A 64,507-nucleotide genomic window follows, 5' to 3' on the forward strand; every position below is an offset into this window, starting at 1 on the left:
GGCGTTTGTGTGAGCTCTTCAATTAATGATTAAACTTATTAAGTGTTGAAATTAAATTGGTTTTACTTTCTAAACAGTTCTGAGACTGAGATGTTCTGTTGTATGTTTAATGTGCAAGTGGATTTAGAATGTGATGATTTATCATGTGGGCCGAATGTATGCAGTGTTACTGTGCTTCTGAGTTGCTAGCCAGCTAACAAGTGTTGTATTATACAGGAATGCATTATCACAAGGTGCCCACTAGTAATTGATCTCCTTATTGACATTAGGATCCGATGCGGCCCGGGTTCGATTCCCAGTCAGGGAACCTAACCCAGCCATTAGGGTTGCACAAGCCAGTGCACTCTTAGTGCCGGTCCCAAGCCCGGATAATTGGGGAGGGTTGCGTTAGGAAGGGCATCCAGCGTAAAAACGTGCCAAATCGAACATGCGGATCACGAATGCGGATGATCCGCTGTGGCGACCCCTAATGGGAGAAGCCGAAAGAAATTTTATTTTAATCCACAGGTATTTCTTTCTTAATCTCTTTTAATATTTTCCTATTGCCTTTTGTAGAAATATTTTACTGTTTAAATGTTAGTGTGTTTTGTTCAATTGTTACATATAATAAAGTTTGCATTGCATATGCTGGAGGGAGGAATGCATTGTCACAAGGTGCCCACGAGTGATTTATTTCCTTATTGACATTAATCCACAGGAGAGAGACAAGGTGTGTTGATTGGTGGGCGAGACTGTTAATAAACCTTCTCTGGCGAACTGAACGAAAGTGTCCTGAGCCTTTCTTGAACACAACGCAGACAAGAGTAGCAGCGGTTAGCAGTAGACCGGCTATAGTAGCATCATGGTCTGGGGCTGCATGAGTGCTGCTGGTACTGTGGAGCTGCGGTTCATTGAGAGAAACATGAATTCCAACATGTACTGTGACATTCTTAAGCAGAACATGATGCCTTCCTTTTAGAAACTGGACTGAATGTCAGTTTTCCAACATAATAACGAACTTAAACACACCACCAAGATGATAACTGCCTTGCAGAGGAAGCTAAAGGTGAAAGTGATGAAGTGGCCAAGTATGTCTCCAGACCTTAACCCTATGGAGCACCTGTAGGGCATCCTCATCCAGCAGCTCTTATGTGATTCTGGAGGAGTGGAAGAGGATCCCAGCAACAACCTGTGAAGCTCTGGTGAATTCCATGCCCAGGAGGATTATGGCAGTGCTGGATATCAATGGTGCTCATTTAAAATGTTGACACTTCAGTTTTGACATGTTCACTTAGGATGTACTCACTTTTGTTGACAGTTATTTAGACAATAATGACTGTATGTTTAAATATTTTTTAAGGGGAGTAATCTGTACTGCTATTCAAACTGCACATTGACTACTCTAGAATATATCCAAGTTTAATATCTATAGTATTGTCCCTTTAGAAGATATACTGACATTGTTATATATGCTAAAATGTGAGGGGTGTACTCATTTTTGGGACATACTGTACATTAGTGGAAGCATATTTAAAGAAAACGAATCCAGACCCAGGCGACCTAATCACTGACTCGAAACATTTGAAATAACAACTGGATACACACGAATGATCAGAAAGGTTCGATATAATAGGAAAGTAATAGCTCAGTGGTTGAGATATTGGACTTTTTATTGGAATGCTGTGGGTTCAAATTCCAGCCCCACTAAGCAGCCATTGCTGGGCCCTTAAGCAAGGCCCTTAACCATTAACTGCTCTGGATAAGGTGTATGGCATAAATATTATGAAATGAGAGTATAATCATTTTTGAAATGAGTAACATGAATCTGGCTCACACACTTTTAGGAATAATTTTCATGGAAAAAGGAGGACGCTCGAGGACTGTTTGAATGACACTGGAACACAAATTGCAACAAAGAAAATAGTTTAACGCTGGTCTGAGTGCCAGTGAAGTTCTGGTGTTTAATGGTAAAGCTGTTTTCATACTCACCTGAATTAGTGACTTTTACACTTATTATTTTATTAATCTGCATAATATACAGTGGTGTTTATCTTTATATTTATTACCAATTGAAAGCTCCATAAATGAAAAATTTATTTGTGTATGTGACAAATTAAATTTGATTTGATTTGAATGAACATAGGACATCGTGCAGGTTCTCAGCAGTTCTCCATTGCTCAGGTATCTCTGACCTCTGGCCTTTTTTACCTTCTATTCAGATAGCTGAATTAATCCAATTTCAGAGCCACAGTGCCAGATCAAGACAATAAATCAAATAAAAACTAAATCTTCTATTCATGCATATCACTAAGCAGATTTTATGTGATACTCTGCCATATGAGTGCTGTAGCACAGATAACAGATGGCTATTCAGTGGATTTAGACATAATAATTTTAGTTACAAACCAAATGTTAGAATTTATGAACAGATGAAGCAACAGATGTATTTTCAAAAATATGTAAAGCAGAGTCCTAAATTCAGTTTTTGTGTTAATAATGCTGGAAACAAATAGATAGATACAATAGGTGTCTATGATATAAAGAATACATAGATACCACCCCATTTCCAAAAATCTTGGGACACTGTGCAACATTTAATTAAAAACACAATGCAGTGATTTGCAAATCTAATAAATCCATATTTTATTAACAATAAAAAAAATTACAAAATTGTTTAAACTAAGAATATATACCCAAAAAAAAATGACATTTTGAATTTGAAGGCTGCGGGAGGTCTCAAAAAAGTTAGAACAGGGCAATGTTTACCACAGTGTACCATCATGTCTCTTGTCCACATATATCTGGCAACTGAGGAGATCTGTTGCTGGAATGTTGAAGATAAACGTATAGGCACTATTATATAAATTTAATCAAAGTTTATATCTCTTTGGGACATTGTTTAAAGCGCTCTACAAATGAAACTGAAAACTATTGAATATATGATTACTATGATTCTTATTCTATTAGAGATTCTCAAAGACAGAAATGACTAAGAATAATAAGCTCTAAACAGCGACCATGTTCATACTCTGTAATTAACAAATTAATGGTAACACTTTATGATAACTTTACATAATCTATATCTCTGTTGAATTCTCACTGATGATTGGTTGAAAACTGTTCATTAGTTTCACTGTTAACAATCTGGTTAGGAATATAATATTATTATATATTATTATACAATATAATTAATAATTATTTATATATATATATATATAATATAATTATTATATTATATATTTACATTTGCAGAAGGAGACTTCAGTTGTGCAACCTCTAGCCTAAGCTTAAGCTTCTTGGTAATTACTTGATAACATAACAGGTTGCATTTTCTGTTAGTGAATGAGTGACTGTTTATATGATATACTGCAAACCGTATAAAAAACTAGACAAAATAACTAAAAATGTATGACATATCAGTCATTAACAAATCAAAAAAGATTTTCTAATGATGACAAATTTCTTTGGTGCTGTGTGTTTCTAGTAAAAAATAATTATTCATCTGTATATTATGTTCATAGTACATATATATTTATATGTATATTATGTACATAGTACATACACATCTGTAAATTAAACAGAAGGTGGAGCTGGAGGTAGCAGAGCTGAAGATGTGGTGGTTTCCGTTAGGAGTGACGACGATGGACAGGATTGGAAATGAGTTTATTAAAGGGACAGTGTAGGACATTAAAATGTAGGACACCTTGGAGACAAGGTGAGGGAGGCGAGATTGAGATGGTTTGGACATGTGCAGAGGAGGGTATGAGGTATATCAGTAGGAGAATGCTGAGGATGGAGCCACCAGAAAGGAGGAAAAGAGGAAGGCCAAGGAGGAGGTTCATGGATGTGGTGAAGGAAGACATGCAGATAGTTGGTTTGAAAGAGGCAGATGTAGGACAGGGGGGGGTATGGAGACGGATGATTCGTTGTGGCAACCCCTAATGGGAGAAGCTGAAAGAAGTAGAAGTTGTTTTTTTTTTAATGTTATTTTTAGAATGATCAAATGTAAGCAAAAATATTATCTCAAGCATTTGGTTGGTAAAACAACCATTCTTCTTCATCTTCTTCCACTTCTTCTTCTTCTTCTTTTAGCTTCTCCTCCACCTCTCCAGGCTCTTCTAACCCTGCTCCCTACTCTCACCACAAATCACAATATCATCCGCAAACATCATAGTCCAGGAAGACTCCTGTCTGACACCACTGCAAACAGGAAAGGGCTCACAGCTGATCCTTGATGCAGTCTAACCTTCACCTTGAACCAGTCTGTCGTTCTTACTGCATAACACAACAAGCATTACTATAAACTAATAAAAACTTCAAGGAGAGAGGAAAGTCACAGTACTGATAAATATCAGGAAAACAAAGATAAACTTGCAGATGCATTAGACTGAAGATCCTCTGAATCTCATTAATCTTAATAGTACGGTGTAATTACTATTGGCTATATAAGCAGCCAAAATTCGTTTTTTAATGAACCAGATACAGAGTTTAAATTTCTCGCCATTTGTTCCTGATTAACTTAGATTGTCAAAAACTTAAGATAAAGGAAATTATATTTAAAGAAACCGCAGCCCCCAGAACAGTCTGAAAGCTCTGAAGCTCTTTCAGAGAGCAGTGTGTGATGATTAATATCAAACTGGGAGAGTGCATGAAGTGTGACAGAGTACAGTCCTCAGGCCAAACCTGTTCAGGATCAATGAAGTGACCAAAAAGCAACTCATACTGAGACGAAGCCATGGTCTAACAGATCTTTTACTGCTTGCAGCTGATATATTGCAATACCTTGCTATGGATTGTTTCATCCATTCTGCATCTTACTTTTTCTCTCGGGTTAAGCACAGGGAGAAAAGTCAGTGCAAAAAATAGACCGACACACCACAAAAGCATTCAGGTTCACAAAGCTAGTAATTAGCCTAGAAAGTGTTCCAATTACATTAGGACAAGAACGTTGTATTTGGTAAAACTTTAATGTCAAAATCCAAGTAATTTCTGTCGAACAGTAATGTTCTGTAATTCCATAAACACAATATGCTGTATCTTTTACATAGTGGCTATAAATATATTGCAGCTTTCTGTTTTCAGTCTGCTTTATCCATAATATGGTGTTATGGTAAGAAATTTCCCCATTGTGGGACGAATAAAGGTATATCTTATAATTAGTTGCATAAAGTATTTGAGTAAATGTTGTTTGTCACTGTACTTATCATGTACGTATATATCATGTACATATATACTTTTACCCTACACCTTTTTCACATTTATGATTCAATATATGTAATTTTACTCCACTATTCAGAAAAATCAGAAATACAATATAATTCAGAAATCTCTTAAAGAACAGAAAGGTTTTCTGTATTTAACGTTAGCTACATATTCTGCTTTCAATACTGATGTCAGTTCATCTCAGTTACTGATTTAACATCATCTGTGTCAAATGATGAGGGCTATCAGGATGCAGACATTAAAATGACTGAAGGCTATGAATAGTTAAAGCAGAATGTACTTGTTCTAGTGGGAGTGTAATAAACCACCCTGTACCACAGTATCACAGAACTATCGATTCTAAGAGAGAGAGGCAGCCTTGTTAAAGTAAAAAAATAAAATAAAAATTGGCCCTCTCTGAGACTAAAAGGTGCATCAAATCACAGTCAGCTCTGAATATTTAGTTTTACTTCATTTAAAATTATTTGCTCTCATTTTATTTGTCCATTGAATACTAACGGTTCTTCTACTTTGTGACATGATACTGTCATTTTATTTGCTAATTAAATATACCTTTCTGAACAATTGTCATTTTTTTTTACCGACTTGCTTGATCTTGCTTGAGGTGTACAATTTTATTTGTATTTTAGGAAATAAAACCTCACAAATCAACTCTTTTTAGTTTATCTGTCTTGGTGATGAGGACAAGTGTATCTTTGAGCTACATTTAAATACGTGAGTCAAATACTCAAGTACAGATTAAATCAGATACTCTAAGCCTTTTACTCAAGTCATATCGGAATTGATGACTTTTAACTTGTAATAGACTTGTAATAGAAGTTTTGCAGTATGGTATCTAAGGTATTTTCAGATACTTGTTACACCTCTGATCATAATGTAGAAACTTTGTAATCTAAGCGTGGGTAGTTTCCAGTTTTAGATGTTTCCTATGTTCAAATAATGCAATTTCACTTGTAATGATGAAATGCACACATACATTTCATACGTGCATCATGCATACAGTAGCTGCACTTTATTAGGTTAGCTCATGTTCATAGACACGAATTTCCTTCTTTTTTTATTCAGGAAGATCATGGGACATGCTGACAGAAACAACAAAGATAATAGTTAGGGTTATACTGTAATAAATGGTTGTGTCTTTAATTTACACAGTCTCCTTAAATAACCGGGAGAATATATTTACAGTATTTTGACTGGAAGGAACCTCTTGGTTAATAATAGCGAGTAGCTCACAGAATATAAAGCAATAAAAACAAGGATAACTTCTCCTGCGTAAATGTTAAATAAGGGCGCTTGAAGTTGAAAAAAATCAATAAAAAAAGAAGAATAAAACAATTCTCCAGTATCCAGTGGCAGAAAGGAAACTTTGGCGGAGACACCAAAAATCCTTCTTATTGAAATACATTACATAGAAAGTCGTCCTTAGTGACACGAAAAAGAGGGAAATTCATGTCTATGAATACAAATCAAGAGATTACATGTAGTGACTATATCACTATATCCGTGAGACTGGACTGTGAAAGCATAATAATGCTGGGGTGCAGTCACCATTTACATTTATTCCAAAAGTCTTCATAGTATTGAGGTGGAACAGGTAGAGGTTATACAATATTGACTTTATAATGCTATTAATCTCATTTTATTCCTCCTTTCTATTTTTTCCTTAATGATTTTATCCTTTGTCCTTTTTATTTATTTATTTATTCTTTCATTTTATGTCACGGACAAGTCTTAAAAAGTATACAATTGTTACTGTGTAAGTTGGGAAAAAATATTAATTGGAATATAAGTGGAATATAAGTTATTAAGATTTTTTTACTATTTTCTTTTCCTTTTATTTTGCCATCTGCCATTTTACTGCTACTGCTACTGCTACTTTCGGTATATTTCTACAGTATATTCTACAGTATAGTTCTATAGGATTAGAAATTCATTGATTGTACAGTATCTATACTTAATATATAACTTAATATGTATATTTAATTTTATATTTCCTATATTTTATTTTACTTTATTTTTTACTTCGAGGGACCCGATATCCTAAGACATTTATTTGATTGCAACATTCATTTGCCATGAAGTACGTTCACAAATGTTTTGCCAACAAAACTTTATACATGTCAGAATATCAGGGGTTCAAGCCCAAGCATCGCTAAGCTGCCAGCCCTGGGGCCCCTAAGTTTTGCTTGTATATTTTACTGTATGAATCAAGAGATATTTCCCATCTTCTTTTCTTGAATTCTCTGTCAAAAAATAGAAATAATCAGCCATATATTTATCAATTGCTTACAAATAATAGTCTGATGTTAAATCCTAAAATAAATTTTAATTAAACAATTTTTTTAGTTTAGTCTTTTTCATTAGTTTTTAATCTTAAGGTGACAATAAAAAGGTACATTTTATTTGCTTTCAAATAATGGATTAAATTGTATTTAGGACTTCCACTGTAGCCAAAGCTTCATTTAATAGCCTTCTAAAATGTGTGATTCTAAAACAAGTTTTCCAAAGTCTTCCTTCCGCTCTGATTTATAGTCTAGATGATCCAGCTGAGACAGTAAGATGCATAAGTTCAATCAATCACAATTCAGTTATGGGGTGGATGAACAAAGAGTAATGTGATTACTCCAGACACTGACAGGTCCAAGCAATCGATTAAATGCAGAGAGATGAGTTTAATGGTGGGTTTAAAAGTTTTAACAAACACGTCTCCTGTAGTGTTAAAAACTCTCTCAGATAAATAGCTATGGACATACAGAGGTCAATTACCTCAACAACATTAACCCCTATTTATGTTGCTTTAGAGACTGTAAGTACTAATAAGCTAATAATACCAAAGAATCGTCAAGAAATATTCTACATATATGGAGGGTTTTTTCATTATTATAACTACCAATAATAATTCATTCAAATGACACCATGTGAGGTGAAATGAAAAGTAATACCAGTATGAATAGAGAACAACTGTAGAAATACAATTATTTCAATTCATTAGCATCATTTAGTGTTATTTAAATTAACATTCAAATTTTGCTTGCAAGCTTTGGAAGCACACCTTCCAACGGTTTCTTTCCCTTGAGGCGAGAGCGTTCTGCTCCTCCTCTCTTCCTCCATGTCTGTTATTAGGATCTACTGGAGATGGTGACTCGGGCCATAGTCAAGCTAGATATAGACTGGCTGGCCGATCAGCAGAAAGCTCACCTTTTCAGCAAGCTTGACAAAGCTTTCTGAAACTGCATCACAACCTCCATGCCAGGGGTTGCCATTCTTTCCAGACCTGCACACTGTGCTGTCCAGGTCCTGGTCTAAGGCTTTTTCTACTTGCCTCTTCTGTCTCAGAGTGTCTCTCTTAATCTCTAACCTCTAATATCGTTGAACTGAAGGAGTGCGGTTATGGGTCAATGCCGCTGGTTAAATAGGGTGAGATGGCTAGCTATCTTTTCCCGGGTGTCTTGGGTCTTTTGGGCAGTCCAGCAGCTCCGCAGTGCAGCGGACCTAGTTCTAAGGGCCACTAACGAGACCGCTGGGGCCTTTGGCCGGTCTATCGCCAACCTTGTTTCTGCTGAAAGGCATTTATGGCTCACTCTGTCTGATTTTTTTCTGACAGAGATACAGCCGTTATGCTGGACGCTAATCTAGTGCGGACTGGCCTATTCGGCAACTCCATGATTACGGTTGTCAACAGGTTTCAAAACTGCTATATCTGCGTCAGCTGAACCCGATCACTATTGAGACTCAGGTTCCCGTGTAACGCTAACAACTGATGCTTTTCTTAAAGGCTGGGGAGTGGTCATTAGTGCCCGCTCCGCCCAAGGTCTATGGAAAGAACGAGATGCTGCATCTCCATGCCACACTGCCAGCATAGCTAGCGCTAGGCTTGAATCCATGTGCTTTTTTTAGCTTCCTTTCCATGACATCAACATTCCCATTTCGATTACACACATGATTCAGAGCGTGGACAATGCAGAAGCATTACCTGAACATTGTTTACACAGGGTCTCGTTCCCTTGTAATACCATTTTTACATACATAACCTGGGGACATTTCTATCAAATCTTATTTCAGCCATTACATCACAAGTTGCTGGGGTCAAAATCTGCTGTGTGACCTTCAGAATCAGAATTCAGGGACATATAGCATAAAGTATAGCATGTTGCTTAAAACTGTTGCTTTAACCAATCAGATTAGTTGATGGGATTGAGGGCATCTAATAGGCATCCAGTAACATCAGCATTTTTACATCCTTTAATTGGTTGGTCAAAGAGCGCATATGTCATAGCTCCCAACCCGCATCTGTAGCAAACTGCCCAAACTCAAATACACCCATGTGGATTTAAAAGCTGTTTTTTTATTTTACAATGGCTGACAAGCTGACAGTTAAGTTTTCTCAAAAACCATTTATAATTGTGTTTTCTCTGCTGTAGAATTGTAGAATGCACGGAAAGCTCTGGGTCATTTTATGAAGATAATATTGATGCTTCTGCTAGAGATGATGTATGCTGGTGGTACAGCTGTGGCTACAATGAAGGGAGACTTCATTGGGTGTCTTGCTTTAGTAATGCCATTCACCCTGCTGCATGAGATATCTGTCTGTTATACAGCTTTTTGCTATACTGCATTTCTGTACAATATTGTTTTTTTATAGCCGTGGCATCATAATGATATTAAGAGGTGGATTGATTCAGGTAACACATCACTGAAGGTCTAGATGTGAAATGCAAGGCCTATGTTATATACAGTGGATCAGGCTTATCTCATCTTATTTAATAGGAACTGAATTACATTTCCCATCAGCCACTGCACTTCACAAATTCATGTTACTTCATGATTGAAAGATGAGGTACATTTAGCAGAAGCCCTTTCCAGAGCAACATACAAAACTGCTTTGAGTCTATCAATGAATAAATCAACTGGTTCACTAGATTACAAACTTAAGATACCATCAGCCTAAAACAAAAAGATGATTTTTTAAAAGAAATACAAAGCAGAGAAACAGGGAAAAGTGCCAGTTTTAGTGTTTCAGGAAGAGGTAGGTCTTCACCTGTTGCTTGAAGATAGCTAGTGATTCCGCTGTTCGAAAATCCATGGGAAGTTATTTTCACGACCTCAGTGCTAGAACAGAGTAGAGCCTTGAATTATACTTACATTTTAGCCCAAAAGTGATGTTGAAACCAGACGAGCAGTGCTAGAGGATCTCAGGTAGTTGCACAGCTACGTTTTGGATTATTTGCAGTGGACAAAAAGCGTTCAGAGGTACACCTGCCAGCAGAGAATTGCAATAGTCCAGTCTCGAAATGGCAAGAGACTAAACACACACCTGAGCAGCCTGTGTGGATAGAAATAGTTGAATCCTTCTGATTTTGTAGAACAACTGACAAGAGCGAGTCACATTAGCAACATGTAAAAGAAACAACAGTTGATTGTCCATGGTTACCCCAATATTGCGAGCAGTGGCTGAACGGGAGATCAGAGAATTGCATATTTATTATTTCAGAATAATTGAGTAATTGTGAGATCCTGCACTTAAAATGATTAACCTGGGATGACCAACAGTTCAGTTTTGCTGGAGTTAAGTTTTACTTAATGAGCACATATCCATATAAATCCACCAGGCATTCTGAGACCTGAGCAGAAGCTGTGGTATCTGAGGGAGGAAGGGAGAAGATAAGTGGAGTGTCATCAGCATAACAGTGGTAAAAAAAACCCATGCAAGAATATGACTTCATCAAGAGAGTGTGTATAGAGGGAGAGAAGTAAAGGACCAAGTACTGAGCCTTGTGGGATGCTTTTGCAGAGGCCTAAAGCTTTTCCTTGTAGGTTTAAGCAGACGAATTTGGTCAGGAGTGCACAGTAAAAGGCGAGGTCTTCATCAAGTTGTGATTTTGTTCCACTTTTTTCTGCTGATCTAAGTTCTTACCAATTGCTGCGCAACACTTCTGACAGCCAGGATGCAGGACAAAATGTATTCTTGGGTTTAGTAGTCAGGGGCAAAGAAGGTCCATGGTTGAAGAAAAAGGAGAGGAAAACGTCAGTCAGGGTAGTCCCAGGGTAGAGAGGAAAAGTAGTCAGGGTCAGGAAGAGATAAAAGGGTACAGAGAAGGGAAAGTTGGAGTGGAGGTAAGAGAGAGGTGTTGGAAATTGTTTTTAAGTAGGATTGGGAGAGTGATTATAATGAAAAACCAGGTGATGATCAGAAAATTGAAGTGGGGTAGCAGTCATGTCTGTAGCTGGGGTAGAGTGAACACCAGATCCAGGACATTTCCTCCCTTGTGTGTGTGAGGGCAGTTATTAAATTAAAGGAATTCAGAAATGTCAGAAGGCAAGGTGACTGAAGTTTGTCAGATGGCAGGGTGAAGTCACCAAGAACTGTCAGGGGGTGCTGTCAGAAGGAACAACATAATAAATGGGCATTCGGTGGAACCCAAATGAGGATGGGCTCCCTTTTAAGTCTGGTTCCTCTCAAGGTTTCTTCCTTATGCTATCTCGGGGAGTTACTAAGCAACTTAAGAATTTTGAGGATGGATTTGGATGGTAATTTATATCAACAGTCTATAAAAATGGCTTAGAACTGCAATTGGCATGAATAATTCTGCATCTAAGCACCTATTACTGTACACCTCAACAACGATGGAGCTGTAATGAATAGACTGAGGATTAAGATGGATTCCCTTTTGAATCTGGTTCCTTTCATGGTTTCATCCTCATGCCATGCAGTCTTAAGAAATTTTTCTTTGCCACAGTCACTACTGGCTCACTCATTAGGAACAAACTTGTAGCCACTAAACTTCATTCTTTTATATAAATTATTTATCTTTATAAAGCTGCTATGAGACAATTACCATTGTTAAAAGCGCTATACAAATAACAATTAATTGAATTGAATTAATTTTATGTTCTTCTGATCAGTGCCGAGACATCATCATTATTTTAGCATTAAACTCAAATTATCAGTCAACGTTAAACCCACTGTCTCATTTTTATGCTGTTATGTTACGCCAATGACAAATGTCACCTTGTGGAGTGGATTTAATATCTCTAGAACTGCATACAATGTTGGAGAGGAGTCATAAAACAAAAGAGTGTTTGCTCTGCTTGAATAACAATCACCTAGGTGGAGGAGTCAGTCCAAGCTGCTATAAATTTACTCCAGCATTTCCCTAGAATTTCCATAGTTCTGAATAAAATGTGAAACGTAGGTGTGATGAACAATATTCTTTAATTACCAATATGGTTTTATTTCTTCTCCAGGTATGTTACAAGCCTAATGGAACTTAAATTGCTTTGAAGAGGTGTTGATGTAGTGCTTTTTCATGATCTTGGACTACAACGCTCCATATTGTGTATATTTTGGAAAATTCTGTTGCTCATCACATTCTATTAATCAACTTCAAAGTTTTTTTCTCTAGAGATACTCAATCTGCTACTTCTGCTGCTTCTACTGTTGCTGCGCTCATGCCGAGCATGTGGTATGTGTTGATGGTGGTGAGTGAGTAAGTCCACATGGACACGATTATTGCAAAACAGCCTTATGGTAATGAATTAAGAGAACAGATGGAAAAATGCATCTGCTCCATTAGGTTCCAGCATGTGATTCCATCCACCTACAGCTCAATTATATGTTATTTCAATAACTCCATGTGGCCAAAAAAAATTAAATACATATTCAACAGCAGATAGAATTTTCCAAGACATGTGCGCCGCCAGTCGGTAATAGGATACGCTAGCCACTTTCTACAGTGTGTAGTACTGCCACACTACCATCCATTTTTATACCTTCAACATTAAAAGTCCTGGTGTGACTTATACGTATTATCATGTTTTATTCCTAATCTTATACCGGATATAAGCTATTTGGAGCATTGCATCAAATAATGCAATCAGAGGCAGATGAAACTGAAGGAAATTGCAGCTTTTAATAAGAAAAGGCAGACAAAGTGACGTGGTATCAATGTACAGACACAGGCAGAAGTAAAGAAATTAACCAATAGGGTAAAACTTTTTCAAGATTTCAACTTTTCAAGATGATCTACAAAATGTGAATGAAAAAGGGTCACCAACCACATAAGAACAAATCAAGATACTTGGTATTGTAAATGTCAGTGGAACAGACACACTGTGAACGTATATTTAGCAAAAAAAAAGCAATAGGACACATGATAATGCAATTTAATTGCGGTGAACGCAGTTCGTCCACTACAAAGGATCTAAGTGCAGATGTGTGACTTGTGTTCAACTTGCATAAATTCTCACACACCAACCCACTCGCTTCCGGTAGCTGCACTCATGCATTATATTCAAAACACTGATGCTTGCCTACAAGCAATAAAAGGACCAGCATCCTCATACAAAGCTCTGATCACTCCTATCACTGCACTACACTCCTTTAGATCATCTAGCACTGCTCGAATGTTCCCACCATCATAAGAGGTAAGTAAGTAGGTAACAGAATCCTACTATGTAGGTAACAGACTCTTTTCTGTTCTGGCACCAAGGTCATTGAATGAACTTCTCCTAGATGTCCAAACAGCTGAGTCATTTATATTTAAGTTTTGTTTTATGTATTTAAAATATAAGTATTTATTTAATTCTTTCCAATAGAGTTTCAGGTTTTTCCTGGGTTCTTCCTGAATTCTATTACCATTTCCACTGTTTTGTCAGTATTAGATAGATAATCAATGCAATAAGGACACGTGAGGGAAACAACCAATGACAAGAACAAAAACACACAAAAAAGCACATGGTAATTTTATACAAAACAAAACCTGAAAGTTTGTCGTAGCACTACACTGGGAGTTTCTGCATGGCATGATGGGAATATTTCTGGCACTATGCTAAAACTAAAAAAAATTTCAATTTCATGTCTCGTTTTTCTCCCTCATCTTTTTTTTATACATGTGTGCACTGGTGAACATCTCTTTTTATTTATATGCAGAAAAGCAGATTTCTTCATCACATTATATGAATCTCTACAGCTGAACATCCCATTATTTTATAAAATTGAGGTTGACTGCAAAAGTCACAGTGAATTGAAGTTTCTGGTTTGAAAATATTCAATTCATCATAGATTTTTTTCTTCTCTATAATTTAATCAAATTTTCTGCTGCACAACAGATTACTCTCCCGCACAGCCAGATGTGAGGTTTGTGAATAAGTTTAAATGATTTGATGTGCTCTCATTGTCAGTTTGACTTGTGCATTACCATAACGTGTCTCTCTCGGCTTTGACATGGAGGAAAATTGCAATTACTCCTTCTTTATTGCTCTTGTCAGGTTTGCAGGCAAATGGAGGGTAAAGATAGCATTTCTCATTTCCTTGGTATGACATAATCACGGGTGGATTTACACAGGATTTGAGAGAAAGAGCCAGAGGTTGGCTTCCCTCCTCCTTCCTGCTTCTCTCTGAATATCTGGACTGGCTGGTGACCTACTTGTCCAGTTCTGTAAAAGAAAATCATGTTTCCTACTGCTGATTTCAATCCTTGACTGATGAAATAGTTATCATTGTGGATACATTCATTATTTGTCCAGTCCATTACACATTGGTGCTCCAAAAGGAGGCCAAATTTGGATAATTACCACTTTTTTGACTTAATAATATACAATTATAAAATTAGTTCTTGGTCAAGAGGTGGGGAGTTGGTAGCTTAGTGGGTAAGGCAGTGGACTTTGGATCCAAGGTCATAAATTCAAATCCCAGCCACACCAAGCTGTTCTGAGCAAGGCCCTTATCCCCATAGTTGTCTGAATGAGATAAATAAGTCACCCTGTATAAGGGTGTCTGGCAAATGCTGCAAATGTGTATGAGCTGTTTTCTTCAAACCTGCCTGAATCATTCTTATACCCTACATCTGGATGGAGTTCTCTTGAAATGGAAAGTGCACATCACTGCTGTAGATGACCCCATATGGACAGCCCAAAGATGCATGAGGTTACTTTGGATGGGGATTTAAAAACACAAATGCACTTTCTGACCATATAGTACACAGTTATAGAAAGAATTGTATTAATACAGGTAGTCCCTGACTAACGAGGGAGATGCGTTACTATGATCTCCATCGTAACTTAAAAGTGGTGGGTGGTCAAGGGCAAAACAAAACCAGTGGTGGGCGGTCAGGGCCAGCAAAGCCTTCTCTAGTGGCCTAAACACTATCAGATGCACTGACCTACATTTACAACCTAAATTCTAATATTTGTTTCATCAGATTGTATTAATTTATTCCCAACAGTTTATTCTCTTCATTTCTGTAGCGTTTCTCTTGGCTGCACTGCTTCCAGTAGGTGTATGTGGATGTTAGATTTTTTGTCCAATCTGTTTCTTTAACCAACCAGATTTCACATTCGCCTCACAGGGCAGCTAGCTGGCCAAGAATAGCGTCAGCATTTTTCCGTCCTCTGATTGGTTAGTCAGAGGGAAACTGTTACAGCCAAGTTCAACTGGCAAAACACGTCTGTAGCTCTGCACACATTAATACATCTGAGTTAGACGTTTTATGCCGATGGAGAAAGAAAACTTGATGTGATCTCGGACATACTTAAAAATACATTTTCAAGAAAAGCTAGACATCATTAGAAGAGGTCGCCCAACAAGCTAGCTTGTCTCAGCCTGGGAAAGGGTTTGTTTGCCACTTCCAGACCAGTGAATACGAGTGGTACCACTGGATTACAGCCTCTGAGAAGTGGTGCAAAATATGAGTCTGCATCTCTGGTGAGTAGGTTGTATTTTATTTATATTTTTAATGTTTTTGTCTTGTTATTAGACAAATATTGATTCTGAACTGCTCCAGACGATGTAAGTGGCACAGTTGCGGTTGTAGTGTAGAGGTTTGGAGCTTGCTTTAGTAAAATAGTATTTACCCTCCATATGTGAAATGTCTCTTTCTCTGTAATGCCACATGTTGGTATATTGCATTTTTGTATTGTATTGATGGTTTCTATAATTGTGACATGATAGTGGTGGTATTAAGAGGTGTATTATGTTGGGTAAATCTTCCCAGGTACCAAATACACGGCCTGCCACTTGTTAAAACATGGCCTAGCCTACCCAAGAATCTTAAAGAGTGGTGATCAGTATGGGTTAGCATTTTGTAATTCGTTAATAATTTAACAAATTACAGTATATAATTTAGCAAAAAAAAGTAATTTACACTTTCATAATGTACAAACTTTACAGTATTTATATTAACAGCATTGACGAGCAACCATTTGCGAGCCAACAAACAATGGTTCCCGAGTAGAAGGCGAAGCTGGATGCGCTCTGTTTCAGTGTCTGGCAACATCGATGTAAAGGTGGGAATCAAGAGTTAAAACTGGACTTTTAAACACCAAAAACACAGAAAAAACTCGTGCTCTAAACCAAGACAACTGAATTATGTCGATTTCTGGTGAGAGTAAGGCATCTCACAATGCAAGAGATGCGTACATCCTAACAATGTCCCAATGTATCCTACCACTTATATAAAAAATTGTAAGTCGAACCATCGTAACTCTGTGACTTCCAGTATTAATGGCAGACAAATCCATAAATTGAGTTGGATTCGTAAACATGAAAAGTGATAGAGGTTGGGAGATCAGCAAACATGCAAAATAGAGCAAACCAAGAATGAGAACAATGAAGGCCATAAGCCAAACTTTCAAAACACAACAAAATCTTGGTACACAGCAGAGAACACACAATAAACACATGGTTAAACTCAGCACAGGTGCAAACATTAAGACACAACCAATAATCAGAAACTGTCCAAGCTCTGGTCAAGGATCCATTCAAGGTACTCTTCGCCGCTCTCTGTGAGGCAATCACACCGGCTCCAGCTGTGACAATTCAACACATACAAACAGAGCGCTTTGTGAACAGAGAGAAGCTGGCATGTGCGTTTTAAACTTCCTGGTCATGATGTCACCCCGCTGGTGACGGCCAGCGTCCAGTTTCTGAATGATTACACACATTATTACAGAGCGTAAACACTCAGACGCATTCCCAAAGCGTTTCGACGCAGCTCAAGTACCTGAAAGTTAACACACGAGTAAAACAAGTATTGGCACGATCAGTAGGGGACAGTAATGAAGTAAATGTAATTTATAGCTGCCCTTAAGCAGCTTTTTCGTGTATCTGTACTTCACTGAAGAATTTCCATTTGGGAAGACTTTTACTTTAACTTTACTACAATTCAAAGTCTTTTTACTCAACTACTTTTGCAAAATCAGTCGTTCCTTTTTATTTATGACTGGATAAAAATGTAACAGGTCAAACATGCAGCAAGCCACCAATCAGGGTCGAGCACACACTCTGTCTTGATTGGCACTTGGTGGTATCTACTTATCACCTACATCAGTTCAACAGCAAGCAGAACATTTAGAGAGGAGGAAATGATGGAAGAAACTCCTGACTCGAACTTGCCAAAACATCCACGGCCACGATTTGCATGATTGTTGAAGACCAAAAGAATGTTTTAAGCTCACAATAATTTTAATAGATATTAATCATTGTTTGAGTCATTAATTAATATTATTCTATTAATAGATTTGTGTTCTGAGAGTCACATTAGTGTATTTTCACATAAACTAAGTTGATTAAGCAAAGAGTCTTGTGACAAAAATGATAATAAGAAGATTATAGCCATAATAAATTGTAGTTCTGTACTTTGGATACTTAAGAACATTTAAAGGCAGTTACTTTTGTACTTTTACTCAAATGAAGGTTTAAAGGGACACTTTTAATTTGACTGGAGTCATATTTTACTGAGTGTATCTTTACTTTAACTCAAGTACACAGTTTGTGTGCTTCATCCACCAATAGACAGGACAGAACTCTCTCTCTCTCTCTCTCTCTCTCTCTCTCTCTCTCTCGGTCGAGTTAAACATGCTCCTGAGGTTCCAGTGACCACTGTTCCTGCCCCTCTCCCCTCCGTGGATCTTCACACTTCTGTGCAGCTTGGGACGGTCTCTCATCAACACCTTGGGTGGTTCCATGTAATTCCGGAGTAGAACGGGTGCTTTGAGGACGGATTGGACTGTAGTTTGTTTTGGCGGTCTGCTGCACTGACTCGGGAGTGCAGTTTGCTTCTGATCGTCATCACTGTACCCCGCAACTTTGTATATCTGCTTCAAATGGACATTTGGTGCAACCCAGATGAGGATGGGTTCCCTCTTGAGTCTGGTTCCTCTCAAGGTTTCTTCCTTATGCCATTTCGGGGAGTTTTTCCTTGCCACAGTTACTCATCAGGGACAAACTTACTTACAAAGAACATATTTACATTTAATCACCACATTATCTGTGTAAAGCTGCTTTGAGACAATGTTCATTGTTAAAAGCGCGATACAAATAAAAATGAATTGAATTGAATTGAATTGACAGTTCTGAGACATGATATGAATTACAACAAAGACCCTTATGGCAATGTAAATACAGAGTAAATTCAAGAACAGTCCTGTAGCTCAGAGGTCTGATTGAGGGGGATGATATTTGACAATTATAATGAATAGACATTCAAATTAATTAAATTAAATTAATTTTTATTTGTATTGCGCTTTCAACAATGAACATTGTCTCAAAGCAGCTTTAAACAAATAAAGTGGTGATAAAAATGAATAAGGTTCTTTATAAGTGTAAGTTTGTCCCTGATGAGCAAGCCGATGGCGAACGTGGCCAGGAAAAACTCCACGATATGGGTGCCATCCAGATGAGGATGGGTTCCTTTTGTAGTCTGGTTCCTCACAAGGTTTCTTTCTCATACCATCTCAGGGAGTTTTTCCTTACCACTGTTGCCACTGGCTCGCTCATTAGAGATAAACTTATAAGGGTTACATTTATAGGCACTAACATATAAATTGATAATGTATAATCTATTTATCTCTGTAAAGCTGCTTTTTTTTTGTTTTTTTTACAGTGATCATTGTTAAAAGTTCTATGCAAATAAAACTGAATTCAATTTAATTAAATTGCATTACAGCAGCAACCAGAAGAGTTTCCTTCATACCATTCTAATCTCCAGGATCTTGGATCTACGGATGTTCTTTAGCTGCTTTAAGTTATTTAGCACACTGACACAATTTATTCGAAATTGCTTTGCAAGTACGAGTTGGAATTATTATGTTTGCTGTTGTTTTTTTATCAACTCTATATAAGCCCATCACACACACATACAATCAACTGGGCAATACATAATAACGGCGCTTTTAAATCGAATCAAATACCCAGACAAAAAATAAATAAACAATTGTGAATAAAGATTTGTGCAGAAGTAGGTAAAGGTTGATCAAACAATAAACCCAGTCGTACAGCAGCTTGTAAATGGCTTTAAAAAGTTGGAAACAGTTATGGATGAATAACTAAATGTCTGGCATCATTTTTCTCGCCATGACAGAGCTCCCTCTGGGCATTTTTTCTCCTCCATGCTCAGTTCAACCTTTTTAGAGGTGGGAAATCCATTGAATTTCAATTTCTCCTTTTGTAGGAAAAGAAGGCCCTAAGGGTAAAAAATTTGACACCAGTACATTCCTGGAATGAAATGATATATATGATGTATCAGGTTCAAGGAGATTGCACCATGACAGAAAAGGCTACTTCCAGAAATATACTGAGGAAGAACTCACATCTGATGTGTGAGAGAGCTGATCGGATTTAAAAACTAAAACAATGTAAGACTGTAGGATGTAGGTAGAGGCTTATTTTGAAATAAGGATGGTCAAGGGTATTTTATTTTTCTTTTACTAAGTCTGTGCATTTAGAAAGTGCCCCAATTAACTTCTACACATTTAGCATGGTTTGTTTTCTTCATAGCAGGTTCTATGTTTTGGAACAGGGCTGCTTTTTCGGTTCTAAGAATAAAAAAACTCACAGGTTTCATACATTCGCTTACAGTATTTTTTAGATTTACTTAATTTTTTTATACCACAGCTCAAATTATTATTTTAGACAAACTAGAAAATGCTGCGGGTGTTAAAAAAAAACGTTTTTTTCATGACTTTGGTCTCTTCTGACTGACGGTTAATAATGTTAAAAATATTTTTAAAGATTTAGAACTGTGTGTCTATAAAACCACCTGAAACACTGCTGATCCCAGTATTACATGTGAACGAACAGCATGACCAATGACAAAAAACAGCTTCAGAATAAATCATGAGAGATGTTGCTGTGTAAATCACCCTCAGAAGCAGTTCTGTGAAAGGTCAGACTACATTTAATCATGGCAAATCCTCAGACTGTATCAGGTAGATGAACATTTCTTTATCTTTTATATCCAGAGAGAAACTCCTAAGTGAACATCACATAACAGCCTGTCATTCTCCTGTGATTTGCTGTAACACACCATTGTTAGTGTAGAGCATGTAGGGAATTTACAAATAACATCCAATCACATATAGTGATTGTAATTTGATGAGACTGAAAGAAAGAAACTGTCCCAGTTCTGGTGGCTCCTGTTCTAGGAAGAACTCATGAACATAAGAGCTACCACCCCAGTGAAGTTCCTGGTTTTCTGGCTTCACCCATGGATTTACTGAAAATTTTGTTCAAGGCAGCATGTAACAAAGTAAAGCCCTGCAGAAGAGGGAAACTCTCAGGAGTACTCGTGCATCTCCACCAACAAAATGGACGTGCTGACTCTGCAGATTAACAAAAACAAAGATTTTGCAACGTCTCGTGTTTTGTGCTTCACAGAAACGTGGATGATCTTATACCGGACTCTGGATTTAATCTTCATAGAGCAGACAGACACACAGAGCTTTCCTGCAAAACATAAAGTGGAGGAATCTGTTTGTATATTAACAACAATTGGTGCAACAATGTGAGTGTACTGTCTCAACTCTGTTCCCCGGACCTGGAGGCCTTCACCTTTAACTGCAAGCCCTTTTACTCGCCCTGCAAGTTTTCTTCATTAATTTTCATCGGCATTACATCAAAGAAATGGACCAGTGAGGCTGTGGGCGAACTTCAGGGGGGATCGGACTGTACAGACTGGGATGTTTTTAGGTCTGCCACCAACAGTGTGGATGAGTGCACAGATACTGTGACGTCCTACATTAACTTCTGTGAGGAGCAGGGTGGGTTATAACAATGGCAAACCCTGGTTTACAGCTAATCTCAGACAGCTTAGGTCACATTCAATGGGGACAAAGAAAAATACAAGCAGGCTATGTACAGATTTAACAAGGAGATGAGAAGAGCTAAAACAGAGCATGGTGAGAGAATGAAACAGCAATTCCAAACCAACGACTCTGCCTCTGTCTGTAAAGGGCTTAAGGCGATCACCAATTACAAGTCTAGAGCACCCCACTCTGTAAATGACCTGCACCTGGCCAACAGCCTGAATGAGTACTACTTCCTCTTTGAAAGACAATGGAACAGACCTGACCTCCCCATTCCTCCCCCACCAGCTATTGATCAGCTGTAGCCTCCCCTCCTACATTTACAGATACATCTGTAGACGATGCTGTGGATATGGCCCTCCACTTCATCCTCCAGCATCTAGACACCCCAGGATCCTACACCAAGATACTGTTTGTAGACTTCAACTCTGCCTTCAACATGATCCTCCCAGCTCTGCTCAGAGACAAGCTCTCCCAGCTGAATATGCCTGACTCATGTGCAGTTGGATAACGGACTTCCTGACAGACAAACGGCAGTTCGTGAGGCTGGGAAAGCATGTCTCTGACTCCCAGAACATCAGCACTGCATTGCCCCAAGGCTGTGTTTTTTCTCCTCTGCTATTGTCCTTGTACACCAACGGCTGCTCATCTTGTCACCAGTCTGTCAAACTCCTGAAGTTTGCTAATGATATCAGCCTCATCTGCCTCCTCCCTGATGGGGACAAGTCAGCCTACAGGAATGAGATGGACCGTCTGGTGTCATGGTGCAGCATGAACAACCTGTAGCTTAACTCTCTCAAGACACTGGAGATGATAGTGGATTTCAGGAAGGACTCAGGCCCCCTTCCCCCTGTCATCCTCTGTGACTCTTTGGTGACATCTGTTGACTCCTTCCACTTTGTGGGCACCACCATCACCCAGGAGTGGGAGCAGAACATCAGCTCCCTCACGAAGAAGGCTCAGAGAGGATGTATTTTCTGTGCCAGCTGAACAAGTTTCTTCTCCCTGCGAAGATGTTGGTGAACTTCTACACTGCCATAATCGATTATATCCTCACATCTGCCATCACGGTCTGGTTTGCTGCAGCTCCCGACCCTCCAGGAGCTTTATGTCTCCAGGACCTAGAGACATGTAGCCAAGATCACAGCTGACCCCTCTTTCAGTCCCTCCCCTCTGGCAAGGTCCATCAGGAACCGGTCCATAAGGAACCAGGAATTCATCAAGAGTCATTTAGGAGCTGTCAACAACTTATCCTTAATCATGCTTGCTCTGATGCTCTGCAAAATGTAAGGTACCCACCCAATTGCACAATCCACTGGGGTGGGTATGATACGTGTTAATCTTTCTCACACTGCTGTAAAAGAATACTAAAAGGGTTGGCAATTTGTTACATGAATCCAATTTTTGAACTTTAATCTGTCTCTAATTTGTAATAAAGATTTAACTTAAATATATATAATTAAAGCTAATCACCTTATTGGTTGTATTTCTTCTTTAATTTTAATGGATTATTCTAAGCATTCCATCTTTTCAATTCATCGTTCATTATGGACACAATGTCTTTGGAGCCTTGTGCTTGGCTAACTATATCTACTCACGGACACAAACTCGCCAGTCTGAATCTTAGTCAGAGAATATAACCGTAAACTAAGAAAACTTAAGCCTTTGCTTTGTGGTTAAACACCTCATCAAGGTCTCTTCTGCAACCTTCTTACAGGACTGCATTGTCAGGGTCTGAGAGAGTCTCTTATCTTTTTTTTTTCTTTCCTTGTGAGTTCTGGTGATTATTTAGGTTCCCCTTTTGTGGTTGTCTGTTGCTTGAGTGTTGATATTGTGTGGTCTGTTTCCCGAGTTTGTCTTCTCCTTCTGCCCTATCCTGAGTTGTCTGGTCTAAGTCCTTGTTTGTGAGTTTGTTTGTTTTTCTTTTGCTTTACTTTTTCTCTGAAGGCTTATTTTTGCCAATTCCTAAAAGACTTTCTTAACTACAGTAAAAACTATACCATTTCCACAATTGTCTCTGCACTTAATATTCTTCTTCTTCCCTGTCCATTCTTGTTACTCCTAACAAAAACCTCAACATCCAACAAAAACCTCAATTTCTTCTTCTTTCGGCTTTTCCTTTTAGGGGTCGCCACAGTGGATCATCGTTCTCCATACCCCCCTGTCCTCTAAATCTGCCTCTTTCAAACCAACTCCCTGCATGTCTTCCCTCACCACATCTTGACTCTTGACTTGACTCCTTAAACTGCCTCCTTGGCCTTCCTCTTTTCCTCCTTCCTGGTGGAGGTTACTCCCAATGAAAACCTCAACAGCTTCAGCTCTGCTACCTCCAGCTCCACCGCCTGTCTTTTACTCAATGCCACTGTCTCTGTTAGGAAGATTTTCCCCTCAGGTCCTTATGCTCTCTCTTTGCCACACTGTAGAGGCGCCTCGGAACAATGAAAGAACAACCCACACGAATCAAATCACGTCTGGTTTATTCAAGATCACTGTTCCAAAAAAAATTTATCAGAACAAAGTATTTATACACACAGCTTTGCAACAAAGGCGCCACGGAGGCGGGGTTATTGCGCAATGGGAGGGAGTCAACGTCCCTTCTCGCGAGATGAGCATCTGACTAGGTAGTAAAACACAGGTAGTGAACACAGATGTTCGTTGTAAGAAAACAGAACATAATCTTCTCCTATGTGCTTTTCGTGCTGTACCCAGGCTCAGCATTAATCAACATTGTTATTTTAAAGCCAACTAAGACATAGGTATGTGTAAGGAGGAACAGAATATACACGTAGAAAAACAGAAACATGTTCGGTGACCTTCAACTACTCCTGCCTAATCAAGCTGTGGTGTAACATTTCAGCAACATAACTCTTGGTACAATGAGTTCATTCTCAAGGCACATGCAAGCACATATAAAATACATTCTCACAATCCCCTCTTTTATACTTAATAATAAATGATTTAAGTATAATCGGGTTCCTAAACTTGTTGTCATGTGGATGTGCTTGGACGGGTAACCCTGTCCCAAGCATGGACAGTAGTATTAGTAGGGGCGGCCATACTGGTCACTGGCCGTGTCTTTGTCCAGCAGAGGTTGTTGTTCCCCACCTAGCTTCTTCCGACACGTCCAGCAGTGTGGTTTGTGTCCTATAAGCCTACACCAGAGTTTCTGCGGTTCGACGTTGGTGTCCAGGGCAAGATTTTACCCTCAGTCTGTGGAGGAACAAGGTCTACGGATGGTCTCTAATGGTTACTAGGGCATACAAAAGAACATAGTCAAATACAAATTGTTACAACTTCATTTTAATTGGGAGCGTGCTTCACTCGTCCAGCGTGGATCCGCTGTGGAAAAAGATCAGTTAGCACAGCCGTGCGTGTTACAGCAATTACGTCTGCAGGGTTACTGTAGGGGGTTTCACCCAGAGGTGTCCCCATAAAGGGATGAGTGTTTTCTGTCGGAATTTGTGTTTTTTTCTCACTTACCCGTGTCCAATAGTCATCCAATGTTTGTAGCAACCCTGCAGCGTATTCGCTGAGATGCACATCTAGATCCCCTGTACCCAAAGCCTGTTTTCCTCGACGCCATGGAAGGGGAAAAGGTCGTCCCAACACTAATTCATACGGTGACAAATGGTCGAGAGCCACTTGAGTTGTTATGCGCATATCTGCTAAAACCAGCGGAAGGGCATGAAGCCAATTCTTCGAGCCTGATGCGTGCATGGCTTTTCGAATTTTGTCCTTGATTGTGCGGTTGGCTCGTTCTACAATACCTGATGATTGCGGGTGGTATGGAATATGGAAATGCCAATTGATTTTTAACTCTTGACACAAAAGCTGGGTGACCTTGGAGGTAAATGGGGTTCCCTTGTCAGAATCAATTCCTACAGGGATACCATATCTTGGAATTATTTCCGTAGTTAACTTCTGAACCACTATTCTAGCGTTCTCTTTGCTGCAGGAAAGCTTGACCCACCGGGAAAATTTGTCCACCATTACCAAAAGGTATCTGAAAGGGCCTTGTCTGGGCATGGGTGTGAAATCAATCTGCCATTCCTGAAACGGTGTTTCAGGGGTGGGAAGATGTTGGTGTATGGCACCTGGTTTGGAGATGTTGTTTTGCACGCATGTTAAGCATCTGTTTAGTATGTTGTTTACATCTGTGTATAAGTGATCTATACAGAAATTTTCAGTTAGGTCATGTAATACCCCTCTTCGTCCGCGATGAGTGGGACCATGAAATTCGCGGACGAGAAAAGGCGTACAATGACGTGGAAGGCAAAACGACCCTGACCATCGACCAAAATTGTGGAACCGGTACAACCCTGATTTGCCCAGAAGGCGCGATCAGCGTCATTAGCTGAAGCCTGTAGGGAAGGTAAATCCATGTCAGGTAAAACAGCACTGATCATGGTATTAACAGACACCATTGCTGGAGATAAGTCTGGCGGCAGCGGACGTGCGGCTGCAGCTTGTTTGGCCATGCGATCGGCGAGGCTGTTACCTCTGACCTCATCCGTGTCACCAGAACATTGAGCCCTGGTTTTAACAATAGCCAAAGAACGTGGCAGGTGACAGGCAGTTATTAGATCCTGTACCAGTGACGCATGGGAAATGGGCTTACCATCGGCGGCAGTGAAGCCACGAGATTGCCATATCCTACCGAAATCATGAGCAACCCCAAAAGCATAGCGTGAGTCTGTGTAGATAGTGACATCAGTGTCAGCAGACAGGACACAGGCGCGTGTAAGGGCGTATAGCTCAGCAGCCTGCGCAGAAGAAAAGGGAAGAGAGAAAGATTCCAGAACATTGTTAGGCAATTGGCAGACAGAGTAACCACATAGATATACACCATCACTAGGTTTGGAACGGGAACCATCAACAAACAAAGCTTGTCCTGTCTGTAGGGGAACAGAGGAGATCTGGTCTGATACTGGTGTCATTAACAATGGCAGTCAGACAATCGTGGTCAGGTTGCCCCGCGCAGTCATCCTGTGAATTCAATAAACGTTGTAAGGCATGAGCTACAGTGTCATGAGAAGAGGTAGTGCGAATGGACAGGTTTTCAGTAGCTAATAGAACAGTTTCATACCCTGAACGACGCTGTGAAGACATGTGTTGTGTATTGAGATTACGTAATATCTGTGTTACCTGATGTGAGGTGTGCAGAATCAGGGGATGGGACAAAACGATCTTCTCAGCATCAGTTACCATCAGCGCACAGGAGGCAACGGCACGAAGACAGGCAGGCAATCCCTGAGCCACAGAGTCTAGAGATTTGGAAAGAAACGCACAAGGTCGCATGCCCCCCCCATGCTCCTGAGCCAGAACACCGGACGCTGTTCCGGGTTGAGTTGCCACATACAGGTGAAATGGGAGGCTGTAATTGGGCAGTCCCAGCGTCGGAGCCGTGCACAGGGCACGTTTCAGGGCCCCGAAAGCAGTCAGCATTTCTGAAGTCCATGTCAACGGTGTAGTAGAAGGATCAGAATGTCTCACAGCAGTTCGCAGACACTTATCGTACAGAGAGCAGTCTGGAACCCACTGACGGCAGTAGTTGATGAGGCCTAGGAAAGCCTGTAATGCCTGTTTAGTCTCAGGCTGTGTAGTGTCCATGATGACTTTGATTCGCTCAACAGTCAATTTTCTTGAGCCCTGTGACAGTTCATAGCCCAAATATCGGACAGTGTTCTGACAGAACTGCAGTTTTGTCTTGGAAACTTTGAAACCCTTTGTAGCAAGGTGTTCCAGAAGAGCTATGGTGGCAGCCTGACAGGTGTCATAGTCAGTGCCAGTTACCAGGAGATCGTCAGCGTATTGTAGGACAACAGAATCAGGGGGTAGACAGAGGCTTGACAAGGCGTTCTTGACCGTAGTCGCAAAGACCGCGGGAGAATCAATGTATCCCTGTGGCAACCTGGTCCATGTGTACTGCCGCCCCCTGTGCGTGAAGGCAAAGAGTGGCTGAGTCTCTTTTCCTACTGGAACACTAAAGAAAGCAGAACAAAGGTCAATCACAGAGAACACAGTGTGTGTGCACGGTATTGAGGCTATGATGGAAGAAACATCAGGGACTATTGGTGCAACTGGAATGATTAACTCATTGATTTTTCGCAAATCTTGTGTGAATCTCCAAGAACCGTCTGGTTTTGGCACTGGATTAACCGGTGTGTTGTAAGGACTGACGCACGGGGTGACCACTCCCTGTTGTAAAAAAGAATTCAAAATAGAGTCAATGCCGTCCTCATTATAGCTATCTCCTAATTTATTCTGCAAGATAAACCTATAATCTGCACCAGTCAACTGGCAATTTCGTGAGCTTTTGATCAACATATCAACAAAAGGCAGAGGCTTATCTGGTGATGGCAAAAGGCCAATAATGTCCTTCAAGGCTGAAGGTGAGGGCGGCGTAACCTGTACTCCCGAAGGTTTAGCTACCCACACACATGCTGCATTCCATGGTGGGGGATCAGGGAGTGTCCCAGCATCGGGACCAACATCATCGAGATCACTGTTATCATCTGAACTCTCAGAACTGGAACTAGAGCTAGAGCTAGAATCCCCCGAATTTCTTGCCTTACGGTTCTTTTTTTAGTCCCTTTTTTTTATTTTTCTTAGCTGAGGTTTTTTCTGTAGCGGGGGCCTTTAGTGCAGCTAGTGATGGATATAACTTAGGTACTGATAATGAAGGTGGTGGAAGGGCGGAGGCACCAAGCAATGGTAATTTTTTCGCATCCCCAGAGTAAGGTGGTGGGTTAGTAGGGGAAACAGGAGGAGTAATTGGGGGCACGCAACACTTATTTTTAGGAGGTTTTGGGATAGCTTTAAGAACCCTGTTTGGGGTATATATTTTTTTAGATTCGTCCCATATCTTTTTCATGTCATACCACCGTCCATAGGACTCTTCCATATAAGAGTTTTCCCATTGAGGATCACCAATACCTTCATAAATCATGCGATAAGCGGAGGCTAAATAACCAGGATCAAATGTACCTTCACGAGGGTACGGTGGAATCTGAGGAGTTACCTCAGTCCATCCAGCTAAATTGTCAAGATAAGGAGTAACATAGTATGTTAAACCACAACGTTGCATCCAAAACGAAGGCGTTTCTTCGGGCTCAGGCTTAGGGTAAGAGTTTCCCATCTTAAAATTACTCTATAATCAGTGGGCAAGCAGAGAGCACAAGAACCACAACTCGTAACTTTATGTCAGCACGCTTCTGCTCAGTCCCTAATGACTGAGGTTTTCCTTCCCAAGGGGGCTATACAAGAATCTCCAATTCTTATAACTGCTCAACACTACAAACGCGTTAAGGTTTACCTTCCCCCCTGGGAGATAACAAGTTCAGATACTATCAACCAGGTAGTCAACCAGACATGTCTTACCTGATCGAGAGTATCACGTCGGGGTCACCAGATTGTTAGGAAGATTTTCCCTCAGGTCCTTATGCTCTCTTTGCCACACTGTAGAGGCGCCTCGAACAATGAAAGAACAACCCACACGAATCAAATCACGTCTGGTTTATTCAAGATCACTGTTCCAAAAAAAATTTATCAGAACAAAGTATTTATACACACAGCTTTGCAACAAAGGCGCCACGGAGGCGGGGTTATTGTGCAATGGGAGGGAGTCAACGTCCCTTCTCACGAGATGAGCATCTGACTAGGTAGTAAAACACAGGTAGTGAACACAGATGTTCGTTGTAAGAAAACAGAACATAATCTTCTCCTATGTGCTTTTCGTGCTGTACCCAGGCTCAGCATTAATCAACATTGTTATTTTAAAGCCAACTAAGACATAGGTATGTGTAAGGAGAAACAGAATATACACGTAGAAAAACAGAAACATGTTCGGTGACCTTCAACTACTCCTGCCTAATCAAGCTGTGGAGTTCATTCTCAAGGCACATGCAAGCGCATATAAAATACATTCTCACAGTCTCTAAACCATACAACAACGCAGGTCTCACCAACGTCCTATACACTTTCCCTTTTACTCTTGCAGATACCCTTCTTTGACAAAACACTCCTGCCACTCTTCTTTTCACATCTCTAACACTATCTCCATTACTTTGCACTGTTGACCCCAGGTACCTGAACTCCTCCACCTTCTCCACCTCTTCAAAAACCTGACAGGAAGCCAGTGAAATGACTCCAAAAAAGAGAGACTTGCTCACCAGTCTTGGTCTTTGTCAGGATTCCAGCAGCTTAAGCTAGTGTAAGACAAATCTGGGGTGGACGAGAACAAGAGGAGTAATAATAGCTGAGTAAACATTAACATGTTACTGTAACTTTTGTAAGAAGACATTTCATCGCCTCAGATCATCACCCTGAAGATGCCTACCAAATTTCGTGTAATACTTTAGATCTCAGCACATCTCAGACTTATTTCCTGTTTGGTACAAATCTTTCCAGATTTGTTGGCCCTTTTTGAGTAAACTGTTCAAAATTCAAAGTTCCTTTGATAACCTTTGTGAGGATGATGACATCTGCTGATTGTACAAAATGTGTAGTTTTAACTCTGGGGTATGGTGAGAGCAGGATTCACTGGGCCTCAGTTGATCCAGATTCTATGGAAGAACAATAAGCAGCTTCAAGATTTATTGTCAGTTTATATGTGCAAGGTTTGTTTACTTGGTGTTTACTAATAGACATTTGGTAATAAAAGTTATTCAGCCTGTAAGCAGAAACCAAATGGGAATGTAGGTTTAATTTAATTCAGTTTTATTTGTATAGTTATATGAGGAAGAAACCTTGAGGGGAACCAGATATTTGGTTTGTGTGGTGTAATTAGGAGAAGCGGCGTATATTGAAATGCCGTATAATTACAATTGGCATTATTTACACCAGTCTGTGTAACCGGTAATCTTTAGTCTTTAGTGTGCTAATAAACTTAGGTTGAGAAATGAATTTGGTCCATTAGATATTTTAAGGTACTGTAATTCCGTCTGCATGAACTCTGAAACGAACCTACATGACTTTTCTTTAATGGATTTTCAAGGAAATGGATAGACATTGAGACTTCAAGTGGCACTAATATGCACTTCAAATGCATTTACTCGTTATTATGAAAAGAAAATTGAGGTTCACCAAAGTGCTACAGAACATTAAATCTTTTGATGGGTAACAGTGAATTTCTTATGACAGAGACTACAAGCATGTGTGTATGTATTCAAATAATTAAAAAGCTTTTTCAAATCCTTCACTGTCAGTTCAACTTGTGCATTAAGGTAATACGTTTTAATGCTGTGAAATGAAGGAGAACTGCATTTAATCCATATTCATTTACCTTGATGCTTTACAGGAAAATGTAGAGTAAAGATAGCATTTCTTATATCTGTGGTATTAATTAATCACAGGTGGATTTAATGAAACTGAAGTCTCTCCTACTATGTTATTTAATTGTTATAATCACACTAAGTAAGTGTAAAAGGCAGGCCTGATTGTTGACTGATGATTAATTAATACTTCTGTGAGTGTGGAAAACTGCTGTTTGTGAGTTCCATGTTTTATTGTAAGAATGATCAAACAAAGATATCAGATTTTATCGGCTAGGAAAGTGCTTTGAAAGAAGAAACATCCATAATTAAATACATTTTCAGGGGCCAAGCATCCAATCTCACTGCCACAGCAATGACAGGAAATCAGAGCTATAACTTTAAGCAAAGGTTATTTGTGGTATAAAATGTTTAATTGGTGGAATTTTCTGACTTTAGACTTTTAGAGGTCAAATCTGATGAAAAATCTGAAGAAATTTGCAAGATTAGAAACAATGATTGCAGTTATAAGTTAAATATAAGTATTTTTAAAGGTTACTGTATCTTTTGACCTGTAGGTAATAGTGGCAAGAAATCTGTAACATATCCTCAGGCCATAGTCCTGAAGATGCCTACCAAGTTTTATTTTGATAATGTTTGTGAGGCTTGGTCTGTTGAGGACATCTGCCCAATTTGCTGACAACAAGACATAATTTGTAGGAGGAATATAAAAACAAATCAAATAAAAAGAATAATCAAATTCATGTCATAGGGTATGTTGAACTCATCTTGGCTTAGGGAATCCATGGATGTCTGGCTTTTACATAATTGAAAAAAATATTTTGCCATAAGCCTACTTCCAAATTATCCCTAAATTTGACTTTATAGTGGCACTGCAGCATGGGTAGAACTTGGCCTTAATTTAGTCAGAATGTTCCCTAGACCTTTGTCAGCCATGCTGCCAAATTTGACAACAGATGTTCCATGGGCTATAATTTTATTTGCCTTCTTGGCAGAAGAGGAAGCAAAACAATTAGTACAATAAGCAGAACAATAAGTAAATACATAGTAAATATTTAAATATAAGAAAATAAAGTGATTTCTCATTAAAGTAGTACTTTATTTTTATAATGTTAAATTTTTTTTTATGTCATTCTTTTCATTTTGAAAGTAGTGCAATTTTATGAAGATTATATACCAATCAGACATAGCATTATGACCTTATAACATTATGAATGTTGAAGTGAATAACACTGATTATCTCGTCATCATGGCACCTGTAAGTGGGTGGGATATAATAGGCAACTATTAGAAGCAGGAAAAATGGACAAGCATAAGGATTTCAATGAATTTGACAAGCACCAAATTGTAAAAGCTAAATGTCTGGGTCAGAGCATCTCCAAAACTGCAGCTCTTGTGGACTGTTCCCGGTCCGCAGTGGTCAGTATCTATTAAAAGTCGTCCAAATAAAGAACAGTGGTGAACCGATAAAAAGGGTCATGGGTGGCGGAGGCTCATTGATGCACGTGCGGAGCGAATGTGATCTGATCCAACAAATTAGATCCTGTAGCTCAAATTTCAGAAGAAGTTAATGCTGTTACTGCTCGCTGGTTAGGACTGTTTTGGCAGCAAAAGGGGGACCAACACATTATTAGGCATAATGTTAAGGCCATAAAGTTATGTCATAACATATGCATTTGGGAAATTGAGGAAATGTTGGCACACACCAATACACGTTTGTCCATCTCATAATGATGGCTTACTGAAGATACATGGCACGGATGATACAGGAGTGAACTGATGGAAAGTCACCTCGCGCTTCATGCTCTGCATGTTGTTTATGGTTGTTTTATTCATGGGACATTTCATATTCAGAGAATGCCATGAGTAAGAGGTTTTGAGATATGAAACCCTTCTGAATGTTCTAGCCAGAGAATAGAATCAGGGTAAGGGGTTGTTTGCAGAAAGGCCTTGCTGTCAAACTTCCTCTAATTGCATTACATTTATTCCATGGAACGTGTGTCAGACCTGTCAGAGACAAGATGCAGAATGAAAGAGGTTCTCTTAGCAGCAGAAAGGTCATATTCCTCCTCAAGGGACTCTAATGGTTCTATCTTTTTTTAAATCCAGCTACAGCTTAATTAGAAATTTAATTGTTTGGCTTTGTACAGTGCCGAATGCCTCAGGCTAAAGCTACACAAAAATAAAAAAGCACAATTACTAAACAGATGCTCTAAGATTATCAGCAACTACACAACCTTCAAACCAAATCATCTGTTTTACTTTCAACACCTTCTGAATTCTAGATCACATAAATTAGAAATTACATAAGAGCCACAAACACAGTGTCTCCAAACTACAACACATTTAAACCATCTCTGTGCCACAACATTCTTAAATCACACCACCTGCCATGCACATCTCCATACTATACCACTTTCAAATTTTAGAATGGACAGCCACCTTACAGTTTACATGAAGTAGCATTATCTTTAAAGGATGAATAACCACACTATAATCTCGAGTTCGAAACCCCACAATGCCACAGCCACCCATTGCCAGGGCCATGCTAATTGTGTGCAGAGAAAACACTCTTTTCTGTAAATCACAGCAATGGTAATCTGCAAAAGAGGTCAACAATGCACCAGTATTTTTAAATTATGCACCGTGCATTTAACACATAGGCCTTTAAGGGCGGTGAATCGATCCACCTCTTAATATCATCAATATGACAAATATCACAAATGATATGATGATATCACAAATGTTGAGCTCAGTAGCTCCTAGTTTTATACCCATAAAGACTGTATAAGACTGTAGAAAGAACATTACTTATAATCTTATACTCCAGTGCTCATGTTAGTTCTCACTCTCCAGTGTTCTGTATTGTTTAAAGATTATAATCACACTTTTGATGTCACCCAAATGAGGATGGGTTCCCCTTTTAAATCTGGTTCCTCTCAAGGTTTCTTCCTCATAACATCTAAGGGAGTTTTTCCTTGCAACAGTCACCACAGCTGCTCATCAGGGATAAATACACATCATTCACCTTAACTGTTGATTTCTGTAAAGCTGCTTTGAGACAATGTCTGTTGTGAAAAGCACTATAGAAATAAACTTGACTTGACTTGACATGACACCCAGGATATAGAAACCATCAGTATTATAAACAAACTCAGTATAACAGAGCGCTGCTTCTCAGACAGGTGTCTCATACAGTGAAAATGCATGCCATTAATAAAATTAAAAAACATTATACACATTTAAACAAGTCTCCTTTCACTGCCGCCACAGTTGTGTTTTTGTGCTAATTCTACTGAAAAAAAAACCCATCAATATACAGTAAACAGTGCAGGAAAGCTACTGTATGAAATGAAGAAAATAGATTAATAGGAATATTTGAATAGATATTCATGGACAAATATACTGTATATATTAAAACATAAGTCAGCAATTCTTATTTACTGTAATCCTCAAGCTAGCAAGTTCCATTCTACCTTTAAATGTCTTTTGTTTCACTTATTTACTGTATATGTACACACCTGTTTTTTTTTTCTTCTTGATTAGTTTGCCTCTATAAGATTTATTTTTCTCCCAGATCTTGTTTTATCTTTTATTTAGAAAATCATACCTGAGCTAAAATCCGTCTCCGATTCATGACACAAAGACAGCGAGCAGCCCCTATGCTTAAGTAAATATTCTAGATGTTGTTGACCATTTATTTGGATGATGCAACATAAACACTATACTGTCAAGAATCCATCATCAAACTGTCAAAGTATTGTCATCGACTTGTCAAAAGTTTATTGCTGTTGACTTTTCGCACCTGTCAGTCTGGTTCCTGCCTCCGAGTCAGAGTGAAATGTATACTTTTGATTGACTTGCTTCATGGCTTGGTTTGTTTTCTCATTTCATACAGTATAATGAAGCTGACCAAAAAGCAAAGAAAACTGACTAAGCGTGTTAAAAGCTTCTTCATTCATCGCTTAGTAATGCATAGGAAAAAACCCAAGGACAGAGAAACATTAATCATAGTTGATATATTACTAAACAAAAAAAAAAATCATCTCTGAATTAAATGACTTGTGTGTAAAACGTGTGTTGGATTCACAGTTTTTAAAGTGGTTAAGATGCTGGACTTTGGATTGAATAAGTTCAAATTCCATCACCACCAAGCTTTCACCCCTAATACTTTTGGCAGATCACATACTGGACACCAATAGGGACCATTAGGACGTCATTACGTATCCAGATTCCATTAATTCTCTAGACTGGTTTCTTCACTTTGATAATAATGATGTACAGAAACCTACAAAATGAAAAAAAGAAACTATATGTTTGGTGTCTCTCTGTGTTTTATTTTATAAATTGCATTTAATTTTTTAATTTTGATTATGTAAATTTGAAGTAACCATGACATGTGTGTCTTGTTAATCCACATTGTAGATTTTTAAATTGTCCATGATGTGTCCATACCTTGTTAAGCCAAATTTTAGAATTGTTCCTATTGAGACATTTGCTAGTTTGGATGAAAAAAACTTTGATGCTTCATATTACAAATTATGCTGACTCAGCTACAAATTTATAATACTGAGATCCCACATGTCACAGCACTTTCACTTTAACCTCCCTCTAAACATTCTCTTTCCTCCATGCACTGTGTTCACCCGGTACGAGAATGGCAGTGGTGATAAATCAATTACATTTCAGTTTTCCCTCATGTGTAGAAGTAACACTCTAAAGGTAGAAGATCTGACAGATGTAAAATCCTGCAATGAGAATGATATCTCTATCAGATTGGGACAGAACAAACTTTTAAACACCTCCAGAAATATTCAAAAGAACAAACATCATCAATAAGAGAGCTGCTGCATGTCTAACTAAACAACTCTGTGGAATTAAGATGGTCTGTGATCATTGGCATGTACTGAGAGATAATCTCAATTTGATAGTCCTGTTTTTTTATTTTTGTAACTGCTGATGTGTATTAAGATGCTGGAGCTGTTGTTGTTCAATTCATTTCCCTGCCCAGATAAACAGAAGGTCCCAGATGTCTATAACAACATATTACACACATTAATAAAAGAAAAAGGCCTGTATGCAATTAAATCTTGCAATTCCTTCCTCAATATGTATGCTTGTTCTCATTCTCTATTTGTCTCACTAATTGTTAATGGAAAAAGAAGTGAAGCATGTACTTTAAGGTTTTAGATATTGGGAAGTCTTCAGGACAGAGAGGCTTGTAGATTCTTAAAAGGACAAGCTGCAATTTCTTTTTTGGTATAACAGCATTAATGGTGGAAAAAATAGTCTGGTTGGTCTGTGTACATTGCATTTATTTTTGTATTTCCAACTGAAAAACTACATTTGGATTGCGATGCCTCCATTACTTTTACTTTTTAGATTTAATATTAAAAGCATTTTCTTCTAAATTTTAAGTACAGACAAAAAGAGAAAAAAAAAACTTTTTCTACATTAATGGCATTTAACAGACACCCTTATCTAGAGCGTCTTATATTTGTCTCATTCATACAACTGAGTAGCTATAGTGTTAAGAGCCTTGCTCGGGTTCCCAGGTATTGACCTCAAGACCTTCAGAGCCAAATACAATGCTACAAAACAATTTTGCTTCTACATCCCACATGCTCAATGCCCTAAACTGTACACTATTTCCAATATAACATACTGTCCTAATCTGGAAGTAAAAAAGAATATTATTTTCCTGATAAATTCAAAGCTTCAGTAACTGTCATAGTGAAATGCTGTCATAAGCCACTATTAGTGTAAAGAAGGTTTCTCAGGATTTAGGGGGACCTGTCTGGATTCTGCCCATTTTCTGGCTTCTCCACTAGATGTCGCCAGTGTGTCCCTGTGTTCCTCATTAGTTACCCATTGTCCCCACCTATCTTCATTAACACTGTCTTGATTTTATATATATATATATATATATATATATATATATATATATATATATATATATATATATATATATATATATATAATATTTACATATATATATTATATATTTACATGCTGTAAATATGCTACTTATTTATCTGCACTATTTGCACGATTGCTACATTTTGCACTTCTGGTAGATGCTAAACTGCATTTTTTTTGCTGTGTACCTGTACTATGCAATGACAATAAAGTTCAATCAATCAATCAATCAATCAATCAATCTATCTATCTATCTATCTATCTATCTATCTATCTATCTATCTATCTATCTATCTATCTATCTATCTATCTATCTGCACAAGTATTTTATTCATGCCTTTGAACATTCACACTTAATCTCACTGTGTGAATACAGACGGGAAGCATAGAAGTAAGAGAGTAGGTGTGTTTTTACTGATTTTGCCTCATACTACTCTTCTAAGAGAATATATTCCATTACTCATCCTGTTTTTGTGTGGTCTTGCTTCTATCCTGAGGGTGCTGCTTGACATCTTCTACACTGGCTTTGTGCCCAGGGGCATTGTCATGCTGGAACACGTTTGGGTCTCCTAGTTTAAACAGAAAATTGTATGATACTGTATACAAAGACATCATCACATAATATATAGTTTGTGTGTGTGTGTGTGTGTGTGTGTGTGAGAGAGAGAGAGAGAGAGAGAGAGAGAGTGTGACCTGCTGCTGGGGAAACTGATGCATCATGTCAGGTGTGAATGTTGGGCTTGTTATCTGTGACAGAGTGCAGATTCCGATGTACTGTATACTGTATATTCAGCGATATCCTTTCGCTACAGTATTTTTCTTCAGCTTTTGTTCTCATTTGAAGCTCTTCAGCTGCTTTTATCCTCCTTCTGTTTACTGAGCCGCTCTTCCCTTAACTATTCTACTGCCCCCAGTCCCTGAATACATATCTCTAGATCCCTCAAATTTCCATTTTGTTATGTTGCACGCAGCAATGCTTCTTTCCCCTTGAGGTTTTCAGATCTGAGTTTGAGATGGAGCTGTCTTCGTCTTATTCGTCTCGCTGTCCTGTCTGACACGCTCAGTGTTTTACCTCACACATCAGTAAGCAGAGTCTCTGGCGATAAAACTTGCTGCCATTCATATGATCAGCAGATCAGGAGAAACAGCTGATGTGTGTAGCCATGCGAACGGGGACAACAAGGGGGGGGGCTGGTGTGTTTCAAATTGAGGATCTGTTGCTCTGATGGTGAAATGACATAACAGGATGAAGACTGATGCTGTTCAGTTTCCAAATTCCAATGAAGTAAAGAGAAGGTAAGAAATATTTACACCTGCAGTCTCTCTCTCACACACACACACACACACACACACACACACACACACACACTTCTTTGTCTAACAGAGAAGCACATACTGACTCCAATCCCCTCTCTATGTATTCGCAGAGGATATAAGGGTAAGTGCAACCTGCAGCAAGGTGAGGCAGGAAAAAGCTTAGTGTGTGTGTGTGTGTGTGTGTGTGTGTGTGTGTGTGTGTGTGTGTGTGTGTGTGTGTTTATGTATTATATACAGTACAGACCAAAAGTTTGGACACACCTTCTCATTCAAAGAGTTTTCTTTATTTTCATGACTATGAAAATTGTAGATTCACACTGAAGGCATCAAAACTATGAATTAACACATGTGGAATTATATATGGAATTATATACATAACAAAAAAGTGTGAAACAACTGAAAAATGTCATATTCTAGGTTCTTCAAAGTAGCCACCTTTTGCTTTGATTACTGCTTTGCACACTCTTGGCATTCTCTTGATGAGCTTCAAGAGGTAGTCACCTGAAATGCTCTTCCAACAGTCTTGAAGGAGTTCCCCGAGAGATGCTTGGCACTTGTTGGCCCTTTTGCCTTCACTCTGCGGTCCAGCTCACCCCTAAACCATCTCGATTGGGTTCAGGTCCGGTGACTGTGGAGGCTAGGTCATCTGGCGCAGCACCCCATCACTCTCCTTCTTGGTCAAATAGCCCTTGATGCCTTCAGTGTGACTCTACAATTTTCATAGTCATGAAAATAAAGAAAACTCTTTGAATGAGAAGGTGTGTCCAAACTTTTGGTCTGTACTGTATATCCAATAACTTTGACTTTGTGGGAGACACAAAGTTGGAGGCACACAATTGTATTCTATGCTTTTGGATGCAGCATTACATTTCCCCTTTACTTGAACTAGGAGACCCAAACAATAAAGATGCTTGATGGAGTGGAAGATTTTGAGTGGCCTCCTATAAAGATCTAAACTTAACCATATTGAACATCTTTGGAATGAATGTGAATGCTGACTGCACCCCAGGCCTCATCACCTCACCTACATCAGTACCTAAAGTTTTCTTACACTGCTTGGGGATAATATGAGCTCACATCTTCACGAAACCTAGTGAAAACTCCCTAGAAGAATGGAAATTATCATAACAGCAAATCAGTATTGATGTGAAATGAGAGGTTCATAGTTATAGACGTCTATAGTTACAGTGAGACAGTGAAAGATGTTTTCCTCCATACACACTTTCAGAACAGTATTATGCATTGGTTCTTGTCACAGCTTCTCATTTAACATATTAAATTTATATTTTTCAATTCAAAGTAGCAAGAAATGGCATGTTTTTTTACATTTTAGTGAAAAAAGTAAGATATTATGCATTAAAATGTAGTGAAGTGAACGTTTCCAAATCGAAAAAATATTCTGATAATGTACAGCTACTTGAAAAATGGACAATCATTTTACTTACTGTCCACCACTGGGTAAACCCTATTTCACAATCCAAAGAAAACATGAGCTATACCCACTACTCTGTTACAAAGTGAAAATCATCACAGTAAAAAAATATCCCCTTCAGTCTGCTCTGTACATCAGCAGGGCATATTTCTACATTTATATTCTTATTCCTGCTGTCCGTCCTGATTGCCCCAAATCATTTCTGCCAAATCCATCATGATTTAAATGACAGCTAATTACACACCCCAGCAGATGTGTCATGGAGCTGCATCCAAATGTTACCACCAGTCAGTTAGCTGAGGTTAAATCAGGAAGTGATCATGTTCCCAGCAATCATACCTCACCCTGATCCTGAAGCTTTACAGCTCCCTAAAACCAAGATCATTTGAAGGGTTTTTTGGAGCAAAGCGCTTGTGAATATGTTTACATATATTGGACGTAACTTGGTTATTGGTGTGAGTAAGGGCAAAATTGTAGAAATACTTCTGAATAATTCCAACATATTAATGAAAGGCATCATTTATATTTTCTTCGCTCTAGGGATGTGGATTGCTTGATTTTTTTTTTCAGAAGGTGCGTTATTATTATTATTATTATTATTATTATTATTATTATTATTATTATTAAATATTATTATTATTATTATTATTATTAAATATTTTTATTATTATTATTTTGGCTTTTCGAGTAACACCCCTTTGTCAGGAGGCTGTAGTCCAAGCTCAAATATATTTATATGGATTTAATACCTGTTTTTCATTTCACAATTGATGACAGAGGAGAAGAAATTGATGTGTGGTTGCAGATACACTAACAAGGACATTTACAAGATGGACTTTCCAACTAAAGCTGGACATCACAAGAAAACAGGGTCAACCAAAACAGTTCCAAACAGTTGTTAAGCTTTTTAATGAACCATTAATACTTTTACATTTTCTTTCCCGTCGAATTTACACAAAAACACACAATTTGCCTAAATCTCTGTTATGCATGGATGGAAGAAATGCACAAAAATTCATTGATGTTTCTTCTACAGATGTTTTATGCGGGCAGTGCAGCTGTGGCTGCATTGAAAGGAGTTGAATAGTATAAATTTGGTTTTGTAATGCCATTGATTCTTGCTACATGAGATTCCTGTCTGTGATGCAGCGCTTTGGTATACTGCATTTCTGCATAATGGTGATGGTTTTTCATAGATGTCATAGCATCATAATAATGGTGAAATTCATGGCCCACAATTGAGACCCACTATAATGTTTTATCTACCTTCATAAACACTAACATTGCATTATTACACATTATACACTTTACATTACATGTGCACAGTATTATTTCATATGTACATTAGGGCAAAAGTAAAAGATAAAACAGAACTACTGTAATGCAGCCCTGCAAATTTGGATTTATATTAGAAAATATTATATTATTGCAATGTCTCACTTTTACATACCCTGCACTAATTGTATGGTCAACATCTTTATCTTTATTTATCACTTTATTTATTTTTTGGCACCTACACACCATGACAAATTCCTTGTACATTCATCCCATGATATTTGGCAATAAAGGTGATTCTGATTCTGTAACATAAATGATAAGTTGATATTAATTAAATATTCTCTTACATTAATTTTAAAAGCGTTTGCATAATAAACAGCATGACACAGATAAAAAAAAATGCTTTATTTGTTTGGCTTATCAAAAGTCCTTTACAGCCATAAGCAAAGCTGCTGTAAGACCTCTGTATGTGCTGCGCATGCGTGGTGCGGTTCGGACTGTGTAAGCGCAGAATGTTATATGCGCATGCGCGGGAAGTAACCCGGAAGTTTCCGTGTTTTGGCGTCTCGTTTTTGCGCTTCAGTTTCGTTTGTGTGCATGTGAATGCTGAGACAGTGTAAGTTCTGGCAGTGTTTCTGTTGGTGTGTATTTGTTGTAGTTAGTGAATATTATAGAGATACGAGCGTTATGAGTGTTATAGGAGATGTGCTGATGTTGCTGCAGACTGTTTACTGAAAGATCAGATTTGTAAAAATGGCATCTGTAGCAGAAGAGCAGACAAAGTGATAAAGAGGTTGTGAGAATTCTGGAGACAGAAGAAGGTACTGGTTACTGATTGAAAAGCTTGATTTTATAACTAAATATTGCTCAGAGGATGCTTAGGACAAACTGGTGATCAGTGATTGGTTGAGAAAATAGTGATCAGTGATTAGTTATTGGGATCTTTTCTGATCAATGATTGGTTAGTGGAGTCCATCTGATCAGTGACTTCTTGTTTGGAACAAGGTGATCAGTAATTGGTTGTTGGGAATAGTAGTAATCAGAGATTGGTTGTTTAGAACAGAGCCTAGAGCAGTGATTTTTGTTGGGAATAGTAGTAATTAGTGATTGGTTGTCGGGACAATAGTAATCAGTGATTGGTTGTGAATAGTAGTAATTAGTAATTGGTTGTTGATCAGTAGTAATCAGTGATTGGTTGTTGTGAATAGTAGTAATCAGTGATTGGTTGTTCAGAACAGAGCCTAGATCAGTGATTGTTGTTGGGAATAGTAGTAATTAGAGATTGGTTGTTGGGATCTATAGTAATCAGTGATTGGTTGTTCAGAACAGTGGTGATCAGTGATTGTCGTTGGGAATAGTGTCATTCGGTGCGAAGAACACATTCACCCATGATGTGTTGTGACTTTGTAAGAAAGTAATCAAAGGCAGGGCGGAGACATACGGTACTGCGTAAAGAGAAGTTGCAAGAGATTTAGGTTTTTTTAATCATTGGACATGCTTTTTTTTTTAGCTACGTTTAATGTGGGTGAAATTATTAGCTAATTAGAATCTGTCATTAATTATTTAAATCATTAACTCCTCACAGCACCAACAGATACACACTGTTGGGCCCTTGAGCAAGGCCCTTAACTCTGAACTGCTCAGTTGTATAAAAGATAATTGTATGTCGGTCTGTATATTCTTCCAGGTGCCATAAATGTAAATATGTTTAAATAGGTACTTTGCAACTTCGATTGAGACAAAACCGTCTAAAATTATTTAACTTATTAATTTTTGTATGGTATTTAAAATGCAATTCAAAGTGTCTTTTCCCCCCACAATGCAGTTAATTGGATTAAATTCATATTCACTTCACCCCTGATTCAAACGGTTGAATATAAAAAATATATATATATTTTTACAGATAACTTTTATTTATTAAAACATTATATAGTTTGACTTTGTAATGTTCTGTTTTCTAGTTATTATTTGTCTTCAGACAGGAATGTGATTTGGCTGGTTCATCGTAGACAGATTCCTAACAAAATGGGCAAGGAGAGTGGAAAAGGTTTTCCTAAAAAGACTGATCTCAAAGAGAGACCATACCACTGCGAGGAATGTGGGAAAGATTTCAATCAGCTGATTACTCCTGAAACACACCATTGCGTTCACACGGGAGAGAAGCTGTATTACTGCTCGCAGTGCGGGAAGAGTTTTACGAAGCAGAACGATCTCCTGCGACACCAGCTCATTCACACAGGAGAGAAGCCGTTTTACTGCTCGCTGTGTGGGAAAAGTTTCCGTACGCAAAGCAACCTCAAGGAGCACCAGCGCATTCACACGGGAGAGAAACCGTATCAGTGCTCGGAGTGCGGAAAGACATTTAAGCAACACGGTCACCTCCGGCATCATCAGCTCGTCCACGCCGGAGCGACGCCATACAAATGCTCGGAGTGCGGAAAAGGTTTCAGGACCTCGTACAACCTCCGGACGCACCAACGCTTCCATACGGGAGAGAAGCCGTATTTCTGTTCTCAGTGCGGGAAGAGTTTTGTGCAGCAGACCGATCTGCAGCGCCACCAGAACATTCACACGGGGCAGAAGCTCTATTACTGCTCGTGCTGCGGGAAGAGTTTCGCTCGACGCTGTGGTTTCCAGCGCCACCTGCTCATCCACGTGGGCGAGAAGCCGTTCCCGTGCTCGCAGTGCGAAAAGAGTTTCCGGACGAAAAGCAGTCTCCGGGATCACCAGTTCGTTCACACGGGAGAGAAGCCGTACGAGTGCTCAGAATGCGGGAAGACTTTTACGCAACGCTGCCGTCTTCGGTATCATCAGCTCGTCCACGCGGGAACAACGCCCCATAAATGTGAACAGTGCGGAAAGGGGTTCACGACTGGACACCACCTCAGGAGACATCAGCTCATTCATACAGGAGAGAAGCCGTATGACTGCTTGCAGTGCGGGAAGAGTTTTGCGCAGCAAAACGTTCTCCAGCGCCACCAGCTTGTTCACACGGGAGAGAAGCCACACCGTTGCACGTGGTGTGAAAAAGGTTTCATCAGCGCAAACGAACTACGGAGACACCAGCTCGTCCACACTGGAGAGAAGCCCTATTACTGCCTGCAATGCGGCAGGAGTTTCACAAAGCAGAACGACCTCCTTCGTCACCAGCTCATTCACGCCGGCAAGAAACCGTATTACTGCGCGCAGTGTGGCAAAAGTTTTCGGACGCAAAGCAATCTCAAGGAGCACCAACGCATTCACACGGGAGAAAAGCCGCACCAGTGCTCGCAGTGCGACAAGAGTTTTCGACAACACGGCCACCTCCGGGATCACCAGCTCATCCATGCCGGACTGACGCCCTACAAATGCTTACAGTGTGAAAAGGGTTTTACGACCGCATTTAATCTCCGAAGGCATCTTCACGTTCACACGGGAGAGAAACCATACCAATGCCTGCAGTGCGGGAAGAGCTTCAGGGACAAACAGGCTCTGAAAAAGCATCCATGCATTCAGATGGACAACTAACCATTTACTGATGACAGTCTGGGACACACCTCGGTCAATCAATGTTGAAAAGGACACAAGCGCACGGAATGGGAGGTCCAAGCAGAATTAACATTCACTCAGTGTCTATTGCATGTGTGCGTTAACAAACTGGATGACCAAAGACATAACTCCCATACCTGAATGAATACAGTTGAAAGGTTTTCTAATGAAAAATGTATTTAAATCTGTTACTTTAGCTTAATTTATCCATGCATTTAAAAAAACCACAATCTAGTTTTGGGAAATTGGCACAGGTGGAAGTGGTCATTTTGAAAAATACCCCTTGTAGGCCGTGAAGGTCAATAGATACGTTTTTTTTTCCTCCTGTGGGGGCCCGTACCAAATGATCAATGGCCCGGTTATGGTTGGAGACCCCTGTCTTGGGCAACAGAGACACCAATAAATAGAGACCATTAGGACACCATTATTATACAGGTTTCTTTGGATTGACCATAATGATTTAATGATGTACGCAAACACGCTGCTTAATGGAAACCATTTGCTAATGGTTTAAATGGGTAACAATTGGTGGTTTGTAATAGTGTTTCTGTTTTAAAATTCTGTGATTGTTTCTATTGATTTTGTTGGGGTTTTTTACTGAGGGGTTTTTACGTAGTTTGTGTTTTGATGGAGTAAATGGCATTATGTATTCCCTTCACAACATGCCTTTGGAACATTATTTGGACATGTGTTCTAGTACATGAATATATACTTTTATTTCTGATCTATTAGAAATAAAATATTTCCGCTGTTTCATGAAAAGACACACCTGTTTGTTTAGGTTCTACCAGACACATTTCCTATCATCAATCTTTGTTGCACAACCTTTCAATAAAATAGTGGTTGATTGATCTAAATGTTACAAAGTAATTAAAGATAAATAAATGAAAGAAGCTGAAAGCAAATGGTTTGGAGATCGCTTCTTCTGTCCCAGACAATAACAATAATATCAGATTATTCAACAAGAGATGTTCAAAGAGTGTTTAGGTATTCTATTTTTCATAAAGGATAGCTGCACCCCTTTGTTATATGTCTAGATTAGGGATGGTTAAATTCACAGAGTCGCCAGTACATCGGCCTAAAAGTTAACAATGTGATGCATCGATTTAAAGAAGTATGCATTGTATACAAGTTGGCATTTCTATTGCGATGCATCATTCTTAACATAGTTGCATTTGTAAAAAAAAAATGTATTTATATGTAGCAAGTGAAATTTAAGGTTGTATATAAAGTACAACTTTAAAGAAGATCTATAGATATTACCATTAGAACAGTCCCCATGATTCCAAGTCTGTGTGGGAGCTGTGAGAGTGTAGAGAGTGAGAGAGATGAGATGTACTGTTTATTCTGCTGTCTCTAATGTACGAGTTTTACCCTCTGATATCCAATAAACCAAGTGTTGTGATCTTCCGAGCTCCTTGTCCTAAGTGCAGCGGTAATAAAACAATCAGCAAAACAAATAAATAAACTAATACAGTACAGACCAAAAGTTTGGACACACCTTCTCATTCAAAGAGTTTTCTTTATTTCCATGACTATGAAAATTGTAGAGTCACACTGAAGGCATCAAGGGCTATTTGACCAAGAAGGAGAGTGATGGGGTGCTGCGCCAGATGACCTGAGATGGTCGAGATGGTTTAGGGGTGAGCTGGACCGCAGAGTGAAGGCAAAAGGGCCAACAAGTGCCAAGCATCTCTCGGGGAACTCCTTCAAGACTGTTGGAAGACCATTTCAGGTGACTACCTCTTGAAGCTCATCAAGAGAATGCCAAGAGTGTGCAAAGCAGTAATCAAAGCAAAAGGTGGCTACTTTGAAGAACCTAGAATATGACATTTTTCAGTTGTTTCACACTTTTTTTGTTATGTATATAATTCCATATATAATTCCACATGTGTTAATTCATAGTTTTGATGCCTTCAGTGTGACTCTACAATTTTCATAGTCATGAAAATAAAGAAAACTCTTTGAATTAGAAGGTGTGTCCAAACTTTTGGTCTGTACTGTATATATTACATCTATAAAAAAGTGGGCATACAATTTTCTAAAGATTTCTATCATTGAAGACAGTCATTTATGTTTTTTTAGAACTCGGGAATGTTGAATGATCGAATCAGATTATTATTATTATTATTATTATTATTATTATTATTATTATTATTATTGGTACAGCTGGTGTGATGCCTTGGTGCGCATGCGCGGTGCGGTTCGGGCCGCATCAAGCAGAAATGGGATATGCGCATGCGCGGGAAGTAACCCGGAAGTTTTCGTGTTTTGGCGTCTTGTTTTTGCGCTTCAGTTTCGTTTGTGTGCATGTGAATGCCGAGACAGTGTACGTTCTGGCAGTGTTTCTGTTGGTAGAATGGTGTGTATTTGTTGTAGTTAGTGAATATTATAGAGATAAGAGCGCGCCCTGGGTTATGAGTGTTATAGGAGATGTGCTGATGTTGCTGCAGACTGTTTACTCAGATTTGTAAAAATGGCATCTGTAGCAGAAGAGCAGACAAAGTAATAAAGAGGTTGTGAGAATTCTGAAGACAAACGAAGGTAATGGTTACTGATGGAAAAGCTTGATTTTAGTACTGTAAATTTTGCTCAGAGGATGCTTAGGACAAACTGGTGATTATGGTCGTTATGATTCCACTGCTATAGATACCATATTTATTATAGAGAACTTCTCTTATCAGTGATTGGTTGTTGAGAACTTTCCTACTTGATGATTGGCTGTTTGAAACAATAGTACTTACTGATTGTTTTTTAGAACCCGTCTGATCAGTGATTGGTTAGTGTGAACTTCTGTGCTCAATGATTGGCTGTTAAAAACAATAGTAATTACTGATTGTTTGTTGAGAACTATTCTGATCACTGATTGGTTGTTGGAAACTACTCTGATCAATGATTGGCTGTTAAGAACATTAGTAATTGCTGATTGGTCATTGAGAACTTTTCTGATTGGTTGTTGGGAACAGTGGCAATAATTGATAAGAAAGCAGTTACCCATGATGTGCTGTTGTAGGAAAGTGATCAAGGGCAGGGTGGAGACATGGTGCAGCGTTAGGCGTATTACTATTACCATACCAAAATAGATTATTTTCAGAATTCAGACTTGCACACACTGAAGTGTTGTATTCCTCATACCACAACAAGTCATGGCAGTATTTTAGGTATTGAAAAGACAAGTCATATTTTTAAAATGTTTTTATAGTTAGTATTTACTTTATTATTTTTTTTTATCTGTCATTGTATGCATCATATAATGATATAACATAAGACATTATAGTTACCTAGTTTTCTAAATTGTCCTCTTCATGTAGTAACTCAAAAATCATATTACTTGTGTATTATTGTTTGTTCCTCAAGAGATAGCTTCAGTGTCAAGAGTCCATAGATTCAGAGTCAAATTTAAATGACTCACAAAAAAAAGAGCTTTATTTAAATAAGAGCAGCTTTGGCCCTTCACTTCGGTCCTCATTAATTTTGCAGTGAATCTAAAAACAAGTCAAATATTTTTCTATGAATTTTGATGAATAATTGACGGTGATGTTCTAATCTTCTTTTTTGTAGTTATTGTTTCTCTTCGGAGAGGAATGTAATTAGCTGGTGCACTTCATCTATTGTGGACAGGTTCCTAACGAAATGGCTAAGGAGAAAAGAACTCACCGCTGCTCGCAGTGTGAAAAATGTTTTAGCAAAAAGAGTCATCTCCAGCAACACCAGCGCGTTCATACCGGGGAGAGACCATACCGATGCATCGAATGTGGCAAAGATTTCACTCAGCTGATCACTCTGGAAACACACCGGCGCATTCACACGGGAGAGAAGCCGTATCTTTGTTCGTACTGCGGAACGAGTTTTAATCAGCGCTGTGTTTACCAGCGGCACCAGCTCATTCACACGGGCGAGAAACCGTTTTACTGCTCGCTGTGCGGAAAGAATTTTAGGACGCAGCAATCTCAAAGCGCACCAGCGCATTCACACGGAGAGAAGCCGTATCTTTGTTCGTACTGCGGAACGAGTTTTAATCAGCGCTGTGTTTACCAGCGGCACCAGCTCATTCACACGGGCGAGAAACCGTTTTACTGCTCGCTGTGCGGAAAGAATTTTAGGACGCAAAGCAATCTCAAAGCGCACCAGCGCATTCACACGGGAGAGAAGCCGCATCAGTGCTCGGAGTGCGGGAAGACTTTTACACGGCAGAGTCTTCTCCGGTATCATCAACTCGTCCATGCTGGAGAGATGCCGTATAAATGCTCGGAGTGCGGAAAGGGGTTCATGACCGGACATAACCTCAGAAGACACAGCCTCGTTCATACGGGAGAAAAGCCGTATTACTGCTCGCGATGCGGGAAGAGTTTTACGCAGCTCAACGATCTCCAGCGCCACCAGAACGTTCACACTGGACAGAAGCTCTATTACTGCTCTCAGTGTGGGAGAAACTTCTTCCGGGAAAGTCACCTCCGGCAGCACGAGCGCATCCATACCGGAGAGAAGCTGTATCAGTGCTCCGAGTGCGGGAAGTGTTTTACGCAGCAGAGTTCTCTCCACCAACACGATCGCATCCACACAGGAGAGAAGCCGCACCGGTGCTTGCAGTGTGGCAAAGGTTTCATCAGCAGCCATAACCTCAGGAGGCACCAACGCGTTCACACGGGAGAGAAGCCGTATCGCTGCTCGCAGTGCGGCAAGAGTTTCTCGCAGCAGACCGATCTCCAGCGCCATCATAATGTTCACACGGGAGAGAAACCATATCAGTGCTCGCACTGCACAAAGAGTTTTAGGGACAAACGGCAGCTTAAAAAGCATGTCTGCGTTCAGGTGGAAAACAAGCCCTTTTCTGATGACGGTCTGGCAAATGCCTCAGTTCATCAAATGCCTTCGAAAGACACAACGGTTGAATGTGCTCACTGATAATGATATAGTGGTAGGTTTAAAAGGTATCCCCAAACCGGGTATCGCCAAGCTGCCACTCTCGGGTCCCTTGAGCGAGTCCCTTAACCCTCAGTGCTCCAGGAACACTGTAACATGGAGAACTCTGCACTTTGACTCCAGCTTCCAAACATCGCTGGGATATGCAATGAAAGAATTTCACCATAATGTAAATTAAGGCTGTGTTATTATTGTATTATGTTATATTATGGGGTGTAACAGTACCAAAAAAGAATTATGGTTTGGTCTGTATCTAAGTTTGTAAGTCATGGTCCGATAAAATTTCAGTACGGTTAGGGGGAAAAAATGCAAAACGAAAAAATTGCTTGTTTTTTTTATTTATTTATTAACACTATTATTATAAATATTTGTGAACATCAATGATAAGTTTTTCGAAAGCAATTTGAAATAAAATGGCAATGGCAGCAAGTGGCAGCGAGTTTGTGCATGGGCAAAACAAAATCTAAGTTAGATCTAGTTTCTTTTTATTCCTCTGGCATTGTTGTTTATGTTCTACATGTAAATAATAATAATTTTGAAAAAAGTAGTGACACTACACTGCCAGGCGGCGACAAAACAAACTTGCGGTGCGCCACTTAATACGTTCCTGAAGGAATTTAGATTGAAACTATGTTCCGCACGTAAAAATGATTGCATTTGGTTCGCCTTGTACCGAAACAGTTCAGGACGAATATGTGTACCGTTACACCCCTGTATTATATTAGTAGTATTACCGTTAGTATTAGACTAGTAGTAGACGCATGATATGAGCGCTAACTAGGGTTTTACATCTAAAAGCTACAATACTAGGGAGGCAGGAAAATAAAAAGTAAGAGACTATTATTACTTCTTTAAAGGTAGAGAAGGCAGGCCATCAGGCAGGTTCAGTCTGCTCTAACTTTAGCTTTCTGTGTATAGCGATGTTCTTTACGCTACAAATGAAGCTTCTTCTGGTTATGAGTGTGGCAGCGTGCGCATGGACGAGCACAGAATATCGCGATGCTCACCTTTAGCAATATTTTCTTACACCCCTGCTGTAATGTACATGTGACAAGTATAAAGTACAAGTCTTCTTTTTCTTTTCTTGAGAGACTATTGCACATACACTACGACTCGTGTAGATCTACACCAAGCTGTTGCTACATAGTTGAACCACACCAGTGTTAAAGAGAATCATGTTATATAGAGTTTGTAATGGTTCTAATTAAAAATGTACATGTTTTATTGGAAACTGTAATGGTCCCTGTGGGTTTCATCAAGTAATGTACAAGGTGGTATCAAGACCAGCGCTTTTTACAAGAAAGTACGTGATTTATCTACATTTACACCCTTAAAATAGTCCCTTTGCACAGCAGTACAGCGTTCCCAAGCATACCAGCCACTTCTGGAATTTGTCCTGGAAGACCTCTTTCGAAGCGTATCAAGCATCTTCTGCTATTCGTGCTGGATCGCCACAATAGTTTCAAAACGACAACCTTTAAGCCGGATCTTCATCTTCGGCAAGAGGGCGAAGTCCGCTGGAGCCAAATCTGGCGAGTAGGGTGGGTGTGGTAGGAAGATCATGTTGTTTCCGGTGAGAAACTCACGTTTGAGGAGAGCTTGGTGACCGAATGCGCACGTGGTCATTACAGCACCAGTTGCACAGCTCCCGATGAGGACGATGTCTTTTGGCACACTGACTTATGAAGGTCGGTGCTCCCTGTGACTTCGTGTTGCCGTATGTTGGCGTGATGGTTTTGATACCACGATGGTAAAGGTTTTGATACCACCTCGTATCACCTGTTAGTAATGTGTTATGCCTGATCCCAATACAGACCAAAGGACCAAAAGAACTCCACTGGCAACTTGTAGATTAAATCTTGGTGTCTTCTGGATGTTAGTAGAGAGCGTTAGGAACTATTAACATGGTATTTTAATGATTTAATGATTTGATTTTGATGTAAACAGACACAGTACATAATGGAAACAATTTGGTAAAGAAGTTAATGGTTTGCAATAGTATTTGTAATGGATACAATTTTATTTTTATTTATAATTTTTTTAAAGCGGGGTTGTGTTTTGATGGCTTCTTGTATTCTTTGCATAACATGAATATTATTTAGACATTTGATGTCTGAATAATTTGTTGTCTGACGAACAAAAAAAAAACAAAGGACATGAGATCTACTCAGTTCTGTTTCCTGTGTAATGCACTGCATAGCATCTATGGGATTCATATGATAAAAGAATGAACGACTGACTAGAAGAGTCGAGATGAACTACTTTAGTCTTTTTTTTCTGTACATAACCTACAGAAATTCTGCGACTAACAAAACAATTTTTCTGAGTTGAACTAATCGTCCATGAACGACCCATCGCTAATAGCCAAAAGTATGGGGCCACCCGACCATCACTCGTACTGTATGTGGTCCTTCTCCAGTCTTGTAGAATGTCTTTGCATGGTGTAGCCTAGCATTTTCCTTAGAACTTAGAAGAGCCAACCCAATGAATACATGGTGTGTAAAAGCTGGTGTGGCAGAAATTTGTCAAGTGTCTCAACCCCATTGAATACGTTTGGGATAATTTTGAACAACAAATTTAGGATAGGCTCTATTAGCGTACATCACCTCTCGTGCTTTTGTGGAAATCCAATGTGACTGAGAAGAGAGGAAGCTTTTATAACAGCAAAATCAGAACAAATCAATGCCAATGGTTTTGGACAAAGGGTTGACCGATTAATCAGTTTTGCCGTTCCAGTTGATTACTGGAACTATCGACTATTGGCAAACACCGATAGTTTTTCCAGGTTTCGTTTTTCACTGGAGCGGCTGAGAAGGTCTGCAGTCATTATAAAGTACAAGAGCGGGCTCTGGAGGCGAATCACTGACACTGTGTGCTGTTTGTTGAAGTGTTTTTTTTTTTTATATAATTTTAAATGAATGTCTTTTGTTTTTATATAATTTATATATCAAATTTTTTATCTTTTTCAGCACATTTTCATGAGTCAGTACTGTTTTTTTATTATTATTTATTTATTATTGTAATAAAGTTCAGTACTATTTTACATTGTTGTAGTTTTTTTTTTTTTTAACAATTTGATTAAACGGTCCATTATAGTAATTATATGCATAATACAAGTATCCATGTACATATCATGTGTCCTGGGTTTAAAATAAGATCTGTGAGATCATTATGCTTTTACGAGTGGTTTAAATTATAAACAGGATTTTTATTTATTTATTTACACTGTATTGCCAAAAGTTTGTGGACACTTCGTCATAAGTATGATATGTGCTTTTTAAACATTGCAATCAACATTATTTAGTTTCAAAATTTGCTCTTGTAATTCCCTTTACTCTTCTGGGAAGATGTTCCGCTAGATTTTGGAGTGTGCTTGTGGAATGTTCTCATTCGGACACCCTATACAATTGCATGCTAGAAGCATGCAATTGTATAGGGTGTCCGAATGAGAACATTTCCTTTCACTCTTGCCCTTACCCTTCTATCAAATCACTCCTGCTATCACTCTTCTCCACCCACTCCACCCTGCCTGCACACTTTTCTTCACTTCTCTAACACACTTTCCATTACTTTGCACTGTTGACATCAGGTACCTGAACTCCTCCACCTTCTCCACCTCTTCTCCCTGCAACCGCACCACTCCACTGCCCTCCCTCTCATTCACACACATGTACTCTGTCTTATTCCTACTGACTTTCGTTCCCCTTCTCTCCAGCATGTACCACCACCTTTCTCTTCTCAACCTGCTCCCTACTCTCACCATGATTTACAATATCATTCCCAAACATCATAGTCCATGAAGACTTCTGTCTGACCTCGTTCGTCAATCTGTCCATTACCACTGCAAACAGGAAATGGTTTAGAGTCGATCCTTGATGTAGTCCAACCTCCACCTTGAACCAGTCTTTAGTTCCTACTGCACACTTCACCGCTGTCACAACTCAATTCAATCAATTTTTATTTGTATTGTGCTTTTAACAATAAACATTGTCTTAAAGCAGCTTTACACAGATAATGTGGTGAAAAAAATTAAGTGTAAGGTTGTCCCTGATGAGCAAGCAGGTGGTGACTGTGGCAAGGGAAAAACTCCCAGAGATGGCATAAGTAAGAAACCTTGAGAGGAACCAGACTCAAGAGGGAACCCATCCTCATCTGGGTTGCACTGAATGTCCATTTATTGCAGATATACGATGTTGCGGGGTACAGTGATGGTGATCAGAAGCAAACTTGAGTCCTGAGTCAATGTAGCAGACTGTTGACATTAACTACAGTCCAAATCCATCCTCAAAGCTCCCGTTCTTACTCTGGAATTTCATGGAGCCACCCAAGGCGTTGATGAGAAACCGTCCCCAGCTGCACAGAGAAGAGGGGTGACAGGAAGAGAAGGATATGGATTATTGTGTCCTTTTTGTTGTATGAAAGTGAAGGTCGCTGTGCAATTGGGACAAGACTCGCTATGGCAGCATAACTAAAAGGGGGAACCACAAGGTAACACAGACATGAGGGATCTCTGGGATAAGAGACGACCCACCACACCACCGTCAACGAACCTGAGTGAACGTGTGAGAGTGAGGGGACGACAGCATACAAATATCCCAGTTCACCAAACACTCTATATCTATGTTTCCTCCAGATCTACTCCTTTACCTAAGAAAAATCTACTGATAAAAGATTTGACTAAGTAAATAGGTTTTCAGCCTCAAATTAAACACTGAGACTGTGTCTGAGTCCCGAACACTGATTGGAAGGTTGTTTCATAACTGTGGGGCTTTATAAGAGAAAGATCTGCCCCTTGCTGTAGTTTTCATTTTTTGAGGCACCAACAAATAGCCTGCACCTTTTGATATAAGTAGGCGTGAAGGATCATACTGGTACAGAAGCGCACTCAGATACTGCGGCGCGAGTCCGTTAAGTGCTTTATACTTCAGTAGTAGTATTTTATTTTATTTTATAATCAATGCAAGATTTAATTTGGAGCAGTGTAGACTGATTAAAACAGGGGTGATGTGGTCATATTTTCCAGATCTAGTAAGGGGTCTTGCTGCTGCATTCTGAACTAACTGAGGCTTGTTTATGCACTTACTCAAACACCCAGACAGTAAAGCAGTTACAGTAGTCTAATGTAGATGTACCAAAAGCATGAACTAGTTTTTCTGCATCCTGTAACGACATCATATTTCTAATTTTAGCAATATTTCTAAGGTGAAAGCTGGTAATATTATTTACATGAGCCTCAAAGGGAAGACTCGGGTCAATAATCACACCAAGGTCTTTGACTGCTGTACTCACTGAGACAGAAACACCGTCCAGAGATGCTACATAATTGGAAAGTTTACTTCTAGCTGCATGTGGTCCTAGTAAAAGTACTTCCGTCTTATCCGAGTTGAGCAAAAGGAAGTTATCAAGCATCCACTGTCTAATGTCCTTTACACTTTACACTTCAACATTGTTAAGCTGATCTCTCTCATCTGGCTTTGAAATATACAGCTGTGTATCATCAGCATAGCAATGGAAGCGAATACCATGTTTATGTATAATTTCACCCAGAGGCTGAACAATGAAGTTGTTAATGAAGTTTACATGTTTCATGGCTAGCAAAACATGTCGGTAAGGAGCACGGCTCTCGGTAAGGAGCACGGCTCTCTCGGTAAGGAGCACGGCTCTCTCGGTAAGGAGCACGGCTCTCTCGGTAAGGAGCACGGCTCTCGGTAAGGAGCACGGCTCTCGGTAAGGAGCACGGCTCTCGGTAAGGAGCACGGCTCTCTCGGTAAGGAGCACGGCTCTCGGTAAGGAGCACGGCTCTCGGTAAGGAGCACGGCTCTCTCGGTAAGGAGCACGGCTCTCGGTAAGGAGCACGGCTCTCGGTAAGGAGCACGGCTCTCGGTAAGGAGCACGGCTCTCTCGGTAAGGAGCACGGCTCTCGGTAAGGAGCACGGCTCTCGGTAAGGAGCACGGCTCTCGGTAAGGAGCACGGCTCTCGGTAAGGAGCACGGCTCTCGGTAAGGAGCACGGCTCTCTCGGTAAGGAGCACGGCTCTCTCGGTAAGGAGCACGGCTCTCGGTAAGGAGCACGGCTCTCGGTAAGGAGCACGGCTCTCGGTAAGGAGCACGGCTCTCGGTAAGGAGCACGGCTCTCTCGGTAAGGAGCACGGCTCTCGGTAAGGAGCACGGCTCTCGGTAAGGAGCACGGCTCTCGGTAAGGAGCACGGCTCTCGGTAAGGAGCACGGCTCTCGGTAAGGAGCACGGCTCTCTCGGTAAGGAGCACGGCTCTCGGTAAGGAGCACGGCTCTCGGTAAGGAGCACGGCTCTCTCGGTAAGGAGCACGGCTCTCTCGGTAAGGAGCACGGCTCTCGGTAAGGAGCACGGCTCTCTCGGTAAGGAGCACGGCTCTCTCGGTAAGGAGCACGGCTCTCGGTAAGGAGCACGGCTCTCGGTAAGGAGCACGGCTCTCGGTAAGGAGCACGGCTCTCGGTAAGGAGCACGGCTCTCTCGGTAAGGAGCACGGCTCTCTCGGTAAGGAGCACGGCTCTCTCGGTAAGGAGCACGGCTCTCGGTAAGGAGCACGGCTCTCTCGGTAAGGAGCACGGCTCTCGGTAAGGAGCACGGCTCTCTCGGTAAGGAGCACGGCTCTCGGTAAGGAGCACGGCTCTCGGTAAGGAGCACGGCTCTCGGTAAGGAGCACGGCTCTCTCGGTAAGGAGCACGGCTCTCGGTAAGGAGCACGGCTCTCTCGGTAAGGAGCACGGCTCTCGGTAAGGAGCACGGCTCTCGGTAAGGAGCACGGCTCTCGGTAAGGAGCACGGCTCTCTCGGTAAGGAGCACGGCTCTCTCGGTAAGGAGCACGGCTCTCGGTAAGGAGCACGGCTCTCTCGGTAAGGAGCACGGCTCTCGGTAAGGAGCACGGCTCTCGGTAAGGAGCACGGCTCTCTCGGTAAGGAGCACGGCTCTCTCGGTAAGGAGCACGGCTCTCGGTAAGGAGCACGGCTCTCGGTAAGGAGCACGGCTCTCGGTAAGGAGCACGGCTCTCTCGGTAAGGAGCACGGCTCTCGGTAAGGAGCACGGCTCTCGGTAAGGAGCACGGCTCTCGGTAAGGAGCACGGCTCTCGGTAAGGAGCACGGCTCTCGGTAAGGAGCACGGCTCTCTCGGTAAGGAGCACGGCTCTCGGTAAGGAGCACGGCTCTCGGTAAGGAGCACGGCTCTCGGTAAGGAGCACGGCTCTCGGTAAGGAGCACGGCTCTCGGTAAGGAGCACGGCTCTCGGTAAGGAGCACGGCTCTCGGTAAGGAGCACGGCTCTCGGTAAGGAGCACGGCTCTCGGTAAGGAGCACGGCTCTCTCGGTAAGGAGCACGGCTCTCGGTAAGGAGCACGGCTCTCGGTAAGGAGCACGGCTCTCTCGGTAAGGAGCACGGCTCTCTCGGTAAGGAGCACGGCTCTCGGTAAGGAGCACGGCTCTCTCGGTAAGGAGCACGGCTCTCTCGGTAAGGAGCACGGCTCTCGGTAAGGAGCACGGCTCTCGGTAAGGAGCACGGCTCTCTCGGTAAGGAGCACGGCTCTCGGTAAGGAGCACGGCTCTCGGTAAGGAGCACGGCTCTCGGTAAGGAGCACGGCTCTCGGTAAGGAGCACGGCTCTCTCGGTAAGGAGCACGGCTCTCTCGGTAAGGAGCACGGCTCTCGGTAAGGAGCACGGCTCTCTCGGTAAGGAGCACGGCTCTCGGTAAGGAGCACGGCTCTCGGTAAGGAGCACGGCTCTCGGTAAGGAGCACGGCTCTCGGTAAGGAGCACGGCTCTCGGTAAGGAGCACGGCTCTCTCGGTAAGGAGCACGGCTCTCGGTAAGGAGCACGGCTCTCGGTAAGGAGCACGGCTCTCTCGGTAAGGAGCACGGCTCTCTCGGTAAGGAGCACGGCTCTCTCGGTAAGGAGCACGGCTCTCTCGGTAAGGAGCACGGCTCTCGGTAAGGAGCACGGCTCTCTCGGTAAGGAGCACGGCTCTCGGTAAGGAGCACGGCTCTCTCGGTAAGGAGCACGGCTCTCGGTAAGGAGCACGGCTCTCGGTAAGGAGCACGGCTCTCGGTAAGGAGCACGGCTCTCGGTAAGGAGCACGGCTCTCGGTAAGGAGCACGGCTCTCTCGGTAAGGAGCACGGCTCTCTCGGTAAGGAGCACGGCTCTCGGTAAGGAGCACGGCTCTCTCGGTAAGGAGCACGGCTCTCGGTAAGGAGCACGGCTCTCGGTAAGGAGCACGGCTCTCGGTAAGGAGCACGGCTCTCGGTAAGGAGCACGGCTCTCGGTAAGGAGCACGGCTCTCTCGGTAAGGAGCACGGCTCTCGGTAAGGAGCACGGCTCTCGGTAAGGAGCACGGCTCTCTCGGTAAGGAGCACGGCTCTCTCGGTAAGGAGCACGGCTCTCTCGGTAAGGAGCACGGCTCTCTCGGTAAGGAGCACGGTAGGAGCACGGCTCTCTCGGTAAGGAGCACGGCTCTCGGTAAGGAGCACGGCTCTCTCGGTAAGGAGCACGGCTCTCGGTAAGGAGCACGGCTCTCGGTAAGGAGCACGGCTCTCGGTAAGGAGCACGGCTCTCGGTAAGGAGCACGGCTCTCGGTAAGGAGCACGGCTCTCTCGGTAAGGAGCACGGCTCTCTCGGTAAGGAGCACGGCTCTCTCGGTAAGGAGCACGGCTCTCTCGGTAAGGAGCACGGCTCTCTCGGTAAGGAGCACGGCTCTCTCGGTAAGGAGCACGGCTCTCGGTAAGGAGCACGGCTCTCGGTAAGGAGCACGGCTCTCGGTAAGGAGCACGGCTCTCTCGGTAAGGAGCACGGCTCTCTCGGTAAGGAGCACGGCTCTCTCGGTAAGGAGCACGGCTCTCTCGGTAAGGAGCACGGCTCTCTCGGTAAGGAGCACGGCTCTCGGTAAGGAGCACGGCTCTCGGTAAGGAGCACGGCTCTCGGTAAGGAGCACGGCTCTCTCGGTAAGGAGCACGGCTCTCGGTAAGGAGCACGGCTCTCGGTAAGGAGCACGGCTCTCGGTAAGGAGCACGGCTCTCGGTAAGGAGCACGGCTCTCGGTAAGGAGCACGGCTCTCTCGGTAAGGAGCACGGCTCTCGGTAAGGAGCACGGCTCTCGGTAAGGAGCACGGCTCTCGGTAAGGAGCACGGCTCTCTCGGTAAGGAGCACGGCTCTCTCGGTAAGGAGCACGGCTCTCGGTAAGGAGCACGGCTCTCGGTAAGGAGCACGGCTCTCTCGGTAAGGAGCACGGCTCTCGGTAAGGAGCACGGCTCTCGGTAAGGAGCACGGCTCTCTCGGTAAGGAGCACGGCTCTCTCGGTAAGGAGCACGGCTCTCTCGGTAACGAGTTGAAGCCGGGAGCTTCAGAGAAAGTGTCCGAGAAAGCACCTGCCACGCCCCCTTTGGCCGTTCACGTTTGAGACTTTTCTGTCCCTCGTTTTTGGTTTCGGGTCCGGTTTTGGATCTTCCGGGTTTTTTTTCCGGCTTCGCACTGTGCCGCCGGTCGCGGTATTTTTTAATTTCCCTATTTTTTTTTTCATTTACAAACTCTCTCTCTCTCTCTCTCTCTCTCTCTCTCGCTCGGCTTATCTCCCCCTCGGCATCGCGGACGTAAGTTTTTTCGGACACTGCTTTGTGTGTTGTGCGGATTACTTCAGCCTGATGGTCATAAGTTTTCAGAAACTTAGTTACTGTTTATTTTTTTTTTCTTTCCACATGTGGACTAAATGTGAGACGGCACTGTGCAGCCGCTGTTTTTTTTTTTTTTTTTTTGAGCGATCTGTGTGTTTATAATGTTGGAGAATATAATAAAGGTTTGTATGGAGAATGGACGGTGGTTTGTATTGTATACTGGTAAATCTCTGCTGTTAGTAGGTGCACTTATGCCTTTTGTTGTTAACAAACGTATGTACATTTTTATAGCATGCCTTCATCAAACAAATCGCGGCAACGCTGTTGTGTAAAAAAACCTCCAAAAACACGTGCATGTACATTCTCATTTATTAACGCACATCATGTACATAAAGAAATTTCAAGCACGTTAATATACTGCCGCCATTTTGATTTTCGTTTATCTCGATCATCGGTTACCTCGATGCTTTTTGGCGTTTTTTAGGACATCGACATAACCGGGTTCCACTGTATATCTTATGTCTTACTTCAGTAACTTTTAACAGATAGCAGGAAGAAGAAATGTGTGTGTAAAAGGTGTGTGTGTGTGAGTGCATAAGGTCAGCAACAACACTGGTGGTTTTGTAAGTGGAGCATATGGTGGAAATATCTATGATATTCTGCAATTGGTTATAGTGTGCAAAAATAATTACTGTTAGAAAATAAGTTCTGATTATACATAGAAATATGGGAAGAACTGAAGCTTGTTATATATATATATATATATATATATATATATATATATATATATATATATATATATATATATATATATAACAAGCCGGTATATATATACTCATAGTTCACTGTATTTTTTGGGCTTTCATTTGTTGCCCTTCCAAGTTTGTTGGTGTTGGTTCTTTAGTTGAGGTTTGGTGGAAGCTCAGAGGTTCAAATGTTGGACTGTGTATCAAAAGGGTTTAATTCCCAGCCCTTCCAAGCTGCCAGTGTTTAGTTGCTTAAAAAAAATAAAACTTTAATTCTCTCATATATGCATTACAGCATAGGGAAATAATGTCTTCACATATCCCATTGTACATTGTCCCTGGAACAGTGAAGGTCGTGGCAGCTTGAACTCCTTCAGCCTTCAACTCAGTAACCCAGAGCCCTAACAATTTAGCTTCCACTTCCCGTAACAGCTCGGTTCTATAAATAAGATTGTAAGTTGCTCTGAAAAAGTACATCTACCAATTGCTAGTGTTTTTGTTGTTGCTGTTGTTGTTTTTTGCCTTTTTATTTTTTGTGTTTTACACTTTTTGCATTTGCTTTCACATCCCTTTGTGTGCATTGTATTGGGCAGTGCTTTACATTTTTTACTTCCATATAAGTGTTTTATGTTACACCTGTTAAGATTTTGGTCATTTTTTTTTCACTGTACCACTTATTTATAAAAGCTCAGTTGCATAGATAATTGCGTTGTAAGGTATAGAGACTGTTTTGTGTTATCAGTTGAATGCTGCTTTGAAGTCAGCTGGAGATGGTCAGGGTTTGTCCTGCTTCGTGTCTTCCGGGGTGGGGGTATGACACTGTGGTATTCAAAACTTTCAATACAAGTGTAAGCCATGGTGCTCATCCTTTGATTAAAATGTAGATGTCAAAGGTTTAAAAGGAATGCCTGAGACATGGAGTCTACATGACACATGCCAGACGTTACAGCGTTGTGAAAATGGTGTCTGCCAAATGCTATGAATGTTTGTTAATTGGTGTTATTTTTTTCTTTGTTTTGTGTTTTTTGCACTTTTTTAAATCCTTGAAACATGACCATTGTGTACATTGTATTTTGTTGGATATTTATTAAAATTTTGTACTTCCATATCAGAGTCTTTCCTACAAAATCTTAATTTTTAATCTCTGTAATAACAAAGAAAATATTTCAGAGAAAGTACAAGACTAATTACAGCAGCATACAGTACATTCACATTAGCATAGCAAGCTTTTACTCTGATTGCTCCACTGAGCCTCCTGAGTCAGCTGCATTTCTCCTGATTCATTTCACAGCACATTTCAGTTGGATAGCCCAACTAATGTAGTGGGAAATGTCTGGAAGCTGCTGGGACCCAAATACTTGTTCCAGTTCAAGCTGCTCTAGCCCTAAAAAAAAACTGAGAGAAAGTACATGCACCTCCATTTCATGGCTTATGCTAATGGCATCAATCCTGCCTTAATTATCTCTGCATTTTCTGCAAATTACGGAAAAGAGTTCTTTTCAGGCCTCAAGTGAGCCCATGTTTCTACATTTTAGCCCTGGTTTCAGACAATCCTTAATTAATTAATAAATTGACTGACTGATGATTTTATGCTATACTTATTAAGATTGTATTAAGATTTAGGTTATGGTTAGATTTAGGTGCAGGAATAACATTAACAATTGAGGACAACAGGCCCGATTGCCAGTGATCACGATACAGGGACAGATTATTCTGTCAGGAATCTCTTGCGAGTGACTAGGTGAGGTGAGGACCCAAATGCAGGATGCACACGTGTATGGAGAAAACAGGCTTTATTAAGGCACAGGCAAAAACAAAGTTAAAAAAACAGTCCAGGGTCAAAACACAGGCAAACAGGGCGATGCAGGGAGAGACAAAACCAAAAACAGTCCAAGATTTTAGAGAGCTGGCAAACAGAACCATGAAGGGCAAAGCAGAAACAAACAAAAAACCAGTCCAGATTTTAAAACCAGAGGCAGAGCAGAACAGGGGTCAGGAACAGGAACAGAATCCAGAACAGGCATGCTGGCAAGAATAATCCCAGGGACTAAAGGAAGCCAGTGAGATAATCTGGTGCCGAGCTAAAGTCTTTGGTGTCCTTAAATACCGGGAGGCGCAGGAAAAATGACAAGATGGCTGCCGACCAGGAAGTGCACGCCGCATGCTTGGAAGATCCTGACACCGATATTTACATTTATGACATAATGCAGGCCCTTAAACAGAGCAATTTACAATTATCCCATTCAATCATCTAAGTAGTTGACAATTGAGGGTCTTGTTTAAGAAAGGATTAGAAGTTTACAGGGTTAGAAAGTTAAAAACCCAGCACCTCCAAGCTGCCACTGCTGAGCTCTTGAGCAAGGCCCTGAACCCTCAACTGCTCAGTTGTAAGTCAATATGGATAAGGGTGTCTACCAAATGTCATAAATGTAAGTCCATTGTCTTATCCATAGCATTATTCATAAATAATTTATACAATCCTTTGCACAAATAAAATCTTGGAAGACCTTAAAATATCCTACTCATGCTCCTGAATGTATGTGAATTTACAGATAGGATTAATGTGAAACCAGACAGGGTTCAACTAATGTTTCTCAAAGTCAGGCAAGTTGCTAATAATGTCTTAAAAGATGGGAGAATTATATAATAAAATATTTTTATTGCCATATTGGTGACTCACAACATTTTCAGCCTTCCATTAACTTGAACTTTTAGAGAAACTTGTGGGTGTCACTACATGCAAATGAGCTGTGTCAGGAACAGGCATTGCACAGTACAGCTGAGGGACGTCCACATGAATATAAATCCCATCCGCTTTACATGAAACATTTTATAGTTGGGCTAATGCAAATATTTTTAGACAAATTTACAAGGAGCAAAGATTCAAGTGACTGCCTTCTACAAAAAATTCAATTCAATTCACTTTTGTACAGCACTTTTGTACAATGAACAAACACGTCTCACCTCTGTTTTAGTAATAAGTGGTGGTTTATTTAAAAATCCAAGCTTTTTTAGTGTTAAATAGTAAAGCTACGGGAAAAGGAAGCTGATTAATTAGCCAAGGTGATGTATATATTCATGAGTTTCTTTATTAAGTTTTAATTTATGACAAGAAAGAGGAAAAAAGAGAGAGAGCTGAATAAAGTGACCTTGCAGTCTTACTCAATCATTCAACTGATGCTTCCGGAGATGATATATGGCTCCTGAGTACAACTGCATATCATGTAAAAGTGTTTTTACCTGGAATGTTGACATTTAAAAAAAGCTTCAATGTGGTTATGCAATTCTTCATGTCTTCATGCCGATGCAGCAACTTAAAGCCACAGAGTGTTATGTGGATGGCATTTATATAAATGTTAAAGGTGAGGCATTGCCATAAATAATAAAACTGTATACAGTTTAATTCCTTATTTACACCATCCTGACATTTCACACATGGTCATTAGAAAATGAGAATAACAAAAAGACCTTTGGGATGAATGTAATGCTGACTGCACCCCAGGCCTCCTCAACTCACCTACATCACTACCTGTCTTTACTAACACCCTTGTGGCTGAATGAGCAAAAATCTCCACAAACACACTCTAAAATTTGGTGGGACATCTTCCCAGAAGAGTGGAGGTTATTATATCAGCTAATTTGGAATGGGATGTTTAAATAGCATTTATGAATCTTATGGCCAGGTGTCCACAAACATTTGTCCATATAGTGTTTCTCAGTTCTCCATGACACCATGACCTTTAAACATGTCCATCACAGACTCTTTTAGCAGCCATGACACACACATACTCTTGTGCTTGCAATCACTTTGTTACTGACACACACATTACTCAGCTTATTTCTGTTTAATAAAAGCCATTAACTGATAGGTATGAGGGGTTTTCAAGTCAAACTGGGACTTTTGAGTTTATAAAATACAATAAAAAACTATTTTAAGGAGTGGAAACTGCATTTATTTTTCGGCATACTCGCCTGAAACATTTTCAGCCTTCCATTAACTTGAACTTTTAGAGAAACTTGTGGGTGTCACTACATGCAAATGAGCTGTGTCAGGAACAGGCATTGCACAGTACAGCTGAGGGACGTCCACATGAATATAAATCCCATCCGCTTTACATGAAACATTTTATAGTTGGGCTAATGCAAATATTTTTAGACAAATTTACAAGGAGCAAAGATTCAAGTGACTGCCTTCTACAAAAAATTCAATTCAATTCACTTTTGTACAGCACTTTTGTACAATGAACAAACACGTCTCACCTCTGTTTTAGTAATAAGTGGTGGTTTATTTAAAAATCCAAGCTTTTTTAGTGTTAAATAGTAAAGCTACGGGAAAAGGAAGCTGATTAATTAGCCAAGGTGATGTATATATTCATGAGTTTCTTTATTAAGTTTTAATTTATGACAAGAAAGAGGAAAAAAGAGAGAGAGCTGAATAAAGTGACCTTGCAGTCTTACTCAATCATTCAACTGATGCTTCCGGAGATGATATATGGCTCCTGAGTACAACTGCATATCATGTAAAAGTGTTTTACCTGGAATGTTGACATTTAAAAAAAGCTTCAATGTGGTTATGCAATTCTTCATGTCTTCATGCCGATGCAGCAACTTAAAGCCACAGAGTGTTATGTGGATGGCATTTATATAAATGTTAAAGGTGAGGCATTGCCATAAATAATAAAACTGTATACAGTTTAATTCCTTATTTACACCATCCTGACATTTCACACATGGTCATTAGAAAATGAGAATAACAAAAAGACCTTTGGGATGAATGTAATGCTGACTGCACCCCAGGCCTCCTCAACTCACCTACATCACTACCTGTCTTTACTAACACCCTTGTGGCTGAATGAGCAAAAATCTCCACAAACACACTCTAAAATTTGGTGGGACATCTTCCCAGAAGAGTGGAGGTTATTATATCAGCTAATTTGGAATGGGATGTTTAAATAGCATTTATGAATCTTATGGCCAGGTGTCCACAAACATTTGTCCATATAGTGTTTCTCAGTTCTCCATGACACCATGACCTTTAAACATGTCCATCACAGACTCTTTTAGCAGCCATGACACACACATACTCTTGTGCTTGCAATCACTTTGTTACTGACACACACATTACTCAGCTTATTTCTGTTTAATAAAAGCCATTAACTGATAGGTATGAGGGGTTTTCAAGT

The 64,507-nt window shown here is 40.3% G+C and overlaps 1 protein-coding gene across 5 annotated transcripts; it reads left to right on the forward strand.

Moving 5' to 3' along the window:
• The first annotated feature begins 40,993 nt into the window (after window positions 1–40,993).
• Window positions 40,994–49,380, forward strand: LOC124396167 (zinc finger protein 239-like). 5 transcript variants are annotated; one of them, XM_046865235.1, is made up of 5 exons: window positions 40,994–41,116; window positions 42,483–43,958; window positions 46,019–46,025; window positions 47,722–47,966; window positions 48,048–49,380. In XM_046865235.1, exons 1-5 carry the CDS (start codon window positions 41,013–41,015, stop codon window positions 48,931–48,933), a joined length of 2,718 nt encoding a protein of 905 aa, XP_046721191.1. In that variant the 5' UTR covers window positions 40,994–41,012; the 3' UTR covers window positions 48,934–49,380. The 5 variants fall into 5 exon arrangements, with proteins under 5 accessions (XP_046721191.1, XP_046721154.1, XP_046721183.1 ...); XM_046865227.1 differs by lacking the exons at window positions 40,994–41,116; window positions 42,483–43,958; window positions 46,019–46,025 and adding an exon at window positions 46,290–47,189 and having other exon boundaries at window positions 47,590–47,876; window positions 48,042–49,380; XM_046865198.1 differs by lacking the exons at window positions 40,994–41,116; window positions 42,483–43,958; window positions 46,019–46,025 and adding an exon at window positions 46,286–47,189 and having other exon boundaries at window positions 47,590–49,380.
• Window positions 49,381–64,507: the final 15,127 nt, after the last annotated feature.

Source organism: Silurus meridionalis, chromosome 2 (assembly GCF_014805685.1).
Source record: "Silurus meridionalis isolate SWU-2019-XX chromosome 2, ASM1480568v1, whole genome shotgun sequence".
Classification (NCBI taxonomy): domain Eukaryota; kingdom Metazoa; phylum Chordata; class Actinopteri; order Siluriformes; family Siluridae; genus Silurus; species Silurus meridionalis.

What these genes read in the sequence shown, in the direction of transcription:
- LOC124396167 (XM_046865235.1), top strand. Translation starts at nt 41,013, where the DNA reads ATGTTATATGCGCATGCGCGGGAAGTAACCCGGAAGTTTCCGTGTTTT. An exon ending in CATGTGAATGCTGAGACAGT is followed by an intron (nt 41,117 to 42,482) that starts GTAAGTTCTGGC and finishes GTCTTCAGACAG; the next exon opens with GAATGTGATTTGGCTGGTTC. An exon ending in CTGTGCGGAAAGAATTTTAG is followed by an intron (nt 47,967 to 48,047) that starts GACGCAGCAATC and finishes AACGAGTTTTAA; the next exon opens with TCAGCGCTGTGTTTACCAGC.